This window comes from Saccostrea echinata, unplaced genomic scaffold (assembly GCF_033153115.1).
Source record: "Saccostrea echinata isolate AGI-Se365-2 ecotype Australia unplaced genomic scaffold, CSIRO_AGI_Sech_v1 ptg000009l, whole genome shotgun sequence".
NCBI lineage: Eukaryota > Metazoa > Mollusca > Bivalvia > Ostreida > Ostreidae > Saccostrea > Saccostrea echinata.
In genome coordinates this window covers 15931043-15998764 of record NW_026889758.1, presented here as the reverse complement: position 1 = coordinate 15998764, position 67722 = coordinate 15931043, and the positions used below count along the sequence as shown (strand labels likewise).

General features: G+C 32.7%; 2 protein-coding genes, 1 long non-coding RNA gene and 2 pseudogenes across 8 annotated transcripts; 2 read left to right on the top strand and 3 right to left on the bottom strand.

The window, feature by feature from the left end:
* Window positions 1–9140: 9140 nt before the first annotated feature.
* Window positions 9141–21122, top strand: LOC133181870 (putative oxidoreductase YteT). Of its 4 annotated transcripts, none has more exons than XM_061316507.1 (13): window positions 9141–9412; window positions 12362–12471; window positions 14240–14324; window positions 15644–15717; window positions 15849–15908; window positions 16122–16286; window positions 17799–17984; window positions 18268–18369; window positions 18484–18615; window positions 19013–19114; window positions 19217–19283; window positions 20137–20231; window positions 20820–21122. In XM_061316507.1, the coding sequence occupies exons 1-13, from the start codon at window positions 9403–9405 to the stop codon at window positions 20949–20951; spliced, it is 1320 nt and encodes a 439-aa protein (XP_061172491.1). In that variant the 5' UTR covers window positions 9141–9402; the 3' UTR covers window positions 20952–21122. The 4 variants fall into 4 exon arrangements, with proteins under 4 accessions (XP_061172491.1, XP_061172492.1, XP_061172495.1 ...); XM_061316508.1 differs by lacking the exon at window positions 17799–17984 and adding an exon at window positions 17578–17763; XM_061316511.1 differs by lacking the exon at window positions 9141–9412 and adding an exon at window positions 9587–9716.
* An 860-nt stretch (window positions 21123–21982) lies between these two features.
* Window positions 21983–26461, bottom strand: LOC133181864 (uncharacterized; annotated as a pseudogene).
* A 3536-nt stretch (window positions 26462–29997) lies between these two features.
* On the bottom strand, window positions 29998–37822 carry LOC133181860 (uncharacterized; annotated as a pseudogene).
* Window positions 37792–59569, top strand: LOC133181858 (monocarboxylate transporter 6-like). Of its 3 annotated transcripts, XM_061316495.1 has the most exons (6): window positions 37792–37969; window positions 52985–53235; window positions 57840–57983; window positions 58165–58935; window positions 59075–59125; window positions 59219–59569. In XM_061316495.1, exons 2-6 carry the CDS (start codon window positions 53067–53069, stop codon window positions 59446–59448), a joined length of 1365 nt encoding a protein of 454 aa, XP_061172479.1. In that variant the 5' UTR covers window positions 37792–37969; window positions 52985–53066; the 3' UTR covers window positions 59449–59569. The 3 variants fall into 3 exon arrangements, with proteins under 3 accessions (XP_061172479.1, XP_061172481.1, XP_061172480.1); XM_061316497.1 differs by lacking the exon at window positions 57840–57983; XM_061316496.1 differs by lacking the exon at window positions 37792–37969 and having other exon boundaries at window positions 52535–53235.
* A 3214-nt stretch (window positions 59570–62783) lies between these two features.
* On the bottom strand, window positions 62784–65871 carry LOC133183374 (uncharacterized). Its single transcript, XR_009720630.1, has 3 exons — window positions 65747–65871; window positions 63327–63400; window positions 62784–63070 (listed from the first exon to the last, which is right to left on the bottom strand). It is a non-coding gene; the product is annotated as an uncharacterized LOC133183374 (long non-coding RNA).
* Window positions 65872–67722: the final 1851 nt, after the last annotated feature.

The window sequence follows — 67722 nt, the reverse complement described above, 5'->3', positions numbered from 1 at the left end:
GAGAAGAAGATTTCAAAGAATTAATGCATTTCCACTATATAATCAATAGAGCCCCGCCCTAACACCAGAACCCCTGACCCTGGGGCCATGAATTTCACAATTTTGGAAGAGGCACTCTTGCTTATCATAACTATGTACTTACTGTCTTTTTTAATACCCAGGAACAGAGAAGAAGATTTTCAAAGAATTAATGCATTTCCACTATATAATCAATAGAACCCCGTCCTAACACCAGAACCCCTGACCCTGGGACCATGAACTTCACAATTTTGGAAGAGGCATTCTTGTTCTTCATAACTATGTACATGTACTTAGTTACTTTATTTAATACCCAGGAGCAGAGAAGAAGATTTTCAAAGAAATAATGCACTTTCACTATATGATCTATATAGCCCCGCCCTAACACCAGAACCCCTGACCCTGGGGCCATGAATTTCAAAATTTGGTAGAGGGCGCAATGCTTATTACAATCATGCCAACAGTTTGACTGCTTGATGTCCAGGAGTAAAGAAGAAGATTTTTAAAGATTGCATTATTTTTGGTGGTTTTAGCCCCACCCCTCAGGCCCCAGGGGGGCAGGGACCATGAAATTCACAATTTTTTTCCCCTTCACCCATAAATGCTATATGCCAAATTTGTATATGTATTAGAGATGTCAAATCGGTCAATATTTCATAATCGGTTACTCGGACGATTTTCCGATCGAGTACCCGGCTACTCGATCGGAAAAAGTGGGTATGCAAGTAAAAGTTTGTTGTTGATTTTATTGAGACCTGTCTATCCCATCGATGTTTTCTTTCATTTATAATGCATGCATGTACAGGCCCGTAGGAAGCAATTTCAGTTTGGGGGGCACAGCCATACATTTTCAGTTGAGGGGGCACTATCAACCAAAAAATTCTTGACAAGCCAAAAAAAAAACAAACAAACAAAAAAAAACAAACAAAAAAAAAAAACAAAAAAAACAAAAAAAAAAAAACAAAACAAAAAACCCCAAAAAAACTCCCCCCCCCCCCAAAAAAAAAGTCATCAGACGTTGTTATTGAGGGGGCACAAGCATATAGTAGCTCTGTTTTCTATAGTAATTTATATATCGGCAAAATTATTGGGGGAACACGGCCCTCCGGTTCCTAAGGCCATGCATGTACATAAACATCGAGGCAAACGAAAACGATTTTTTGGTACTTTATTTGTGTTTGTTTTTTATTTGAACCAGAGACATTACATCTCATAGGTATACAAAATATGTACATAAATATTTATACTTAAGATTTGCACAGGATAAGCGTAATATACGCTATACAATATACATTACCTGTGGCAATTACATAAACACTAGCATTTATGTATTATCATTTCTTATTGTACACTATTTAAAACATAATTTCTTAATTGATAAGAAAAATACAGAAATTTACCTAAGTTACATAGTTCTTTAGTATTTGTGGAACTCAGTAACTGTACTAATATAAATACTGATACTTTTTTTTAATTCATAAATTGAAATAAACATTTCAATTTATGTTTGGAAAAAACACAAAAGACAATTAATTAATGCGCAAATAATTACAAATGCTTTAAATTAAAGTTCTTGTTTAGGAAGACAACTTGATCAAAGAAAGAGAAGGACGCAACTTTGTAATGATTAGATTAGCGAAAAAGAATATCTTTGGGAATAGACGTTGTCGTGATCGCGAGTCGTATAATATTATTTGCATTTCCAAATGTTTTCTCTGTGATAACACTGAAAGTTAACTATGTTGATTTCTCGATATTTACAACTTCACCCGTAATGCATAATTTATCCAACGTTTCTAATTGCCGTTGATGCCCTGGCATACCCATCAAACTAGACAGTGATTCCTTAAATACAATGTATATGGTTGTTTCCCCCGTATACGCTAAATTTACTATGCACAGTTGACTTTTAAATTTTTTTAAATCTCCGTTTTTTTTAAAATAATTTCTTCACTTTGGAATTGGTAGCAGGATTTCTATGTACGCTACCGTATGCTAATTAAATATTCTAAAAATAATTAATAGATCGTAAGTAAACGATATTTCATATAAAACAAATAATTAAAGCCATCCAAAATTAGCGAGGGTCACAAGAGGCGAAAACAGCAGTGACTAGGCAGGGAAATTACGCTAACTGTATATACGAGGGGTTATCAAAAAGTTCGTGGACTGATGCGATAAAATTAATACTATGTAGTCTGTGCTTACAAAATTTATAAGAAACATAAAACAACAAAAGTTTAAGAAATGTTGAAAATTTTAGCTCGATACGTTGATAATTTTCCAAATTATTCTAAAATAAAAAAGACATTATATGATCACCCGGCGCTGTCGCCGTTTAGTTTCATGACGTCCGACAACGTCATTGTTTCTCATTTCCGCTCTCTCTACCTCATACACTTATCTTGATATTACCTGGAGTAAAGTAAGGACTAAAGCCAATCTTGTATATATGGCTTTATAATGTCATGAACAGCTGCTTTCAATGCATATAATATTGTAACTGGTTCTATACAAAGGGAGATATCCTCACTTGATTAAGCCAGAATACTTAGCTTGTTGGAGTTCAAATTCTACCACACATGATCAACTTCACTTTTCGACGTGACTGACTTGACACCCCGACTACAAATCGACATTAACTGTGCATTTTTCATCTCGTACAGGCGATAACGGTGTAGGTGACGCTATTTACTGTATAGACATGGACAATGCTTAATTAAATCACCTTTTTGTTAGGTTTTTAATAAATATATGCACTTTGAAATATGAAAAAAATACATCCGAGTAACCGAGTACGAATATCATAATATATAATTATTATTATTCTATATATATATTTTTTTTATATGAAATTTGGACCGGTTTTTGTTTCCTTACATTGCAATTTTATTTCAAGTGCGGTTGTACATCTCAACTATTACTTTATTCTTTTACATCATAAAGACTTTTCTTGAGTTAAAACTGATACAGAAGAGACTCTGACCAGTCATATAGTTGTGTTCGCCGGAGAAAAAGCAGAAAACAGAGTTGGTACCATCAATGAAGACATGTCTTTTTCATGATTATTGATTCTGTCAAGTGCATCTGCAATTACTAGACTACAGTTTAAAGTTTATTGCTACAGGATATCTTAACTTTGTTCAATCGAAATATTAAGCGTAAAACTGCTACATTTATGAGTGGTGAACATTATTTGTAATCCGGATTGATGGGGTGGGTGATTACAAAAACTTGACCTCAAAATATTATCGCAGTCATTTATCAAATCCCCTGTATTGCACAATACCTTGCAATATCACGGAGAACACGGAGCAGCCCAAGGCGTCAAAGATAATATATCTGTTTATCCTGTTTCAATTGGTAATGATTTTTTAAAAAAATTAATTAATATGAATTATATTCCTAAGAATGCCTGTAAAAGTTCATGTACATAATTTTCATTTGTATACAATTTAAGATTATTCGAATTATTCTTTTTAAACGTGCACAATTCAGGAAAATGGGAATGTCTTTTAAATAACAAAACTTATTAATGTCGAATTACATTTTATTTCATTTATTAAAAGAATATTATAATCACTGTATCGGTAGTAAATGATTTTTTTAAAATTAAGAATTGTGCTTTAATGAAATTTCTGATTACATATTAAATCTTTGGTAATTTATACGAAATAATACTAAGTGAATTTTCGCTTACCCATTCTGACGTATATACTTATACATTTCTAAAATTAGAACTGTAAAAATCTTCCGTCTACATACATGTACTGACACAATTTGAGACTGAAATCTTGTTGTTAGTGTAAAATGTGCGGGCCAAATGTGCATTTTACAGATTTCAAACCATGCAGTTACAAAATCTATGTTGTCAATGTTAAATGTATATGGAGATTGTACATTGTACGTGTGCAGATTTCAGTAATATTTTATAAGTTTCGGACTCTGATTTCTGTAAAGCATTGCATGTAGTATTTTTATTTTCATAGAGAGCGCAGCAAGCGGCGCTCGCAAAGCGAACTCAATAGAACAACGTGTAAGAACAGAGGAAATTCGGAATGAAATCCTTATACATGTATTCGTCAGGCTTTTCTTGTGCAACATTCCCAGAATACCTTCGCTATCAGGATTCCAAAAGAATTACAAAACATGTCCAATTCTTGCAGTGAAAACAAGACTATACTTATATTATGTTATTTTTAAGAATGATTAAGGAATTTAGGGGACACTCCAAAACGGGTTTAATTATCAGTTAACTTTAAATGAAGAGTAAATAATTAAACTCACTTTAAAAACAACATGGTTTTAATTTTATTGGGTCAAAGAAAACAAATATCGTGCAGTTATTTTGGTTTTGATGAATTTAATTATATTTGTTTAACAAAATGATTAAGAGCAGTCTATTATAATTATATGTAGCTGTATTGTTATAGGATGAAAAATTAAAGGTAGTGTGCTACTTTGTATTCAAAATACATTTTTCGATCTCTGGAGCAGAAATATTCTTTTGGGAGAAGTTTATAAGAAAACTACAACATTGTGGAAGTTAAGATTGACATGATGAGATGAGAATAAAAAATCCCACCAAAATCCAGGAAAATTTTTTAATTATGTCTTTTCGAAAGGGTACCTAAAAGTCCGGACTATGTCGTGTCCGGACTTAAATGTCGCAGTGTTAATTTTGTCATTCAAATTAAAGAATAGAAGAACTAAATGACATATGTAAGAGAGCGAGAACCCTATATTTATCATCCATTAATAAAAAATATGACATTTCCGAGGCATGTGTATTGTATTTAGATGTACCATATGATAAATAGATACAAACGATCAACAATAGATATAAATTGATATCGTTGTCACTCCTACTCTTGATGTATATAAAGTCCACAACAATAAAATATTTTATTTGTATTTTTTAGGAACTGTTCATCGACATTCAACATATTGTTTACATGTTTATGTTACGTTTGTCCCAGAAATCCCGCGAGATTTGTACATTTTCCGACTTTTTCACAAAAGAGAGCACTAAGAAGTATAACTCTTCCATAGTGGAAATAGAACGTATGAATAATGGCGCAATGTACAAGGCCACATGGTAGGCCTATACAGGAAATCAGCTCCATACACATTCATGATATTGAAGCCAGCTATAAGCCTCAGGATCTTAGGAGTTTCAAAATGGGGATGAAAGATAACTTGAGATATTAGAAATTATATTGAATTGGTTATAAGAAGCTCAGGTACAGGGTCTCAGTCAGAGTGATATATACATGTAATAATGAATACAGCTTTGGAAAGCCAGTGTTGTTTTTTTTTCAAAACAAAACTGAATTATAATATGAGAGAACTACTAGTAAGCTATTGATTTTACCTAGATAATTAAGGTCGAGCTACATTTGCATGATTGAAATTGATTGTACAAAACTGGAAGTTGAAAGTTGGATAAAAATAAGCTTGGCAACAACAAAGTACATCATACTTCATGTACAGGTGTATGATATCAAGTTTATTTTTAATGATGTGATGAAAGTTAATGCCTGTCATTAAAGGAATGACCATTTGATACGGGGTGGGGAGATGACATATTTTAGAAACTTATAATCTTTTCTTGAAAATTAATGTTGAAAAAAAAAATAATCTGACCTCGACTGACAGGAAAATTTAATAAATAATAATAAGTTGATAAGTGCTACTACCCCCACTCCCACCCACAGGCACTTGTTTCGGTAATAAGTTTTTAACTCATAGTATAATAAGTATTTTTATCATACTATATTGGCTTTAAAAATCATTACTGAAACATGTGCATCATTTACAAAGAAATTGATAATGTTGCTGATCCAGGAATTTTCTTTAAGGGAAAGGTCTTTATCCCTTTAAAAAAAAAGAATAAAAAAAAATTGTTTAGGCCAATAATAAAAATGTTTTGTTTGATTCTTGTCAAACAGTCAAAATTATACTTTCAATTGGGGGGGGGGGGGGGTTGCATAGAACTACAAATTGTCTGAATCATATTCAAAGTTAATGGTTTATCATTTCTCTAGACTAAGATACATTTAGATTGAACCTTATAGCATTAGTAGTAAAATTAATATTAAATCTGTCTAGTTGTATTTTATTAATTATGAAAATATAAATTATAAATTTCTGACAAGCACCCCCCTTTTTCTACCAAAAAAAAAAAAAATTCATAAAATTAAACACAAAAAATCTATACCTCAGGAATGGGGGCGAGGTGGGGTTAATCACTTATGAATGAACGGTTTTGATTCATATTTATAAATAATGCATCTTAACGTTTTACAAGGGATCCGTGTTTTTCTCATAAATGACTCTTGCCAATTTATGTGGGGTAAGTGCTTTTACATGGTTTCTGGAAGGGGTGGAGTATGTCCTGGTCATTTGTTACTTATCATATTCATTCTTTTTTCAAAAAATGAAAACTGTAGGAAGGGTTAGATAATTTATTATCAACAATTTCAGAGACTTAAGTTGAGAAATTATGTTTACATTACACACCATAAGGTGTACGATTCCATCAAGCTTACCAACCAACTCCAACTTAGCAACCGACACAAATTCAAGAAAGCACAAAAACAGATTATCCAAAGAGGTCTAGCATTTTTTTAAAACAGATTATTATTGATTAAATTTTGGAAATAGCAGATCTATTACGTAAACCCAGGCATATTTGGGTTCAATTATCACCAATGTCTCTAAAATTTTTTAAGAACAATATTGCAAAGTAAAATGGATTTAGGCTTTTTCTGTCAACTTCTCCGCAGAAAGTCACAGGAAAACACATTTTGTCTGCCACTGGAAAAGCGCACAGTGTTGAATAGGGTTAAATTTTTTTAGAAGGAAATAGTCTGCAAAAACAACACTTGCATGTAGCACAAGGCACTCAATATGATGAGTGTATAGGCTTTCAATATTTTGACTTGGATATTTTTTTTAACAATAAATGACCTTAAAAAACATTCTAATAGCATTTTCACATTATGCATCAAGCTAAAGGTGAGAATGTAATACCAGTTTCAGTAATTTATAAAAATACATTGTATATAAAACAGGATACGACATTCACAAAATCCGAGTATAAATGCTATACTAACAAGCTTATTCAAAGAATCTTTGTGCCCTGCTTAAGAAAAAAAGAAGAGCATGTATGGATCTAGAGGGATTGGGGTCAGAGGGTGGTGAAAATGGGGGGACAGGACACATTAAGAGGGGCGGGCGGGTCCACAAAGAGTTATGATATAAAATTTTATTGCAAAAGCTTAAAACCTTCTTGAGATATCGCTGGGAATGAAAGTTTTACACACAAACAGAATGTATAAATTTTTCACCTTGACCTTTTACCTTTTGACCTCGAAATCAATAGGGGTCTGCCTTAGGCCATATGGAGTTGTGGTATAAAATTTCATTGCAAAAGCTTGAAGGCTTCCTGAGAAATCGTGCGGAAATAAAGTGTTAAAACAGACAGAATTTATGAATTCATGACCTTGACCTTTGAGTTTTAAATCATTGGAGGTCTTTCTTAGGCCACAGGGAGTTTTTATGTAAAATTTCATTGGAAAGGCTTAAAGGCTTCTCGAGACATCGCGCCGAAAGAAAGTGTTATAGAAAGACAGACTGACGGAAGGACGGATGGATGGATAGACAGACAGACCCAAATTAATATCCCCACTTTCAGTGAAAGTGGGGGACAAAAAGGCAAATTTTATATACCATTGTGACCTTGAACTTTGACCTTCTGTCTGTATTTACCAATTCATGTGATGCTAGTTATTGTCCATCAGAATTGTAATTTGTTTCTTCATTAATTATGTTGTATAAAACACAAGTATTAGTTATGACACAAAAAAAAATGTGCTTAGTTTCCATAAATTTCCATCTTAATCGAGCCAATTTGACCTTGACCTTTGACCTTTTGTCATGAAAATTGATTTTTCTCTTTGTTTTTGCTATTGTGTACCACATATCTAAATTTGGTTTTAATCCATTATAAAATACTCAGGTATTTATATGGAAACTGATGGTAGATACCCGTTGTCCTTGTCTGGAATTTTTAAAAAAGCATAAGTTTGTAACCATGGTAACATGAAAACAAAGTATGAATACCAAATGCGTCTTTGCAGTTTCTATTAGAACTATATATGGACTTTCAGACCAATGTATTTATTTTTTCCCAAATGTCCGCAAAATTTTAAACCAGGCTTTTCAAAAGAGCCTAAAATCTACAATTTTTCCCCAGAAAAATCCCTCTTAAAAACGGGGGATATTTTTTGTATGAGGTAAAGTTTCTCAAATGCTGGAAATAATCTAAAGAACTAAAAAAAATGATGTATTTTGGCAAAAAGATAAAGTCATGTAAATATCTTGTTCTATTAAAGACTTTTAATCAGTCAAAAAGAATCATTTTTCATCAAAATTTAGCGTTTTTTAGCCATGAAAAATGTATGCTTGTTGCCATGGTAACCATTGGCCATAGCAACCATTTTATAATGAATTTTAGTTTCATACATCAATATAGGAATGTGTTCCAAGTTTCATAAAAATCCAAGACCTAGCGTGCCACACTCCCAATATAAGATCTAGAGTTTACATGCTTACAGAGAATGGCTATTAATATATTGAAAAAATCTTTACCCCAGGAACTAGTCATATTTATATTAATATATATTGTATAAAAAGCATCCTCAAATAATACTTCCGGGAATAGACTGAGACTAAAATGAGCGATCAAGTTTTACATGTGAATATATAGGAAAAAGAATCTGCTGATAAACAAGAGGGGCATCAGTTATTCATGTGAGCGCTGTGACCCATGGGGCTCTTGTTTGTTTTTTTTAAACTGCGAATTTCAGCGATTTTTAATTTTTATTATAGTCAATATATAAAGACAAAGTAAACTAACAATACAAAAATACACCATCCTAAAACCAAGCACCTATGATACAAACGTCACATTTAAATAAAATCCCAATTTACCAACACCCGGAACACGTGCTCCTGTAATATCAGAGTCAAATAAACGTTTAATTTCCGAGATACACAGGAAACTACTACAAATAATATTTCATTATTTGAGGCATTTGTTAATGTATATTTGTGTTAAATGTGTAGACTATTCTATTCCTTTATAAGTAATGGGGATTTCTACTTATGGTTATACTTTGTCATGGACCTACACTGAGTTATTGAACTGAACCACCTCACCTGTGATAAGATTTCCCTGTTCCTGTTTGTTTTGATCAAATGTCTTAAAATAGAATTTGACGAAACGCTGCCAAGTTGGCACGTATATAAGCGTGTTATTGCATTAATTAAGAGGAATCTAACTGTTTTAATTGTATTCTACAGCATAAATGTACATGTATGCATATGGGTAAGTTAAACAATCCATCTTCTTCAAATTACGATTTAATTTATTTAACCTGTTAAGTAAACATTCTCAGAGATAAAATTTTGAAGAAAATGTGTATTTATTATAATTGTGCTAACTTTGTTGTTGTGTAAATGATGAAATCAAGTGGGTTTTTCCCCTTGTAGTTTTTAGCTCGCCAGTTACAAAGACTCACGAGTCCCTTGAGCTGGTAGCTGCAGATCGTACTGTAACTCTTCTAAAAATATTGTCGTCTAATCCATTTTTACTTCCCGACAAGCGGGCTACGGATGTGCAGCTAGTGAAGGTGTCGCCTCTCATTCTTCTATTACGTGTTCTTTAATTGTTATAACACTGGCGGATCCAGGGGGGGGGGGTCGGGGGTTGGACCCCCTTTAATTTTTTGCGAAGTGGAGAGAGGGAGGGGGAGGATAAAATATGTTTTTTGGAATATACATTTTTACGTCTAAAATAAGTACCTTTGAACATAAACGAAGTTCAAAACAGCTCAATCGACAGAAATCCCTGCTCATATTCCACTAGCTATTGATAGTCTCGCATATTTCGTTTTTTCCTCCATTTACCTTCACTATCCCCCTTTCAGCGTTTTTATTTATGAGTGAATGGTAAAGAGTGGAAGGACAAAAAGTTTTCTGAGATACATGTAAAGGCCAGGTTAAAGTTTTAAAGCAGATCCATTCCCAAGGAACTATAAGACCTACCAGGACCGCTTGCATGGATGATGCATCAAGGGAAGGACACTAATAGACTTGCTTTAGATGCTGGGTATGACCTATATTTTCCAGATGAGTGACCAAATTGAAGTTTTTGGAGCAGGTCCATTCCCAGGTAACTATAAGCCCTGCCTGGACCAGAGTTGCATTTTTGGATGCATCTGTGGATGGACACTACCACACTTGCATCGGATGCTGGGATTGACCTATATTTTCCAGATGCCTGGCCAGGTTAAAGTTTTTGGAGCAGGTCCATTCCCAAGTGACTACAAGCCCTACCTGAACCAATCTTGCTTGGTTCATGCATCTAAGGATGGCCACTAAACAATCTGCTTCGGATGCTGGATCTGACCTAGTATATCTTCCAGATAAGTGACCAGGTTGAAGTTTTGGAGCAGGTCCATTCCCAAGGAACTATAAGACCTACCTGGATAAAACTAGCATGGATGATGCATCAAGGGATGGACACTACCAGACTTTCTTGGGGTGCTGGAACTGACTTATGTTTTCCTAATTGACTAGCTCTATAACTATTTGGCCTGTTATGATGAGACTTGCAAGAATGATACAACAAGGGATGGACATTATCAGACTTGCATCGGATGTTGGAACTAACCGACATTTTATGGATGATTGAACAGGTAAAAGTTTTTGGTGCAGGTCCATTCCCAAGTAACTATATGTCCTACTTAATCAAACTTGCACTGAAATTAATCTCAGGATGCACACAAACTTGAAAAAAAAATAGTGTTATGTTCGCCTTACTTATGGATAACATTCGCCGAGTTGAGATTCGTAATCCACACTTATTCACACTTTCTAAGTCTTGGAATATAATTTTCTCTGATTCTGTCCAAATTCGATCTAAAGATGTTTACTGTAAATAGTTTGAGTCCAAGTGTGGACTGAAGTAGGTGTTTGCTAATGACAAAAAATATGATGACGCTCGAGTATGCCCTCATCTCCTATAGGAATCGAGTAAACAATAAGAAATTGAAATATATAGACTGAATAACATATATATGCTTTCCAATTTAAGGGATTAACAGATCAATTTAGACAATAAATTGGCCACAATCAGTTTCGACGAACTAACGAAAAAGTAGTCACCGGAAGTAAGAGGTAGAGTCTAAAAAAAAACCCGCTGAAAATAGAGTCCGCGCATGCGCTCAAACAGAGAAAATGCTCATTTTCTGCAAAAACCATAGGTTTACAAAACTGCTCGAACGTCATAGTGTTAATTAGAAAATCTGGCAAACATTTCAGTGCTCCGAAATGCTACTTAAAAGTCATCAAAAGATAATGTCTTAGTCAGATTTTACAAAATATTTTTTAAAAAAGAGGTTATTTACTTTCAAAGTTGACGTTTCACGACAATCCATTGATTGTTGTTGCCCACTCGGCACACCTCGGCCGATTCGTACCTCATCTAACCTTGTTTGATGAAGGTGACGGAATCAGCCGAGGTTTGCCGATTGCGGATATGCCATGTTCTCCATTTGCCGCAATGCACGATTGACTCGGTTTTTGTCGTTCACTCCGTTTTGGGAGTTTGTCTAGACTGACAATAGGGGAAATATCTAGGTTCTATCATCAGTGCGATTTCATAATTTTTTTTTTTATTTTATTTTACAAACTTGCGTTACTTATTTTTTTTTTTAATTTTCAAGAGACATGACGCTTGCCCGAGTACATGAAACGCGCATCTAGTAAAGCAGCCAATCAGAATCCTTCTGCTTGTAAGCAGCCAATCAGGTTCTTCCTAGGTGTTTCGTAACATGTTACAAGAACAACTGCGAGGAAGGGTTTTTTAAGAGAAGTGTAAATGTATAGACTTCCGGAGGATGAACAAATATCGTCATGTAAAATATATAATAGAGTCGGAATGAAAATTTAACGACGGGATCATTTGAGCGGATTCCGTGTGTGCATTTATCAGAAAAAAAACAGTATGCAATAACGACCATTATCTACCCTAAAAATAAATTAAACTTCAAATCAATAAATATTCATAGCAGCCTTGACATCACACGTTTGGAAGACCCCCCCCCTCCCCCAATAGGATTTTCAGGTTTGGGGGATATTTATTTAGTTTATTTATGGTCAAAAAAAAAAAAAAATCCTGGATCCGCCCCTGCAATATTTAATTCTTGGAACCAATTAAGCCTTCAAGGGGTTATGAAATTCCACTAACAAGAAGTTTTACTTTATCTTACAGGAAATAAAATGACCAGTAGAAAGGATAAAACGACAGCTATAGTGATCGGGGCTGGCCAGAGGGGATTTGGTTACGCCCACTTTCAACAGTGCAAACCTAAGGAATTCCAGGTAAACAGACTCGATATGTGATTATAATTTGTTTGTGATAAATAAGTTCATGTGATGATCATGAATAAAAACTTCAATTTCTAATTCGAATAAAATTATTAAAATAGAAAAAAAATATCACTGAAACAAAACTCTATTAAATTTGATAGAGCTAATGAATTAACATTTTGCTTCGGAGTTCGAAGACCGGGGATTCATCGGTCTCTGTTTTTGAAATGACCTTTAAGAAGACTTCATAATATTATGACTGTGCAAAATATACATTTTGCACGGTCATAATGACCGTGCAAAATGTATATTTTGCACATTCGTAAATATTTTCTATTTTCGGCTTGTTTATGAGTTAACAATTTTACATGCGCAATCTTATGAAATTCTTCTTGATAGAACGTAAATTAATGTTTATTAAAAGTCTTAACTGTAACAATGAAATAGTAAATCAAAGATATTAAATATTGCTTAAGGGTAAATAATTATAAGATAGTGAGGACAGATGGACAATGCATTTCAAGATCAAAAGAGTGTTTGACACTGAGTTAAAACGTTTAGGTAACAATTAGCGGATTAACGCAGGTGAAATAATGGGCGTTAACCTTTAGCGATGGTCAGTCTTAAGTAATATAGATTGACAGTCATTGGATAGATGTAACTGATTAATTTATATTTGGACATGTCAATCAAAGTAAAGTCGATGTTTTATAAAATGTGATTTAGTAAAGGTATAGAATTAGAGTAAGAAACAGAGCTAGAGTAGAGATACACATAGGTTAAGAAGTGTCCGTAAAAGCCGTAACGTTTACCTCATTGTCATAAGGTCTGTCTGTCCGTTTATTTAAGTAATATGGCGAGTTTCCCCACATATATATTGTACGAAGTGAAGAGTAACTGATTCCCCAGATTGTTATTATATATGTTATTAACTTCAAAAAATGTGGAAAATATTGCGAGTGTTGAGCTAATTCCCTAGTAACTGCTAAGGTGGAGAGACACCACAAAACGCGCGGTTATAATATGCACAAAAGTAGCTCATTCTATGACTGGAAGGCATGAAATTTACAATCGGCTTAAAAATAATAAGTTTATGATTCAAGTGTACTTCCTAACACAGATCCAAGATCAGCTGGAGAGGGTCCATGTCACAATTGTTTTTGGTGTATTTGGTACAAATTGTTATCATCATATGATGTGTCATGACCCTGAACCAAAGTTTTGGACAGGGTCAAGGTTACATTCGTTTCCATTACAACTTAGCTTCATTTCATGTAGTCTTTTTTCCAGCATGAATAAACAAACTTACTAGTGCAGATTCTATCACGGATTCTAAATATCCATGCAGAGTCAGATATTCTTAAAGAGATGATATGAACAGTTACATATGACTTAAACAAAAGAATGCTTTCTTTGGTTATTAGTACGGGAATTAATGTCGCAGCTGTTGCAGAAACAATACATAACCCGCGTGAGCGGGTTATGTGTATTATTTTCTGCAATAGCTGCGACGTTAATTCCCGTACTAACAAACAAAGAAAGACATTTTATTGTTTATATTATCTTTATAAAAAAAACATTCAAAGAAAATTAAATATGTTAAATATTGTATTATAGATTTGTATGTCATTGTATGCTTAATTGATGGAACAGCCGTAGCTTAAGAAATCTATGCAGGTGGCTTGCTTAGTGTTGTTTACTGATTGATTAACGGCAATGGTTTTCATAAGAAATAAAGGTAATAATATTTAGTGGATGTAAATGTATTTGTTTTATTCAGGTAATTGCTGTTGCTGACCCAAAAGAATACCAGAGAAAGAGACTACAGAATTTATGTGACATCCCAGATGACATGGTGTTTAAAGGTATCAGATCATAAAAATAGTAGCAATCAGTTAACTTAAAGGCACCCGGTGTATAGTTTGAATAAATTATACGTTGATGTGATTAATTGCTAGTAAAATGAATGAAAGAAAGTAGATGATTTCAATATCAATAAAATGAAACCGTGAAGAAAGGTAATCAGTGTCAAATTCATTGGGCAAACAAAAGTGTGAAGTACTGTATGATTTGCTTATATAAGTGTAGTTGTATCATTGAGGACTGTGAAGAATTTAAAGTCATGCAGGAATCAAGTGTGATGTCATAATCTGTGTAATAGGTGTACTGAAGTGAGGCTTTGTTTAGTGTATTTGTGTAATAAGTGTAATGAAGTGAGGTTGTATGTATTTGTATAAATAAGTGTAATGAAGTGAGGTTGTATGTATTTGTATAAATAAGTGTAATGAAGTGAGGTTATATGTATTTGTGTAATAAGTGAAATGAAGTGAGCCTATGTTATATGTATCTGTATAATAAGTGTAATGAAGTGAGGCTATGTTATATGTATCTGTATAATAATTGTAATGAAGTGAGGCTATGTTATATGTATCTGTATAATAAGTGTAATGAAGTGAGGCTATGTTATGTGTATGCGTAATAAGTGTAATGAAGTGAGACTATGATATATGTATCTGTATAATAAGTGTAATGAAGTGAGGCTATGTTATGTGTATGTGTAATAAGTGTAATGAAGTGAGGCTATGTTATATGTATCTGTATAATAAGTGTAATGAAGTGAGGCTATGTTATGTGTATGTGTAATAAGTGTAATGAAATGAGGTTATGTTATATGTATCGGTGTAATAAGTGTAATGAAGTGAGGCTATGTTATATGTATCTGTATAATAAGTGTACTGAAGCGAGGCTATGTTATGTGTATGTGTAATAAGTGTAATGAAGTGAGGCTATGTTATATGTATCTGTATAATAAGTGTAATGAAGTGAGGCTATGTTATGTGTATGCGTAATAAGTGTAATGAAGTGATGTTATGTTATATGTATCGGTGTAATAAGTGTAATGAAATGAGGTTATGTTATATGTATCTGTTTAGGCTGTTGCACTATAATGTGTAGTAAAGTGTGAGTGAAAAACCATACTCACTCTCATGAAATAAATGAAACTCAATATTGCTACTTTTTGTTTATATGAAGGTTGTGCACCTTTAAAATTTTTTTTTTCAGTAACTTTAGATGATATACCTACAGTAAATTCGTGATTTAGGAAAATAACCATTTAACCCTTGTTTAATACACTGAGCATAACATTTTGAATGACACGGTGTAAAATTGACTCTTCCTTTAGACTGGCGGGAGATTGCAGAGAGGGATAAGTTTGCAGACTGTGTGATGATTTGTACTCAGGATAAGCAGCACAAGGTAAACATCAACTTCTTGAACAATTTAAATAACAATTATAGGTAAATTGGGTACTTCGTAATATTTTGTAATTGAAATTCGTTTCATTGTGCCTTATTCATATTTCAATTGACTGAAAAATTCCTTTCTAGGATCCTGCTCTTGCCTTTGCAAGGAAAGGATACCACATTTTACTGGAAAAACCCATGGCAGTAAGTCATACAGATTAAGGTGATTTTTATAGTATTTGATGTAGTCATGTGGTAAAAAATGGATAAACTTCTTGCTGAAAATTAAAAATAAAACCTGAAAGAAAACTGTAGATAGTTATGGATATCTGAATATATGTGATAGTATACATAAATCTAAAGAATAAATGTGTCATAATTTGTGGATATCATAAGGATAAATGTTTTTAAATCCAGACGACAGAAGAAGACTGTAGGGAGATTGTCCGTGTTTGCAACGAAAACAATGTCTTTTTAACGGTGTGTCATGTCCTCCGATACACACCATGGGTGAAAAAAATCAAAGAACTGATAGACAGTGGAGTCATAGGGGAAGTGGTTAATATTCAACATCTGGAACCAGTATGTATGACTTCAGTTTTAGTTGAAGTGAGATAACAGACTATTTTAAAATCAATATTTTTTTTTAACATAAATCAGTAGTTTTATGCACTTCGAATTGAACTCGCTCTTTCTTGAGTGATAATTAGGCTGGGTGGTGAAGGAATTATACAACAGAAAAAGGAAACATGATTTTTCTAGCCATTAACTGTTATATTTAATGCAATTTCTTTCCCCTTTTTCACAGAGATCATGAACACCCAGCCCTTTAAATTGCTTGCTTAGATAATATATTCTTCATCTTAATGTATGAAAGTCTATGAGGTGTGCAGCGCACATACGTGGGAAGGATAGCAGCTCACAGATCGTAAGAACAGTGGAAATCTGTATATATATATATTTTTTTTGAAATCTTCCCAGAGTTTTCTTTCTACCAGGATTCCATGCGAATATGGCGAGTATGAAAGGCCCACAGAATCGTGTAGTTCTTGCAGAGAGCTTAAAATAAACAGAAAATAATTGCATTTACAAAATTATTAATCTCGCCTTTTACCATTATGTAATCTTGAGAATCTTTAAAGCACCTTTATTTTCTTTTAATAATTTGTTTGTTTCTATTTAGATTCAAATTTAAAACGTTTTTCCTCTATTGTTTGAATTAATCTTGACGCTAACTATCGATGCAACAAATCTGACGACATTTCTTATGCTGTAAAGGAAAGTGGTTTCCGTAAACTAATAAATGATTTCTAATATGGAAATGTAAAGGCAATACGTTGGCCATATTGCCAGATATTAATTCTCATCTGTCTGACATACAAATATATTGATTGATTGTATGTTGTTTTAAGTCCCATTCGAGAATTTTTCACTCATATAGAGACGTCACCGTATACCAGTGAAGGGCTTCAAATTTTGACCTTTATTCGGCACTCAGAGCCATTGAGCAGTGAGGGATCTTTATCGTGCCAATGCCTGTCGTGACACGGGGCCTCGGTTTTTAAGATCTCATCCGAAGGACCCGCAACTTTCACTTTAAAGTGCCGAGCGCATGGCGAAGGAACAGTTGCTACCCAGTTTTTATAGACTTAGGTCTGTTGCGGCCGAGATTCGAACTCACGACCTCCCGATCACGCAGCGAGCGCTCTACCGACTGAGCTACCGTGAACGGTAACATACAAATATAACCGACAGAAACGTGTCTCGTTTAATCCAATGAAAGTGCGACATTTTAATCCAAGGGAAAATAAACACATTACTTTGTAACATTTTATGGACATATTTTGTCAGAGGTCCACATTCTCAATTTCAGGTTGGTTATTGGCATTTTGCCCATTCTTTTGTCAGAGGCAACTGGCACAAAGAATCAGAAAGTTCATTTTCCCTCCTGGCAAAGTGTTGTCATGACCTTGATCTAATATGTCACTGGATGGGTCCGAGGAAGTGTCATTCTGTCGCCTCATTTGGTCATCTAAGTCATTTCTCTCAGAAAAACAAAGTAAGTTTACACTGTGGTCTGTTTCATCGTTACAGGTAGGGTACTGGCATTTTGCCCATTCGTATGTGAGAGGAAACTGGCATAAAGAGAATGAGAGCTCATCATCTCTATTGGCAAAGTGTTGTCATGACATTGACCTTTTGTGTCATTGGATGGGAGATAAGAAATGTCAGAGTGTGTCCTCGTTTGGACATCTGAGTCATTTTAACAAGCAGAATAAAGTAAGTTCTTGAATTGACAAGAAAGATTTGTAAAATTTACGCAATGGAATCTTGTTTTGAAGTTGTTTCCAGCAACTTTTAAAAATTTAAAGTTAAGACTATTTAAAACATTTTGAAACTTGGTAATTGATGAGTATAAAATCCCATTTTCCATACCAGTTTAAACTGATTCAGATTAGAGAATGAGTGAAGACTAATATTTCCGAAACGACATAAAGTTTTGCAATTGCAAGTTCCACATTAATATTTAAAAGGCTTACAATTACTATCATGAATGTTGCAGCCAAAGAATGCAGGTAGTCGGTGTCTAGACTGTCCTAAGGATGTGCAAAGACAGTGTCCCTACTCAGCAGTCAAAATTTACATTGAAGACGGTATAAAATCTGTAAGTCAGTGCTTCGCAATCATTTATTAATGGATACTTTTCATTGTTTTCATGATTAAAAAGCTTGATCATCTTTTACTTTATTCATATTGAGTAATTGATCGTAATCTTTAGTTGAACAGAGGTTGGCCTGTATCCGTGCTGACTTCTGAACCCCCTGATATAGAAAACGTGACGGAAGCCTTAAGGACTGGACCATATGGACGTTGTGTATATGACATGGATAATGACGTCATGTCACAGCAGGTAGTACACAGCTTGATCTACGTTTTATTTACCCCTCCCCCCCCCCCCTCCTTCGTTTTAAGAACTCATGATACAAACCAAAGAAATGGAAGTATGGATCTGTATACATGTATATATTTTTGGGTGATTTTGGTCATAAATGATGTAAATATAAACTTTTTGGAAAATTCACTTCAATTCATGAATAATTAAACTTTTGTAGTAATACATTCATCAGACATAATTGGACATAATGATTTCTGATTTAAAATTGCTTTTATTTATATTTGTTGTTTATTATACTTGGTAATACATTTGATACTTGTGGAACTAAATAAATAGGTTAGACAGCTGTCAAAATGAACAACAACTAGATTACAAAGTGAAAACAGAATATTTTATGTCCATTTTGTTTTAGGTGGTTAATATGCAGTTTTCTGGTGGAGCCACTGCTTCAATGTCTATGATTGGATTTACAGAATCTGTTTGTTGTAGAGAAGTCAATGTGTTTGGAACAAAAGTAAGAAAATTCTTTCTTTTTATGGATTTTGTTGTCTTCCAAACTGAATGCATAACTAGTCCAACCTTTTATATTCCATTATTGGTGTTAATTGCTTTGTAGGGCGAGATACGATACCGAGATGGACAACCACAGATTTTACAAGTTGATTTTGTTACTGGACAAAGATGTAAGTAAGCCAGAAAACATTACGCATCATTAAATTAATACTGAACTTTAAAGGGACATAGACACAGATTTGAAGTAAATATTTTCTCAAATTTTCTGTATAATATCATGACTTATATGTTGCTATATATAGTATTTCACACGGAAATATAATTAAAAAAAAACATATTTTATCTGGAAATTATTGAAACTACGAATTCCGGGACGCGTTTGATTGACACATCCTTGCACTTTCACAAAGTAAACTTTATCCTTAAAACTTAAGAAAAGTAGAAATTTAGTTGTGTATTAATGAAAAAATAAAGGTATAATCCAGAAAATTTCGAGTAGAAATGTGAGAAAGCAAGACCAACTCACTAGTATTGTTAGTCCATGGTCAATGATTTGTGCAGAGTTTAACAAATTCTTAAGTATAAAGGACAAATTAAAGTTTACTTTGTAAAAGTGCAAGGATGTGTCAATCAAACGCGTCCCGAAATTCGAAGTTTCAATAATTTTCAGATAAAATAAGTTTTTTTTAATTATATTTCTGTGTGAAATGATATTTAGCAACATATAAGTCATGATATTATACAGAAAATTTGAGAAAATATTAACTTCAAATCTGTGTCTTGTCCCTTAAAGTGATTTCTTCCCTTGGTTCGTAATGCTTTTTGACTGTTTACATTTTCACATAAAACTTCATATCCAGCAAGAAGATAGCACAAGTAATGTTACTATTGTGAAGCAGTTTGTCAATCATTTAACATTTAGGTTTAAACTTTCTTTATCTAAAAAATAGTGTTCAGTTAGATTTTCATCAATTGTAAATATAACATTTCGAAATTAGATAATCACTGTTATCTTGCCAACAGACCACCATCAGCTGGAGTCTAAACATTCTGGACCATTAGGAGGACATGGGGGAGCAGATTACTGTTTAATGGAACACTTTGAGCATGCAATTCATGTAAGTAAATATAACCGATGAAATATGTAATCTAATCTCACATATGTATTTTTTTTGTTTTAAAATTAGGATCTTCACAAGGTAAATAAACAGTATAACTGGGCTATAACAAAGTCTTTGGGACCCGCTGATTTACTTTTTTAAGTATCCATGATTCATTATATCCATATTAGAAATTCATAAAAGAATATATAACAAATTCACAATATACATGTTTTTCCTTCTTATGACTTACGAAAAATTATGTCTTTTAATATCTTTAAATTTTGAGCCATCAAAATATTCGTTATAAAAGATGAAAATTCGTCATATTTAACCTCTACGGAACAAAACTCGCTATATCCCTTAATTCATATTAATTGTTATATCAGACTTTGTTTTAATCGTAAAATTTTAGAAGGAATTGCAAAGAATGTTGCCGGGGAACACAAAAAAAACCTCTCCAAATTCACTAAGATGTGAAAAAAATTTCCAAGTAAAAAGTGTAAAAGTTGGCAAACAAAGACTTTTTTCCATGATAAAGAGATATTTATAATATCACATGTTACTTGGATATTTTTCCCATATATTACATTTATCATCATATAGCATGAAGATTTTTCTGGAATTAAAACGGGTGCAGAAGAGACTCTGGCTAGCCATTTAGTTGTATTTGCGGCAGAGAAAGCACGGAAGGAAAACAGAGTTGTTACTATCAATGAAGACATGTCTTTTTCATGATTTCTAACAGAGACAAGCACAGTACTATTCAGATGATAAAATTCTATTAATAATAAAGCAGTATTTAATACACTTTTGTGATTTTTTAATTTATATTATGCCTTGATAGAAAAAAAAATTATGTGATGCATATGCATAGATTTTCCGATGGAATAAAAACATGGAAATTAACTAGATAAATTGTTTTTCGGACAGTCAGCTCTAACCACTCCTTAAAAGCAACAACAGACAAACAACACAGGACTGGAAAGCAAATGGTCACATATATACGGGTTGACATCAAAGAATGATTTACCCAGACGGTTCAACATACAATCTTCATATTTTTCTCAATATATTATATATCTGATTATTCTACATGAGGCAGAAGTGGATATGCCCTATTACTTTATCAGTCGTTCCTGTTTGTAGAATATAATACCAATAACATGCAAAATACAAAAAAAGAAGAAAAAAAATCATTCAAATGGAAGGTTTCGACTCAGGATTGTTTAGTGGCTTAGAATTTTTCTACATGTAAGTATTAGTCAGAATATCTACAAAAAATCGTCAAACTTCGCATCAATTTTTCGTAACAGCTCATTTGCATATTTGTAGAAAATTACAATGAATTAAATGGAAAATCTCTACAAACTGATTGATTCAAAAATGACTTAATGCCATCAGTTTATCTTCAATTTCTGTTTTATTTTGTCTTACTACCCACCAAATTTCATCAAGATAGGTAACCTTCGATTTGGGCAGTATTGCATGGTTTTCTGATAGACTGGCTCTTGAAAATACCACCGATACAAATGCCCATTTGAGCCCTGATTTGGTTATAAATGCTATTCTATTCTATAAAGATGAACGACTAAAAGAACATATGACTTATGCCAAAAAATAGTCTACTGATGACACCTAAAAAATATACATAAAACTTGTATTCCACGTGTTCATCTCTTGTATCCGTAAGAAAAAAGATTTTCCCAAATAGTTTAATACTTTTTGGAGTTCTTGAACAATTTTTTTTCTTGTCAATGAAGTCATCATTAGATATTTTATGAGTGTATTCAAAATTTTATTTTTCAGTCAAAATCCAGTTTTACATTGTAATTTTTCTGAAACTCCATTATATATGTCGAAAAATCTTCGTCAGAGCAAGAATCCAGATTTAATTCAGCAAATTCCTCAATAGTGAGTGCACCCTTGACAACTTCCTCTTTACAGAGGTACCTATTAATTAAGTAATATATTGTTCTTTTCATGTATTCAAATGTGTCAGTAACAGAGATCCAATCATCCATTTCAGGGATGTTTTCTTCCGATAGTGTCCATTTAACAAACTGAACGACGCTATACCAGAACTTTATCCACAATAAGGCAAACTTGTGATATCGATCGAGATAATAAGTAAGTTCTGGCCATCCCCACTCAAAACATGGGAATTCTAAGACGTGTCCCCAGATGTTCATGTCTCTTGCAAAAAAGCAAGACATTTGTACTTTTGTAAAAGCACGATGACATATAATCTAAAACACTGTTTATACAGGCAACGTCCACTCGGGAATGTTTGCATTTAGTTTCTCCATAAACATGGAATAGGAAAGCTGTTTTCAAAACATACGAGGATAAATTCATACACTTTCCGGGCAAATTTATTTCTTCAATTAGAAGTGCTTTTAATATTTTGTAACAGAACTTATGGTGTTCGTCCATGTTTTTCATTAGCTCAAGCTCCATTCGTGCGAAGGAGATAAACCAGCAAGAGGGGTGAGGGGAGTGATCAATGTGACATAATTTTGTAATGATGTGGCATCCATGCTTCAAGAGCAGATCTTGAAACTCAGATGGAAAGCCCGGCAGATTGCTAACAGCTTTTGGGTCCGGATGTTCCATCGCCATCATCAAATCAACACCAATATGTGTTCTTTCAACTTTAACTAGAGCTTCGCTATATTTATCATATTTCATCTCTGACACACCACATCTTCTAACATATACAAGAGTGAGTTTTTCTTTCTCATTTTTTGTTGGCATTAAGGTCCCTTCAGATATTTCTACATGGAAAGAGTTGGACTCCGTAACGTTAGAAATAGTACCCCAGAAACTAGAAATTAAATCTTTTGGATTTCTGAAGTAATTTTCATACCTATTTTCTGATTGATTATGAACGTTAATACTGCTACAATAGCACGTGTAAGGTTGAAGGACTTCCTTTTGGTCTGTTCGTAGTTGGAGTTTAGTGTACCAGTCAGAGCATCCCTTTTGAATATTAATTTTATCAGATGTTGAAAAAATCTTCAAAATTACCATAAAGTCAAATTCATCTAGATTTCCAATTTTCGTTCCTTCATAGAAACTTCCGGACGAAACAATGTCAGATATTTTAAAGACTGGATTTTCTTCACCAACTTTCTGTACTAAATGTACAAGTAATTGTCTGATACCTGGCTCTATTGTCAGTTTATCAACTTCGTTCATCGGTATGACGCAGCGCCGTCTGTAAACGTATCGGAGAAATGCGTGCTGTCTGCTGTCTTGGGATTCTACAAAAGAGAACAATTTTTTTCAGTCACTTAAGTATCAAGAAGAAATTTTATTTAATTTTTTCAACACATGCCTGGTCTTTAGTCTACTGTGATGTATTTAGTGTAGAAAAGTCATATCAATTGATGTTATTATTGATTTTGGAAAAATCTTATGGTTTAAAGTTTTCTAAGTTCTTTTTGATTTTTGAAAAATCACATCTGATTAATCCACAGTACGTCTAAATTTTGAGGGGTAAAGACAGAGGTTGGTAGAACATTTACTGAACCCTACAATATATCTTTCTTTGTAAGAATTTTCTTTTGAAGTGTTTGAATCTAGTATAATACAGTAAATCAATTTCACTTTCATTGACTAGAATTTTGAAAGTATTTTAGACTGAAAGGTGATTCTGAAGAGTTTCATTTTTTGAAAAGGAAGTGAGATCGTAAGTTGGATTACCAAATGTGAAATTTAAGCCAAGTTCTTCAAGACTGCAGTTGTAATAAAGAGCCTTACCAAAAAGGCTATATTGTTAGACGCTTTATCAGCTGAAACTATAACATATTGTTCATTAATCTTTCTAATTCTTTCACTAAAATCGGAGGTCATATTCCTATACGGAATTCATAAAGAAAATGAGTCATGTCGCCATTTAAAAGATCGACGTTCCCCGAATTTAGGAACTTTAGGTCGTCATTTTCAATCAGTGGGTTTTTTTTTCAGTACTTTGGGACTGGGGGCTGGGGCCCTCAGAATTGGGAATTTCAGCGTCAATTAGGCTAAATTGGGAATCTCCCAGAAAACCCAGTCACTTAAAAAGCATTGTCAAAAAGCTTTGTTTTTGTCTTTGTATTACTTTAACAAACAATTGTTATAACAAATCAAGACTATTCTAGGTATGAATTATCTAATTACTTGCATCAAGAACAATAGTGGTATGAACTATCTAATCATGAAGATATCCATCATGGCTGAACAACAAAACCTGCTTGAACTCCACTGAAAAACATGCAATAAACAAACTGAATTTGATCACATATTTTGTAAGTTTTTCTTTGGGAAAACTTCCACTACATTTTGGGAAAATACAGGCATATTTTCAATTGGGACTGGGGCCTAATTTCGGCCCCAAATCGGCCCTAAAAAAATCACTGTCAATAATATTCACATCACCAGCAATGATGTATCCAGCAGGACTATAAATGAAAGAAGAGGAGGAAGAAAACTTGGGACGATTTTGTTTCTAGGCACTGTGGAATTTATTTATAATTGAAATGTGCTGTACATAAATTTCATCTTTATTAATGATAACATCGACTACAGTCTTACATACATATATGTACCTAACGTCATCGTATTTCCAGACATATTTTGTATTAACCAACCGTGACTCGCACTGTCATACAATATATGAAAGAGCTATTAAAATGTCACTTGTATGAATTACTTACCCGCTGTAACTTTTTCCATGTTTTTCTTGAAATTTGAAATATCAACACTCTGTGGAAATATCAAAATGTTTTATGAGGAGGCATTTCAACAATGAAATCAGAAAAAAAATCATTAAATGTATGCCAAATAATAGAACTTAAGTATCAACCAATGCTATCCATTCAAAAGAATCTGAATAAAATCTTCATTTAGCGCGCGCGCGTGTATGTGTGTGTGTGTGTAATCAAATTGAAGCACGTACTGGATGACCTCACATATATGTTTCTAGATTGCTCAACTAAATTAGACAGAAATTGGTATTTAAAACCATTTCATGTGAATTTGTTTCAAAAACTATCTGATTCTGAGATAATTCTTCCTATCAAAAGTATGACCATCTTAAGAGTTTAATAACAGTATTTTAACAGAAGAAAAAAAATCATAAATTATACCTTCTCAAAGCAATGTGTGGAAAATTCTCCTTTCGATATGAATGGCAAAATTTATGGACATATAACTCTTCAAGAAAAACATACATGAAATAAAGGAAATGGATAAAATATTGATGTCTTTATCCCAAATTATTATTTGAACACAGGTAAATACAGTAGAGTACTGACATAAAATTGATTCCCTGAGAATAAAAGATTAAGTGTCATCACTTACATGTAGAATATTATTCGAAACGTAGGTAAAAACATTAGAGCATTGATCTGAAATTGTCAGTCGATTCTGTCAAAAAGTTGTACCGACTTAAGAGGGTCAATTTCAAGTCCCTCCAAAATATTCTACAAATACAATCGACTTATAGGCGGGGCGACTTATAAGCAGCAAGTACATACGGTACTCAAATTTTACACTCAGTTTACCTAAATAAAGCAGAGGTCAATATTGATATTTTTCTGGTGAATAACAAACCATATTCACCATCGAAAGAGTCCAAAATTGTTTTATCATATAGTCAGGATTCGAATGAATAAAACATTGAGGGCTGCATGAGGATTCCATTTTCATTTTGTCGTAGAAAAAAAATGTTCAGATTACAACTAATGACTTCCGCGTTTTCCTTACATCGAAATGTTTGGAAAATAATCCTGCGATAGACTTGCCTAACAATTTATCTGCTTAGATATCCAGCTGGCTCCGGCCGTTGCAACCATTGTTTTCAACGTTGTTTGAGTATTGATTGTGACGTCACAATGCCGCTGCATGCGCACTTACCTCCGGTGAATGCGACTTCAAATCCAGTGAATATTTAAGAAATAAACAACGATGTTAAAAAGTTCTCTGGGAAATGAACTTGGTTGGTCACGTGATCAAATCCTGTGAGACCCGAAACTTTTAAGTATTACTTTTATTTACATTTGAGACGAATATTCTGAATAGAACTGCATTTATTACACGAACGGCCCGCCGTATTGCTATGTTGTGACGCGCAATGACCTAGAAGCTGTTTGGTCTTGAGAGTTCGCCTCTCTCCAACATTTGAATACTTACATTGATGTTCAGCAGTCCAGTTCATACTGCCCATAGTCCTCTGCGTCTCCGCACACAAAGACACTACCATCTACCGTATAACGCATACCGAATTAAGATAATGTACGTCCGCGATTAAAACGCGGCCGAATTACAGAAAAGAATAAGTGCGAAGATAATACCCTAATTTTTATGTAATAAAATTCGAAGAACTTCATAAATGAGACTTAAATTACAAGTTACATGTACAATTTATATTAAAAAGACGTAAAAAATAACAAAAAACGGAAATAAATACTTTTTTCAAATATATTTTCTACTTTCACTTCAATGAAAACATGGATTCAGACAGATTAACGAGTGCTAAAAAGAAGTTAGGAATAACATATGAATTAAAGGTAGAACAAATTACTGCACTTCGTGCTTTCATAGAGTCAAAGGACCTCGTGAGTTTACTTCCGACTGGCTTTGGGAAAAGTGTTATTTTTCAACTGATGCCATTTCTTTCCGATGATCCCATGGCAGTGTCCTTGTGACATCACCATTGAACGCGATTATGAAGGATCAGGTTATGCGAAAGGGGAATTCCAGCCTGTTTTCTTGATATTACGGGAAGAGATGGTTCCACCTACAAGCTGAAACCTGCATTGGGGACAAGTATGTCATTTTTAATCTAGACTTTTTAAAATCCTCATTAATTTCTAATGCTTAGGGACCAGGCAACATTTATTTTTGTTATACCTTTAAAAATTTGTTCCTATATAATTCAGTACTATAAAAGTCTAACATTTGTAATGTTTTACTGAGCGAGCATAAAAAAATTGATGTTTGACTGCGGAATGAAATATTGGACCTGTCGATATGTTGGACCGCTTACGTCACATAAAGGGCGGGGTCAGCTAAGTCTCATTTGCATTTGTTGGTGTTTGACATACATGTATGTAAAAAAAATAATAATAAAACAAATAAACAAAAGGTATAACAAAACACATATTGACTGTGTTCTCGGGCAAAATGCGTTTTGTTGACACCTCGAATCAAACTGTTTGCCTTCGGCCTAACAACCTCAGGCAAACAGTTTGGTTCTTGGGTCCGACAAAATTCATGTTGCCCTCGAACCCAGTCAATAAATGAATAATATTTATGCCTGGTCCCTTACTGACCACAACACTCTTCATGTTCAGCATAAAAAAACTACCACACATACAGAGACACACAATAAGCATTAACCAGCTGTTAACATCTTTTATAAAAATCCCCACTCCCACACACAGAATGATACATCTATTCTATTGAAAGGTTCGGTGAGTGAAGAATATACCAAAACACAAGCCAAGTATTTTTTAATTTGCTAAGGTACCTGTTTCTTAAATGTTCATTGACAGGATATATTGCTTAATTACATGTGTTTTTTGTGTTGTGGATAAATTGTACTTTACAGATTGTCTTAGTGTAAATGGTCAGCACACCTCATGCTTCTAGCAGTTGCTAATATGCTGGCATTGAGGAAGTCCAGGTTCAAATCCTAGGGGCAGTCTGAAGTGCAATCAACTGAAAGAATCATTTGTACTAAATCCAAATGGCCAAGGTATATACTAATTTTAACAGTTAGACCAGCATGCGTAACCCATGTATTAAATACATGCACTGCCAGTTGTCCGATAAATTAACTAGGAAATATCATTCAAATATGTCAGAGCAACCGCACACAAGGTACAAAAATGTATAATGCAAGATTTTTGGTCTGCATGATCTAAACTAATTACAGTATGTGATGAAAGAAATAATAATTTTCATATAAATATGACTTCTAATATCTGTGTGGATGAAATGTAACTGTCTATGCAATATAAGTTATTTTCTAAAAGTTAATTTTTTTTTCTAAAATAAAAAAAATATATACCCTCTACTTAATCAGGTGTAAAGGTAAATGCAGAACAAGGAATAGAATAATTTCTTTGAAACTGATATAAGTCAGAACATAATGAAAGAGTTGAATAGCTTTCACAAATATATGCATCAGTGCAAAAAATTTGACAGAAATATTCTGAACAATTTCTTTGAGGTACGATGGAGGAACAGACAAGATGGAAGGATTGAAATGTCATCACAGAAGCTATATGCCCTAAATTCATGAAGGGGCATAATAAATTCAAATAATTGTTGTCATCAATATGGAATTTATAGTATGATTCATTGATATGCTTATGCAGTGCAGTGCAACATTTTGCCAGATAAGGCAACTTCAAGATTTTTTTTTGTACTGGATACAGACAAACAAACAATATAATGAGCATACTACTAGTAAGTTCTGTAATCCTGTATATATTGTGGATGACAGTGAGGAAAGAGATGACAACAGCAATGATGTTTACACTGATGAAGATGTTGGGAAGCTGCTGATGAAAGTTTCTCCAGAAGTAGTGGCAACTGGAAAATTTCGCCTTATTTATGCCCATCCCGCGGCATTCTTTTCTTCAAGAGAAGGAAGGAAAATTTTACAAAGCCAAGCTTTGCAGGATCATGTGTGTGGTATCTGCATAGATGAAGCACACTTGATACAAGAATGGTATGATATATATGAGAACAAGAGGCCCATAGGCCAAAGGGCTCACCTGAGTCAATATGACCCTTTTGTTCTTTATCAGCAGGTTTTTCCCTCCTATATATTCTTAGGTAAAAATCTGATCCCATTATAGCCTAATCCTACCCCCATGTGTCATGATTTGAACAAACTTGAATCTACACTACTTGACAGAGCTTCTATATCAATATGACTTATCATGGCTTTGTTCTTTAGAAGAAAATTTTCAATTGAAAGATTTTTTCCCCTATATATTCCTATGTTAAACCGATCCCCCACTGTGCCCCCATCATACCACATGGGGTCATGATTTGAACAAACTTGAATCTACACTATGTAGTTAAGGTTTCAAAGAAGTTTCAACTTTTCTGGCGAAGTGGTTCTTAGGAAATTTAATTGATGCCACCAAATTTTCAATAATTCTTAATTATCTCCCCTTGAGTTGCAAGAGGGCATGACCATTCATTTGAACTCGGCAAATCTGAGCCAGTAATTCGAGTAGTTCTTGCAACTGTAGCTCTTGGTATTGGTTTACATGCACCTGCTGTTCGCGAAGTTATTCATTTTAAATGTCCAACCATCATTGAGAAATACTTACAAGAAACTGGACGTGCAGGGCGAGATGGGTTACCTGCTAATGCAATTTTGTATTTTAATAAAACAGATGTCAGGACCAACAGACCTGGGATGCAAAACTCTATGTGTCAATACTGTATTAGTACAGATACTTGTTTGCGTTTGCAATTGTTACAGCATTTAGACTACAAGCCAGATGTGGGAAACAAAAAATGCAAATGCTGCAACGTGTGTGAAATTTTATGCTGTTGTTCAGACTGTGAATTGTAACATGGTGCCATAGTATTCGCAGGTGACAAAAGATTACAACTTAATCATTATTTAAGTACAATTTATAGTAGTACTTGCCTTGTAAACCTTGACACTTGCCTTTACATGAAAGACCTTGACTCAATGATGTAAAAATAATGCATTTGAGATTTTGCATGATTTTAAATATATAAGAATTCAACTATTTGTTATGGAAAAAATAATATTCTTTTATTACATAATATCTTTGGTTAGTGGTTACACATGTTAAACAAGAGACCAATCGGCCACAATGCTCTGAATCACTTTGGCCCTGCTGTATATTCCTATGTTAAGTTTTGATCACATATTGTGGCCCACAGGCACTCTACTTCTGAGGGTCATGATTTGAACAAACTTGAATCTACACTATTTTGGATGTTTCTCAGTAAATGTGACTTATCATGGCTTTGCTTTTCTTGAGAAGAAGTTTTTAAAAGATTTTCGTATAAACTTGAATCATCACTATGTGAGGATGTTTCTCCATAAATATCATGGCTTTGCAGATTTCTAATTTTTTTTAAAAATATTTTCCTATGCTAAACTGATCGTCCATTGTGGCCCAACCCTACCCTGGGGGTCATGACATGAACAACCTTGAATCTACACTATGAATGAAGCTTCTACATGAGTTTCATCTTTTCTATCTTAGTGGTTCCTGAGAAGATTTTTGAAAGATGCTATAAAAATGTCACTAATTCTAAATTATCTCCCCTTGAAAAGTGTGTGGTCCTTCATTTGAACAAAGTTAAATCATCTTCATCCAAAGATACTCTATGGCAGGTTTGGTTGAAATTGGCACAGTGACTCTAGAGAAGAAACCTTTAAGAATAAGATGATGACGTCAATAGACAACAGACAATTTCGATTAGAAAAGCTCACTAAAGCCTCCGGCTCAAGTGAGCTAAAAACACCAAGTTCATATGCCCCTAATCATCCAAACATATTGATAACATTTGACATAATACATACAGCAATCATACACTACAATCAGATGCAACTACCCACCCCCATCCCCCAAAAACCTATGAATGATCCTTACTGGTTGTAGTATTCAAGGTCAATGTTCTGGCATCTTTTCAAGCGCTCAACTATTTTGAGAAGATGGGATTGAAAATCTGAAGATATAGTTGAGAATGGATTTTTCCTGAAACCACTGTAAAAATTCATCTTGCGGTTATCAATCACACTAAATGGGTCTAATTGATCTAAAATTTGAACTAGAAGTGTCACATCTTCCAAATTGTCTTTTGTACTGTGTTTTCCACTCCTTGATACACACCCAATATTGTTCATATAATTTTCTACAGTTTCTGCCACAACAGGGGCTGCTGCAGATGCTCGCGCCATGGCTTTTGTGGTTTTGTTGGCACCTAAACCTTTTATAACATCTTTGAGAACAAGAATGTTATTTTCTTGTTGCATGTCAGCTGGCTTATTTCCTCCCTTCTTTCCATGTGGGTTAACAAAACTACCAAGTCTCACTCTCATAGCTGTGTGCTTTGGTAATAAAACTTCTGTTTTGAGGATATAATCTATGCACTTAACTGCATATTTGGACCGATCTGAATGACTGTAAAAGAAGGGAATCATTCTTTTAAAGTTAATGTTGGTCCTGAAAGGGTCTCCTTCTCGTATGCCATCCTGAAATTCACAAAAATGGATATACCACATCAGTAATTGTACAGAGTAGTTCTGTAAGTCATCTGTGGTTTCATGTAAATTGAATACTCTAAAAACTTCCCCAGATGACATTTTCACATCAACATAGCCATTTTTGCACAGTTGTTCTCTGGGAATTATCACAGAACTAGCACCAAAATCCAATTGCATTTGAGGTAAACATCCTGGGTCATGAATTCCATGAATATTTCATTCACAATTTCTTGAACAACCTTCCAAAAGAAGGGTTTTCTCGTTTTAATCTGTGTGTTTCCGATGTTTTCTGGCAGACTCAAATTTGGAATAACAGGCTCACTCTCTAAGCTGTCCATTGAAAATTTCTTCATACATAGCTGAATCAGTCAGGCCTCGCCAACTGTGTGTACGAAGTCGCTGTGTGCCTAAAAATATCAAAACTATAGGATTCCAAACCCCATAATAGCCAAAATTTAAACTAACATTAGTTATCAATTAATTTATAACCAATATCAACCAATTAAGCCCACCCTAAGACCTGAACCATGAACCCAGGGACCGTGAACTTAAAATTTTGATAAAAAGATTATTACTATCATGCAAACAGTTTGCCTGCTAGATATCCATGAGTAACAAGTTAGATTTTATTAATAATAATGTATTTTCAATATATGACAAACTTAGCCTACACTAGTACATGTAGAGTCTAAACCTATGAATTTCACAATTCGCATGAATTATGAAATTCAGAATCTTGCTTCCCTTTGGCCATGGGTCATTCTACTTCTAGAGAATAAGCATGGACGACATGATACATACCTGGAACCCTCCTTTTACTTGACCGTTTACGTTGGTCCTCCTCAGCTGACATTTGAAGAAAGCTAGACTTCCTTCTTGTCTTGAAGTCTTTGTTGAGTAGAATCGTTTGAACAATTTCTATAAGTAAAAATTCTTACACTTCATAATTAATGTTATATTTCAGCATAATAGACATATTTTTTTCTTCACATTTTAAACAGCAGTATAACTAACATCAAGAAAATCCCGTTCAACATGAAACAGCTCCTCTATAACAGGATCAAAAGTCTCCATTCTTTCCACTGCAGTGTGAGCACCAGCAAGAAGATCTTTAGCTCCACTCATCCTTACTCTAACAAGTTGATCCCCTCCAAGTATTATTTCAGCTGTTTCAAAGTCATCTCCTAACAAGCAATAAAACACATTTGATTAAAGAATTGTATAAATAATGCCATTATGCACCTCCTATTTTACTTTTTGATCAAACACTTATTTTGGGTCTCCCGTAACAAAACTTGGACTTTGCCATTATAATCATATGGGAGAGGCAGGGGTATCATTTAGTGAGCTCAGTGCTCACAGTACCTCTAGTTTGTATCTTTTGTATCTCTGACAAATGTTTTGAATATCTGTATTTACTGGTAGTTGATTTTTTTTTACTAAAAAACATTTAAAGCAATATGAGCTGCATGTTTAAGAATTTTATTTTGCAGTTAAAATGTGCTATTATGATAAATCTGTTTGTAATTTAAACTTTTATGATCAGTTATACAAAAAAAGTATTTTTTTTTCAGAAGTAAGATTTCTGAACAATGTAGTGTATAGTATTATATAAGAAATCAATATGTACAGGATGACAATAATGTAATTTTGGTTCAATCAAAGCTTATAAGTAGTTCTTTCACTGAAATATGAACCGCAGAAGTTTATGAACATTCTTTTTTTCTGTCATTGAAATAGTTAATTCCAATTTTGCTACAAAAATTTTCGACTTCAAAATTGCAGCTCACATTGCTTAAACAAACTGTAAACAGCCTTAAGTGTAATACTGCAATGAACACAATGAACAAATGAACTCATATAACTATAATGCAACAAAGATGGATCTGAGAAACATTATATTAAATGGTCTTGGTAATTATCCTTCAAATCAACCTTTAACAACAGTAACATTACAAACATATGAACAAAAAATTAAAAACAAAATTAGGACAATTTTTTTTTACGTCTTCCGGCTTTTTCATAAGAATTCACCAACTCTCTACTGAGTTCATTTAGAACCTCAATGCACCCATCATAATACTTAGGGTCTTGAGGAATTATCTGAAAAAAGTTCTTACTCAAATTGATATGAAAAATAGTATGGTATTATAAATACTCAAACTAAGTGGTGTGAACTGTTATAGAAAACCAATTGATAAAAAAGTGGCTTACTGCATGTTCACTGTTACATTTTTTAATTGAGTACAGGCATCACTAATGCATATATGTATAATCTATTACATAACATTTAAAAACTGTAACTTTTTTTTCATGACAAATTGGAATATCAAATTCAAATTTTAAAATCTTTAAAGATTACCTTAAGGGGAAATATCTGTGACTTGCTTGCCATCTGCTGACTATAAAGATGAGGAATGTGTAAAGGGATGCAGGGTTGCATCCATTTCATAGATGGGAAATGTCAGAATTACATGTATTGGTGTTTTGATAATAAAATATTGTTTAAAACCACCAAAAGCCCAAGAATGAGCTTTAATTTAGCATCTAAGAAGGATGGATTCCAAGTGAACACGGGGGCTACGGACTATACCGTTAAACATCTCTATTGTGGACAATCAACTTAAAGAAAATATTGTTTAATTAAATCTTGGGCATTTTTTTTTATCAATTGGTTTTCTATAACAGTTCACACCACTTAGTTTGAGTATTTATAATACCATACTTAAAAATTAATTGTCTAATGTCCTTTCAATGCCAAATGAAATTCCAGTTCAACTAATTAAAGCATAATTGGTGTTCAAACTATAATGAATAAAAGCAACAGGAGCTGAAATTAAATCAAGGCATGATTTGTGTGTGTTGGGGGGGGGGGGAGGGGGGTTACGGACTATATTGCTTCATATTTTTTTTCTCCATTTAATGTAATGCATATAACTCAAGATGGCCATTCAAAAGGTGTATCAGTATATAATTTATCATAATCATATGGTGTAATTCAAAAAAAAAAAAAATTGCAAAACATGATTGACCATTTGAAGTAAAAAACAAAATAGTACAATATTTACCCATAAAGAATCAATGTTTTTTTTTTTAATTAACATTTCAGTGACATGTAGATTGGGGGGCTCAATTATAAGAGTGAAGGCCTCACTTTGTACTAAATTGCAAAGTAAGGAGTTGATCCTTATGTTTTGGGATCAAATCCCACAAATCCCACAATGGGATGTTAAGATTTGTCAATGAGAACTAATACACCATTGAATACCCATTTTGTAGTAGACACAAGTAGGAAAAAAATCTCTTGCTAATACAGAAGTACGGTTATATGGTCTGTAAATTTGCTAAATTTATTTGTAGAGTCCGTAGCCCTTTTGTAAGTAGGATTTGTGTGGCTAAATATTATTTTAAAAATATTCCAATGCTAATCATTGTAAATGGATTGCTAGTATGTATCACAAGAAGGAAAACTTTATCATGTATATTTAGAAATATGTTGTGACCACAAACGTAACAGGACAGACTACAGAAGCAAGCCTTCAGTTGAAAAATGTTAATTTTCAGATATTTTACAGTGGTATTTGTATTTAAAAACATTGCATTTGTTCGAATAAACATATTTTTGTATTGTAGTTATTGTATCAATAATGTATATGACTTTTTCTGGAAGTTATTATATTGGGGCTACGGACTATACAGGGCTACGGACACCAATCATTCTTTTATAACTTCTTTTGGTGTTAGCGCAAAAGCTATTCATAACTGTTTTTTACTTTACTGGTAACTGTGAAAATATTAAACAAGAGCACGATTAATTCTACATTCTTTTGTTGAACACAAACTATAATGAAATATGGGGCTACGGACTATACAAAATATTAGACCAGTGGAAAATAAAATACAAAATGCGCACACATTTTACAATTTAACCAATATATTTTTGCCATAGTACTTTTTTTTCATAAGTTAAATAAGAAATTTTTAAACAATTATATTTGCTCTTTTTTGATAGAAATTATGCATTTATTCAAACATTGATAAATTTTAAATTATATAACAAAGGTATATCTGCACACATTTATTCATAATTTCCACAATTTTTATCCTTTTCCTTTTCTGTAAAAAGTAAACTTAACCAGAATGATTTCTCTATACTAAAGTACATTTATTTGGGAATGTTTCATTCAAAATAATTTTAATTAACAATTATTTAAAATGTAAAAAATCAAGTGCAACAGCATAACGTTTAAAAAATTATGAATCTTTGACTTTATTCTGTTGTTTTTTTTTCAAAAATGCGGATACTATATATATGATATTATATACCAATGGAAAGCTTTCATTCTGATCTTTGCAATGCAACAAAAGACATTTAGATTAGATTAACTATAAATAGTTACATCTATATAACATCATTTAATAGGAAATGGGCACCTGATCTTGGCCAAGCCGTCCAGTGAGTCTGACATCCCTTGCTATGGTCATTCCATCGATATTATCAACTGTGACTTTCCCTCCTATTCCCAACTGGATATTGCGAACAATCCCCTCTGTGTTCAAATCTCCCATTTTGTCCAGAAATGTATATTTACTGTCTGCTGAGAGGGTAATACTAGTCTTGTTGAAGACATCTAAGAGGTCATTACCTGCATGAAATCGAAGGGCAATACAGGTGTTTATCTTCTGCATTGCACACAGATCTTTATTTCTCCTATTCATGGCCATAACATACATCATAGCAATTGTGGAATTGCCAGTAGCAGTTTTCTGTTGATCAGCATGTAATGGGGATGCTAATGTCTGAAAAACTCTAAAAACAAATGGAAAACAGTTTTGAAATTCAAGCAGACATTTATGCAAAATATCCTCTGATTTCAAGCGAGATGGATGTTGCATTGTTCTGAGGACTGATGGACCTGGTTGAATGTTGAGAGAACATAACTTATCAGCAATGACTTCAGTCTCTAGTAAAATCAGTTTATGAATTTCAGACAGTTATATTTTATTCTTGAAAATATCATCTGCAGAACAGCATTGACTCTGGTAGGTTTTGTTGTCTTTCTTGCAAAAGAGCTCTTGTTTTGCTCTAAATGAATTCAAGTTTGCTTTGTCAAGTGGTGATGCAAGACTACCATAGTTATGATTTGAATGACACGTCTCAGATTTCATTACATCAATTGTTACATCTGTTTCAAGTTCCGAAAACTCAAGTTTCTTTTTCTTTTTAGAGTTGGTTTTCCTCAAAAATACATTCTCTTTATTGTGTACATCATCTACATTTTCTTTTTTGGTAGAACTAGGTGTCAAACTAGGTGTCTGAAAAAATGCCATTCGTTTTGTTGAACATGTTGAGTTTGAGGTTGATTTTCTGTTTATGGCTTCCTTCAATGTATTCTGAAAGTATACACAATTTTCTAATTGTCTCTTGCACGATAAACATATCTTGCAATCCTGTATGGTATTGGAATTTAACGTAATGTACATTAAACACTTTTTTATATTGTTCAAAACTGCATTGTTTTCTGAGAGAGCCACATTTGTAACTATATTTCTCAACTTCTCTGAGGGGGAACGTAAACATATAAAGCAATGCGGTTCCAATTCCTGTTTCCCTCGAAAAATTGTCTTGAGAGGGGTGTCAGTGTGTCTATAATCACTCATCATATCTGTGGATTAATAATAGTTAAGATCAGTCATTGTCTCTCACCTTGTATAAAAAAACTGAAAACTTTCAATATATATTACACATACCAACCTGTAAATGGCCACTTATATTTCTGGTGGAGTCTAACAGCAGGACTGACATTTTCTGCAAAGTTCTGCTGAATCAATGTCATTGCTTGCATCAATAAAATCCATAATACATCCATAATACATCTAACAGGTTCTTACTGATATCTTGTATGGTATATCTGTTTTCCACCTATAATACAACAAATGATTTTATTTCTCTGTTTTACAAAAGTAAAACAAAAGTAACAAGAGCAATAGCCATCTTGCAAAGGAGCATATTAATTCCCATACAAATGGTTGTTTGCTTCCTCGACAGCGATAACGAAACTAGTTTCGAGGAAATTCGGAACGAATACCTCCTTCGACAGTTCAAATTGAAAAACACAAGATGTTAGTAACTTTTTTATATCAGCATCTAACTTACACATTATAAAATTATCATTTCAAAGTTGTTAATCATGATTGTCATCATAAAAAATTATTTACCTGTGTTGGAAATGTCTTCTCGTAAAAAAGTAGTTCGCGAGAATTTGGGAGAAATATGTATCCCACAATGCCTGCCTGGAAGAGTTTGGTTTGGTACAAACGAACTCTGGCGGAAGTTTGCAGTCCAGTTCAGGAAATATCTGTTCGTAATGAAAAAAACAATGATCGCTACTGAGAATAATCTTACTATTATTGTATGAGTTCTTTATATATGAAGTCAAAAGCGGTGGTATCGTCTTCAATTTACATACCTTCAAAGGAATTTCGGGTTAAAAAGGTAAGCGTGATTTAAGGCTAATTAAAAACATTCTTCACACCGAAGAAAGATCTAATGATCATTTGTTGAACAAAAAACATTTGTTTTGATAATTTTATCTTTTTCATCGCTTTAACGGCTTAGAAGTTCCAAAACCAGTGTCACCCTGACAGAAATATGTGGACAAGATATCATCTCGCTGTGTGATTCGGTCACGCTTTGACCTCTGACCCCTAATAAGTTGATGAATACAGAATTGAACATATTTTCTCTTCAATAGGTTCATCTAAGAAAAATTTTTGCAAATGTAAATAAAGTATTATGAACTGTTTGCGTTTGTAAAGATTATATAGAGACTATTTATAGACTATATAATAAAAGCATTTATTGTTCATTTAAAGTCTGACAAAATTTTCCTCGAATATTTTTTTTTCCTATCTCTTCGTAATATAGCCAAAAAGTTTTTTTTTTTTTTTATCTCGTGGCATCTTAACTGGATTTTGAATGTTGAAACAAAAAAAAAAAAAAAAAAAAAAAAAAAAAAAAATATATATATATATATATATATATATATATATATATATATATATATATATATATATATATATATATATATATATATATATATATATATATATATATACCAGAAACTGTAATGTCAGCAATTAAAGTGAATTCCAAAATATAATATATGAAATACCATCCTCTGTATTCTTGCACAATTAGTGAATTGATGATAGAAGGGTACTAATAAACTCGTTTAAGGGGGGAGGAAATAAAAACCGCCCTCAATTTTACCTGGTCTGTGAACCCCTGTCAATCAGATGAAATTAAGCCTGAGATTGGATTCTGAAAATTGATTGACATTTTGTTACCTGCCGTTGTGTATTTCTTGTATACCTTTGCTGGGGATCGTACCGATCATTGAATTAACATTCAGTCTTTGATGCCTACCGCATATAATTTATAACATCGTGATAAAGAAGCAGCGAGAGCCGATATTATTTTTTTTCTTTATTATAAAGTAATTAGCCATATATAATTTATATTTAATCAGTCTGTCAAATAATTAAATAAATGAAAAAGAAAATCAGTCATATATCTATTTAAATTGTAATTAAGAAAGGGGGGGGGGTTCATTCACTATACAATCTATAATGCAGTATAGATTATCCAAATTTACACGTACATCGATTTTACTTAAAACAGAAAATACCGAACTGCATTGGAAGCATCGTGTAATTTAATGAAATAATAATTCCTTTTTCATAATTATGAGATAGTCATATTGTCCAAGTTAAAAATTTTAAGACGTGTAGTATTTCTTCGAGACATGGTGATGAAAGTTACGGTAAAATAACCAGTTTTAAAGAGAAATAAGCAGTATTATAAAAGCTGTCGTTGCATATTAAAGTTATGTTTAGAATTATGGATCCCGACGAAAAAAGTAGGATAAAGTGATTATATTCCCGTTCCGTCTACGTGTCGGAGAAACAAAACGCGGATGCCATGACCATTTTTACGAAACATGCATGCGTCATGGGTTAATCACATAGGAATTATACAAAAAATATTTATCTAATTTATTATATATTTTCTACAAAATTTAGCCTTCAAACAGGATTTCTAAGTTTTAGAGACTTAATTATTCAGGACCGCGCTTTTTTCTACTTTCGTTTTTGCGAATGACTATCTCCCTCGGTGTCGCCAACTTACAACCAAAGATTTGAAATTTATTAACGCACAAAATTAAACTAAAATTGTCTCCTTTATTCAAACATATTTTTTAAAAAAAGATTTGAACTAAAGAAATCAGTCTACATAAAAAATTTTATTTCATAAACTTGACGATCATCATTTCGATTGACCAACACGCGAAGTTAAACTATGTCTTACGAAAACATTTACAGGTAATATACAGATAACATCCTGTGTATATAGGTAGGTATACACAAGCCAGCTTGGTTTCCCTCGGGGCTTCAGAGCCGTTTCAATTAAGCTCCACCCCACACCAAACTTACCTGAGGGAAACCGACCGGGTGAAAACCTCGGACTTTAAAGTCAATATTTCGCAAATTCTGTGTACAATGGCCTTCTATGCAAATACAATCTGCATTTAAGTCGAATGCCGACTTATGTCTTTCATAAATTGTTAGCTATTATTTTCACACTAAACTATCTACGGCTTTTTCCTCTACCCAATCACAAGAAGCACACGGCAAGTTTCATCGGTCGACAGGGGATGCTTACTGTTGCGTGGCACCTGATCCCTCATTGTTATCTGGAAACTTGTTAAAGTTGCAATACTTCAATCACAAATTCTCTTTAAAAATACGAGGGTTGTTCGGAAAGTTCGTAGACTATGCCAATCTTCGTTATACTTAAAATGAGCACATTATCATATGTAAAAAATATTTATTTTGTTTAAGTGTGAAGTTTCATTCCATGTGATTTAATAGAATTCATGTTATTTGATTTTAAAATCAACACGTTTTGTAACCAAGGAGCAATTAAACTCAACACACTATAACGTCAAAACACACCGACATTAGGTTCTCAGAAATACTATCCCTATACATTTCACGCAGTATTGACTAATACCAGTGCACTCAAAAACTTTTCTCTATCACTTGAAATCTATTTTGCTAACAATTGTTCCAGTAGCATCATTTTGTTTGTCAATGTTATATTTTTTTCACTGCATAAGTGTGGTTTCACAAGATTGGCATATGTGAAGCGCCAAACTCTTAGCATGACGTTACTAACTTTTCAGTATTTTGATAAGATTTTTACAGATAATCCGTTTTCTCACAGATCACCATCGTCTAAGCAGAGTAGTCTATCATTCAAATACTGCTTGTACCATATACACACACATGCATGGCTCGCTTTTGACATAATTCCTACTTCCTCCGGCATTTTCGGATTTTTTTCTGGAGTTTTTCAGAGTACAATACAAAACTGTATGGTTAACTGCTGCTCCATGACTTTCTACGACGTCATCTTTTTTGCCCTTTTTTAATAAGGAGAACCTATCTTCTAAAACTGATTTCTTTTCAACGAAGCAAAACCGTTCACGGTAGCTCAGTCGGTAGAGCGCTCGCTTCGTGATCGGGAGGTCGTGAGTTCGAATCTCGGCCGCGACTGATCTAAGTCGATAAAAAATGGGTAGCAACTGTTCCTTCGCCATGCGCTCGGCACTTTGAAGTGAAAGTTGCGGGTCCTTCGGATGAGACCTTAAAAACCGAGGCCCGGTGTCACGGCAGGCGGTGACACGATAAAGATCCCTCACTGCTCAATGGCCCTGAGTGCCGAGTAAAGGTCAAAATTTGAAGCCCTTCACCGGTATATGGTGACGTCTTTAATGAGTGAAAAATTCTCGAATGGGACGTTAAACAACATACAATCAATCAATCAACGAAGCAAAATATTAAGTCATAATTTAGAACCAAAAACGATGAAACAATTCTTAAATTGAACCTGTATTTTTTTTTCCTTTTTTATGTCATTTTACAGAAGATATATGACTTCAGAAATTATTTAGTGTAATATGACGTGCCTTAAGTAAAAAAGTTATGACAGTTGTCCACGAACTTTCCGAACAACCCTCGTATAATTGAGAAATGTGTTGTCAGACCTTATTGAGGAATGTTTATAAAATTACTCATATATTTCCGGATAGAGGGTGAATAATGTATGAGTGTAGTTCAAATCGTTAAAATGTCATGATTTTGAACATGGCGATTTACTAAAAACATGTACTCCTATTATGGTAAAGGTTTGAGATAAAAATAATATGAAATAAAAATAAATAGATAATAATAAAAAGTACAAAATATTATTTTATAAATTTCTATCAATTCCACCAATAACTGAAAGAATGGCAAAGCCTATACATATATACATATATATATATATATATATATATATATATATATATATATATATATATATATATATATATATATATATATATATATATATATATTAGGGATGCTAATCGGATAATTTTTTGTGACCGGTTAGTCGTAAAATTTCCCGACCGAGTTACCGGTTACTTGATTGTAATTTTCCTACATTTTGAGCTTGATGACTGTTCGTTATTAAAAGATGCAAAATTCACCCACCAAACATACATTATATCACATCATATTCATTTTCTGTAATACTTCCTGTTTCGTTTTGTGTTTGTCAGCATTATGAAGATAATCTCCCTTTGAATTTCATTGAAATGTAACATAATTATCACTATCAACTTATAATTGAATTCACAAGGTAGAAAATGCAAAATTCACAAATGATAACTAGTTATCATATTGTGAATATTGCAGTAAATTCAGTAAATTACTGGAACTTCACCAGTTCCAGTAAATTCAAAATTCAAAAATGATACACGATAATGGGTCTTATCTAATTTCACATAGTTTATATTTACGTGCAGATGGTGATCAATATGTGTCGAATAAAGAAAAAAACTGAGTGAAATTTTTTTTTTCATTATAGAAAATGGGTGATTGTGGAATACAATATACAATTTTTATTAAGTTTTCTGCTTCAGTAGGATGTATTGAAATTCCAACATTTGACGGAACAGTCCTTTAAATACACAATAAAAAGGTACCTATTGAAACTTTCCAATGTTTAACACAACATATATCTATCTGGTTTACCAACAATAAAAAATGTAGTCCTACTGAAATATGGGACTAAATTTTTACATTTGTTTAATGATCTGAATCATCTTCACTGCTCGCTCGATGTTCGTTTACATAATTATCCTGGCTTACCTAATATATACATGTACTAAACATATCCGCCGAACGAGGATCTCTCTAACCCAGACATACAATGCATTCTAAACAAAATTTTAAAGGTACATTTAATACGACTTAGAACGATTTCGTGTAGTTTCCTGTCAAGGACATTCTTTTACTATTAAGACATGGCAGTTTCAAGGTAAGTTTAAATATCTTTTTTAAACAAATGTCGATATTACCATTTGAAGATAATATATTTTCATTGACATGCATGATGCTTACTACTTAATGACACCGGTCCTGATCAACCTTTGAAATTCCCAGGGGTCCGTGATTGCTTTGTCTTCGATCTGTATTGTTTATTAGGACTTTCAAGCCTGATTTGTCATTGCCTTCATATTTCATGATATAAAATAGTAAATAAGAATATGAATTAAAGTAGGGGAGAAGTTTTCATCCTAAAAATAAAAAAAAGACGGCGTTTAAATAATATTTGCTGTTATGTTGCAATCTTTGACAGTGCAGCTTCTGAAGGAAACAATGAAATCAACAGTAGCAACAGATAAAGCAAGTCATACTATAGGCCCGTAGGAAGCAATTTCACTTTGAGGGGGCACAACTATACATTTTCAGTTGGGGGGGGGGCACTATCAACTACCAAAATTCCTTGACAAGCTAGCAAAAAAAAAAAAAAAAAAGAAAAAAAAAAGAAGATCATCAGACGTTATTATTGAGGGAGCACAAGCATATAATAGCTATATTTTCTATAGTACTCTATATGTCAATTTCGAACTAAAGATAGGATTTGTGAACAATGGAATAATTAAACGCATAGCACAAGGTGAAATTAATGCAGCAGTCTCTAAGTTTTTAGGAATTATAAATTATCTCGTATAATAATATTATTCTAAACCTTTTTGTAAGTCACCTTTTTTTAATCCTGTTCCAGTAAATGTCCTATTGTCCTGTACTTCGTCCAGTAGGTGTCTAAAAAGATTAAACTTATTGGACTGCTACAGGTCAAATTGAAATGAAAACTTACTGGACTGCTACAGATCACATTGAAATGAAAACAAAAGGCGGCGCAGATCAATAAACAACACTGAAAAAAAGCTTTGATAAATAAAACAATCAAATATGAGCAATGTAGAAAATTAGTAGCGTAAATTATAAACATTTCACAAAATTATCCTATTGAAATTTGCTCGAATAATCCACGGTGAATTGAATGTCGAACAGGAAATACAGAGGAATCTGTGGCACCAATCTTAAATTCCATTAATTCACCGTTCATTTATTTCATATTGTTTGATACATAGAACATACACAGAACCTTGGGGACACAAAAGAAGAATCAGATGTTGCATGCATTACTTTTCTAATACATATCCTTGGGAATTTTTGTTTATTAGTTGAACATCGCAGGTAGGTTAAGGCTTCCCGTAGAATAATTTAGTTTTGTTTGTATTCTAGCCTCTAATTGGTTAATATCCAAAAAGGAACACAAATTATTTTAGGAATGACTCTAATTCTTGGCCAAATTATTCGAGTATAACCTGGTTTGGGTCAGTTTACGCTGTTTTATAATCCGCGAAGCCAGGTTATACTCAAATAATTTGGCCAAGAATTAGAGTCATTCCTTATAATTTAATTTTAAAATCATTAATTAACTATGGGTGTAAAATTTCGTTGCTTTTATGTATACGTTGTTCACGTTGGCATGTTACTTCCGTTACTACGGTTTTATTATTGAGCGGCAAATTTGAACTAATAAAAAGCAACGAAATTTTACACCCATAGTTATTTAATGATTTTAAAATTAAATTATGAGGAATAACTCTAATTCTTGGCCAAATTATTCGAGTATAACCTGGTTTGGGTCAGTTTACGCTGTTTTATAATCCGCTTCGCGGATTCGACCAAGTTGTGGTCATGGCTGATGTTGAAAAAATGTTATACCATGTCAGGAGTGCAACAGAAAAGAATGTAGTGTTGCCAAAAATCATCGATTTTAAAAATCTGATAGACAATTAAGTCAAAAAAGAATTTTCAAAGTATAAAACAAAAACTGATATGCAATTTAAAACTTTAAAATGTTATATAAATTTGTAAAATCACAAGCAGCATTAATGAGAGTCAAGTATCTGTACATACCCAATTATATCAGGAGTGTAACATTTGATGCTTGCTCCCCAGCATAAAAAACCCAAATTTTTATCAGTATATGATTCTCTGGGTTTTATTTTGGAAAATAGAGACACAAAGAATATTTTTACCAAATAGCTTTATTCAATTACAGGATCTGTCTATGTTTCAGATCTTTATTTCTATGGTCAGGTGTGCAACACTTTTTTTCAACATTCAAGTTATATGATGAAAAGACTTCTATTCATGCTAAGAAATATTATTCAATTTGAATAATTTATTATTAAATTATTGACAGTTTTATTATCAAAATCCTTCCCCTTTTTTTAAATCAGTTGTGTTCTTATCTTTTCTTTGATTTTTTTATGAATGTAAAAAATAAACACACTGAATAATTGTTATAAAACTCAAGTAATTCCACCTCAGCTTCACTGAAAGAACAGAACAAGTTCTGACGTAATTTTCGCTTCACAATTCTAATTTAAAGACTCCCATGCTCTTGGTCAGGAGTGCAACAAATATGTTAGAATTACTGTTGATCAAATATGAATAAATATAAAGAAAAAATCCATGAGTAGAATGTTTGTCTGTCCTGTGAAGAAAAACATAACTATTTTTAATCTTCTGAATATAAACGTGCATTTTAGCCAGCTTTTTGACATAAATAGGGAATAATCCAAGATGTAAGTTTAAATACTTTAATATCTTTTAATTATGAAGTATTGGACTATAAATATTGCACAATTTTGTTACTACTTGACGTTGCATACATTTGAATTTTTGTGTTCTATGGTTTTAATTTTTAATTTTACTGCAATCAGGAGTGCAACAAAACTGTTTTATAATTACCAATGATCTTCATCTATCTTTACTAAAAAAAAATAAAATAAATAAATAAAAAGTTTTTGATACAATTTGATGTTCAAAACATTATAGTCAATTCAGAGAATAATTTCCATCACTTAACACATATTCTTAAATACAATGTATATGTATATTACACAGTGCAAATTATAATGTTTTGAAATCTTGAAAATATGAAAAAAAAAAACTTGCCGTAAATGATAAAAAATGTTAAAACGACGAACTGATTTACAAACTAAGAATGGGTTATTGTGTGTTATAATTTTTAAAACAATGTTAAATAAAATACATATCAGATGTCAGGAATGCAACACAATATTGTTAAATAAGGTCACTTCAAAATCTAGTATTTTTTTGTAAGAAAACTTGCATATCAAAATTCTTTTTTGACTTAGATTTAAAGAATTGATTTAAATGGACAAAAAAGTGATTTTTGGGGAATTTGGTTGTTTCATATTTCTTTTATATTAAAACTTTCAAACCAGAATTGAAAAAAAAAATGATGTAAAATAACAATCAAAAAGCCAATTTTTCCCCACATATACAAGAGAAGAAACTCAATCAAGGTTTAAATCTAATCATTTATGTCTCTGATACCATTTTGAAGCATAAAAAAACTATAATTTCTTTTAATTGTGTATTTTAGAAAGTCGTTTAGGATGTAGTGATATTTTCTTTTTTCAAATAAAGTTTTACTACTAGAGATTCTGAAACTTTTTTTCATCCAATTGTCTATTCTATTGACGTTGTGCACGGTGTTGGTACTATAAAATCTGACTCTTTAGATGTCGTAAAGAAACTGGCGTTTTCAAGATGTTAAAGTTACTAGAAATTAAAAATGAAATTAATTATTTTATCCAAGGTAATAAATTATTCTAAAAATTCTCTTTTTAATAATATAAAAATATTTTAGTTATGATACGGCTCTATTCATTATTGGTTATTACGGCGAAATTCCCGTGTCCAACGTTACATGAATTCTTGTTCGCGCAACTACAATATATAAAAAGATCCACTCCCAATCCTCTAAATTGAATGAAATTTAGGAAATACAATAATTTGGATGCATGCTTTGTGATATTGTTGAATTTTTAATATCATTTTCTCAATTTCATGAGTTTGGGCTGATTCTACAGAGCGTAAGTAAAATGTCCAACAGAAAAAAATCGTTTCCTAAAGTTGACATTAGCCCACATGGCGATGTGTACTAGACATAAATGCCAAACAAAAAGAAATTTTGATAAATAATCCTTAAGTACATATGTTTCTAAAGTTAGTTATGTTGATAAATGTCATATAACTGCTAATACGTAGATATTAGTAAGGCTTTGTTAAGTGTAGCCATTTTGTTATGCACGTACGAGTCGCTGTACTATTACTTAATATGTCTCAGTTACATATCAAAAATACATAAATTAATAACATATATATACCAATCATTACTGTATCTTGAAAGAACATTTCATATTGTATTAGATAATGACATAATTTTTACGGTAATCATCTACATGAAATAAATACAAGCATCAATATAAATGTAGCCATTTTGTCACAGGTACGAAAAACGTCATTTTACACACTACATATATACGAATCACGTCGGGAGCGTCAAATTATTATCGCCGTGATCTTTTTTCCCCAATTTTCTGCAGGTCCGGAGTAACAAGAAGGGTAGGAGGTCCTTCTCCAATTATTTTAGAATAATCTTTCGTTTTAAATTTTCTGAAAATTTTCATTCAAACTCCGGTACCCCCTTTTTATTTTGTTGCAGCAATATCTAAACATATCACTTTATTGTTCTCTCTCTCTCTCTCTCTCTCTCTGTTGCTAAAAAAGAGAATGACCCCCCCCCCAAAAAAAAAAAGTAATAGGATTTCTGAATTTGGCTATAAGTCAGTTTCTTTTTTCGTCAATTTGGTAGGGCTTTTAGTCGCGAAACGTCCCCATCCCTCCTTTTTTTTTTGCATGTCAATACCCTGCACCCCCGATTTGTAAAGAGAGCTTAACTACTGGGGCTGAAAAAAAAAAAAAAAACAAGAAAAGTTCAATTCAATATAAGTCCATTTAATTTTTTTTCAGTTTATCGACCTCCAATAATTCTAGAACCAATCTACCGTCCGATTCACAAAAACATATCAGTACAAAAGCCCAAAATTAAAACAAGAACTTTATACATGTACAGGGCTCTGTGTGATCTCTAAAATTTATTTGCCAACTGGCTCCTAATCAAAAAAATTTAGTCGCCAATGCAAATTTTTAGTCGCCAGGTAATTTTTTTAAGCATTAATTTAAAAACAGACATTAGTCAATATATATAGAGACATATATAGAGCCCATTGCTAACTTGTAAACTTCTTTTCTGCTCTTTTTTTTAATTGAAAATGTTAATAATTCAGTAATTTGACAATCACCAAGTCAATTTAAAATGGTCGCCAATTTGGCGACTTACAAATTTTTTTTTCGGCGCCAGTCAAAATTTTAAGGCGCCATGGCGACCAAATTAGTCGCCAATTAGAGCCCCGATTTATCAGTCTTTCCCCTCTAAAGTCTTTTTCAGAAAACTGGCTCTTGAGTAGAATTTCCCCTTCAGAAATCCCACAACAGATTCAATTTTCCGGGGGAATCCCTAGGGCTGTGTATTGAGCAAAAAAATTCGATACGACACGATACGATATTTTATAATGCGATATCCGATATATTGGACTCTTTAACAAATCTATCAAAAAAGTCTTATAAATCATCTAATGCATGAATTTTATAAAAACTAATTGTTTTAAAACCCATTTCAAAAGTTTTGTCACACTATCTCTAAAAATTACACTTCAAATTCAAACTTTTAATGACTGTAAAAACAACGAGTTATAATAAAGTTTATGTATTTTGTAATATTTATCTAAGATGTGCTATCTCCTTCATGATTATATTATTATTAATCAATTTTAATTCAAAACAGTGAAAATATAACCTTTAGTGATTGAAATTCCTAACTTTTTCACAGCATTATGAGAAAATCTGCCTATCCGATACGTATTGGAAGTTATTTTTTCAATACGATACATTATTAAATATCGCTACGTATCAATATATTGATAATATTGATACAGCCCTAGAAATCCCTACTCTGTGTAACAGTTATAGAGTGCGATTCCCTCAAGAACCAATTTACCCCTTCTCCTATAAAATATCATGCCAGTACTTATATATGAGGGCAAGGGGGCGACACATGGTTACAAATGTATTACAAATTCTACAATTTTTCCACAGGTGTTCTCGCAGTAGACAATCTTAATGAAACTTCACAAAAATTGTAATTAAAAAAGTCTAGTTGTGTCAACATTTAATTTATAAAAGAAAAAAGAAAAAAAAAAAAAAAAAACGAGGAATTTTATTTTTAATTTTTTCTCTCCAGTTATATTTAATCAAACTACATGTGCATAATATTGATTAAGTGTCTCTCCAAGTTTCTGGAGTTTAAAATAGCTGTCCAGTATTACACCTCTGTGGTCGAGGGGTCATACCTATCCTACAGCTTACAAGAGCAGTGCTTCTTGTATTGTACTTTTTTTAAACTACTAAAATTTCATACTAAATTTGGACAACTCCTGAGCGAAAACACTAATATTTCTATTAAAAAGTCAGTTGACTTTCAAATAAACTTTAATAATGTCAATATGATTTAAGCATTGGTTAAACAGGGAAAAACCTACTCTGAGAAAGAAAGAGGGGAAAAATAGGCTCTAGTGTAAGATTTCCCCTCGGGGGAAGTCCCACTCCTTAGTATAGATCCGGGGGGGGGGGGGCTGATTATAGGGAAATCCTACTTTGTACATCGGTTGTCATAAAAATGACATCATCCAAATGTTTTGATTTCATAATTCCATTTTTCTCGCAGAAAGACACATTTTCTCTATCGTAGAAAAATATATTTCCTTTGCAAAATCAAGGTTGTAAATGCTATCGTAGAAAAATATATTTCTTTGCAAAATCAAGGTTGTAAATGCTCCCCATAGGATTTTCAGTTATAATTTGTTTTGCTTGTCAAAAACTTTGAGAGTCATATTTCTTTTTTAATTGGTTGGACCCCCCTTCTGAAAAATTCCTGGAACCGCGCATGAAAGGACTACCGATTTTCTGTGCTTTTCTCTTATCTTGGGTGTCAAAAACCAAGGCGCATGCGGGGCTTGATAGAAATAGAAAACTTGAAATGACCTAATGGAAAAAAATGAAGGAGAGACAGTTGAAAGAGAAAGCTACTTGATGTGTTTTCTCCTTGCAAGACAGAGAGTACAAAGTGAGAAAAAAGAAATAGAAAGAGGAATCAAGGATATGAATGGGGATATGTATGTCTGTGGCAATATCATATTTAAAATCTTACAATTTATTTATAAGATTATAAGATTTTTAGTGTACATCTGAATACTTTCAACGAAGATTCAAAAATTGAAAAGTTTGTGCCCTGTAATTTTATTTAGATTTTAAAAAATAAATAAATAAATAAAATTCACATTAAACAACTAAAATATGCAATTATAACGTTTAAAACTTTGTAACAACGTTATGACTTTAATTACGTTATTTTGACGTAACGTCAATGTGTACCAACACCGTGCGCAACGTCTCTGCAACTTCTGGAATTTTAACTAGAATGTATGTGCAATATGGTGATATAAGTCAAAAATATGTTATGGGTAGTTGCATTTAAAAAAAAAACATTTTGGTGGTCATTATTTTTAAATTCACCCATCGACAAAGTGGTATTGGGCAGCATCCCTTTAACGTCTACAGGCATTGTACAAATGATGCGCCAAATGTGTTAATCTGATATACTGACCTAGGTCTGGAAGAGTTTCAGAGATTCTCTCTCTCTCTCTCTGTATTATGTACAGCTCCATTTGGTCAGAAGGGTTAATTAATTATTCAGGCCTCTGGATCACGAAACTAACTTAAACTTATCTAACAATTTCATATAACAGCAGTTTGTTGGTGCATTAATTATATAAATAACACTTATTTTTAACGTTTTGGATTCTATATCATTTCAGCGCAATATAAAAAAAATTGTCTAAAGCTTCAGATGTTTCATACTCTAATCGTTAGATTTTGTACTAACTAATATTTTTTTATGTTTCACTTTTTAATATTTCAATCTCTTTATTTTCAGTCAGATACTGCCTAAGATTATACCTCTTAATGAAACTGAAAACTGAAAGATGTTCCGTTTTCTTCATTACTATAATGATCACCTTCGGAGCTAGCCCCAAAATAAGACACGGCTAGCTCTGGTTTCTTTGTACATTTGTACAGTAACTGCTCTTTGCGTTTGAGTTAAATGCTCAGTCTGTTTCCTACCTTCATAAGGTTATACAAAATGTAGTTATGATTCTTTTTCTCTAATATTTTTATATTGTTTAGTTTTGATTCAAAATATCAAATACCAATTGCCAAGTTGTTATCCCACCTGAAGTTATGAAATGTGCATCAGTTTACTGCATTTTTTATTTTATTTTTCGATTTAGATTGGCTTGTCTCTTCTGAATATAATTTCTGGGGCGCGCTGAGCATTTATAAAAATTAATTGAAAAATGATTATTACATAAATTATGAGAAATTAAACAAATTAATACAAGTTAAAAATGTGACATATGCTTAAGCTCACTTCTGCTCAATTCACTTTAGCTCAGAAGCTGCTCACTTTGGCTCACTACAATGCCATCTTACTCAATGTTTAGTATTCGGCTGGTTCCTGCCCTAACTTTTTTTGAGTCCTGGCCCCAGAATCATGAAAGAGATTTAGACTTAAGTCTAATTTTCAATCGCCTGTAAAATGTTGATTAATTATTGAATTAATCTCTAAATGCAGATAACAACACTTTTGTAAAGCAATATTGGAAAATGTTTTAATTTTGATGTGCTTGACTTCTACAACACTTTAATACGTAGAAAGATTTTGAATTAAGTTTAAGATGTTTCAGGTCCCGGGATCATGAAAGATCTTAAGCTTCAGTCAAAAACTTTATCTTGAACTGAAAAGTCAAATAGTCCAAAATGAAAATATTTTTTAATATCGCTCCTCCAATACGCTCCTATCTTCAAAGACAGGGACTTCATTGACTTTAAATAAACATTTTACAGATGATTGAAAATATGACTTAAGTCTATGTCTGCTTCATGATCCAGAGTCTTTTAAATTATCAAATAACTCAATGATTAACAGATTAAAGGAAAGGAAAGACGTTATTTAGTTTTGTTTATACTATGCACCTATCCTTATACACCTATCATAGACCCTGCAGTTTATGTAAATCTACCTTGATTTAAATACTGCAACTAAATTGTGGAACTTCTACCTATCTAGAAATACTTTTGAAGCAAGTGACGATAACTTAGAAAAATTTATGAATTCTGATTGGTTACAGCTGTCTTGATTTCATTGGTCATATGGAATGAATGTTTAAATCCACACCAAATTCATCTGATGATTTTATTACAATTATTTTCCATGACCATATTTAGCAATATACATGTATTACATTATAAAATGAAAAGATTTAAGGAATAACTGTCTAATGTTTTGATTTCATGATGTGATCAATCGATTGGCTTGCGTGATAATTTGCATAAACGCCGAAGGCGTTTATGCATAAAATTATCACGCAAGCCAATCGATTGATCATCGTCATGAAACCAAAATATCTGACAGTTATTCCTTATATTTACATGCTCCTGATTCTGCAAATTCATGTGCTACAAGCCTCGCTTCTGTCTCTATTTGTCCCGCCCCGCACGTGTTTTTTTTTTACCACGCCTATCGATGAACTAGTAGATTTATGTAGAAAGAAAGTATTTTTACTATTTGAAATTTTATCTCGGACAAAGACATTGGAAATGTAAATATTGAAAAAAAACGCAGTAGATTAAGTACAAGGGCCGTTCAAAATAATACGCGGACTCTGCTATTATTTACTCTAACAGACGCCAAATATAGTAATGAAATTTCGTAGAAACATAATTCTTGCAGAATCACTAAATTGTTGATGATATTTTTTCGTATCTTAATTGATTTCTCCTCAAACTATTGCTGTTTTGATATTGTTGATGTACGGAGCACGACAAAAAAATTGAAAAAAGAATGACATTGTGCAGAATCCAAAATTTTACTCATTTATTTTCAATTTGACGTATGTTTGATTAAGTAATACAACGAATTTTTGAACGTCCCTCATATAATTCAATGGTCTGACAAGTTGAATCTGATATTTTGATTTTGCAGCATGTATGATGCAATGTTCTGACAAGTGTTTCCTAGTACTTTTACCCTCCTGCTGTGAAGAGTTCCAGTCTGTGTATACAGAATGCGAAAGCCTGTGGTACTGTTTGCAGGATTTATGAATAGTTTTTTGGGAACAAGCCTTGGATATTCCGCAGGTATTATTCACCTTGGATTACTAGAGAAATACAAAGAATTTCCGAAAGAAGTATCTTGGGCAGGAGCTCTGTTTACCAGTTTTTTCAGTTTAGCTGGTAAGAAAAACTTTAATTTGCTTTGATAATTTTTATCAATCAAACTAATTCATCATAAAAGTGAAATATTGTATAATGGAAATATATATTTTTCTGCATATCCCCATGTAATTTTAGAATCATTAATTAAAGAAAATAATTTTAAGCTTCATTCATTAAAGAAATGTAGTCTCTTCTCATCCCAAAATTTGTTAACCATCCACATCGTCTAAAAATAAAAAGCCAAACTACTACTCATAATTGTTAATCGTCGTGAGGTAATATCCAATCTGTTCAATTCAAACTTGTAAAGTTATAGAGGTTTTAGAAAAAATATTCTACAAGCTACCCCCCTTTGAATTTTGGTCCACTTTCAAGGAAACTTCGAAAACAAGTTAATAGCGATTCTCTGTAACCACTTAAACTTCTTTGCCACGCATGGTCACCGATTTTGATGAAATTTTGCCCATTATTACAACTTGACACCAGAAACATATATCAAACAAAATTTTGTTGCTATGTATCTTGGTTGCCATGGTAACAGCTAGAAAAGTTGAAAACATGACACCTTGTCGCCACTTATGCTATAAAGAAACTATTTAGAATTTATCTCTAAGTAAGTGGTAACCATAGGTACATTTGGAATACATTTTAGATGCTGAAAAATGCTGAAAAACGCTCAATATTCACAAATGATAGATGTTACATAATCAAACTCAATCAACAACTTAAGAAAAACAATAAAAAATATTTGACCTTAAGTAATCAGGTATTGGCAATATTATTCTAAAAATAACTTTCATGGTTGCCATGGTAACACAGTGTTACCATGCAAAATCTGTTGCTATGATTGGATTAATGCTACTATCTTGAGGAAAAACAATAAAATTCATGACTGGCACATATACATCCTTAGGACCTTGCAACACCGACAACATAAGAAAAATTGGGATTAATTGTTTTTCTGCAGTGTAACCATGGAAACAACAAACTAGTTGTTAAAGTGATATATTTTTTGCTGCTTTAGGAATTTACTTACCTTTTAATCAAGAAACATATTATTTGACTAACCTTGAATAGTACTTATCTGGTAGAACTAAAGTTGAATATCATATATTGATAAAGTTTGTTGAAAAATACAACACTGTTGCTATGGTTACCAAGAAGTGAAAATGTTCGATTTTGTTAATTTTATATTAATATTAAACCCTATGTGCCAGCTTTTTGCATCCAGTTAGAAATTGGGTGGTAGTCAAAATTGAAAGTCAGGTTAGTTGTTCATAAATATCAATCATAAAAGTTTTGGGAATCTACATACAAGGGTACGTATCCAAGGAAACATAATATTTTTCACATTTTTAATCGTATTTTTTCGGCTTATTTCCATAGCAACGCTCTATTTAAAGAATTAAATTTGAAATTTTTGAATTATGAAAATGATTGTCACACCAACGCCTTTAAAAATTGATTATCAGTTATATAGAAATATGTTTTTTAAAAAGATAGGATAAGATTGAAAAACTAAGAGAACAAATTTAAAATCCCTTCGTGGTATTAGAACCATGGCAACCATTGCCAACCCATAAGAAATATCATATTTTGTCCTTGGCATATGTTTCAAGGATCTTTTGTCTTTTATTTGCTTGCTTTTCAACCCATAATTGTTTTTATTCTTAAGTTTATGACTTTTTAAATTTAAATGAACACAATTATTACTTTTGAATACTTTGTTTCCATAGTAACGTATATAATAGTTTGTTTACCAAACATGTTTATCAAATATTTAAGACATCAGACCTTCAACTTTCAGAAACAGTCATTACCACTTGTTTGCTTTGCCGCAAAGGTTAATTGTGGGACTCTGAACATGTTGAAAAATGCCAGTTTTCAAACTTTAGGACGTGTTGCTATGGAAACCATGTCACGTAGAAACCAATTTTTGCCTGATTTGAGTGTACGGTATCAAAGACTTTTATCATAGAGAGTTTGGAGAAATTCTGAGACTATGCGTGCCACAGCTTCTATATAAAAGTTCAAGTCGTTACAGAGAATGGCTCTTAACTACCATAAGAAATATAAATCCTTAAACCAACTTTTTTTTATTTCAACAAAAGTTATGTATCCTAATATGTAGTCTACTTGAAATATTACCATGTAATATAGTAAGCACAAAGAAGTTCACTTTTTAATAAGGGCCGAGCGGTCTAGCGCGCTGTTCCTGTACTGGTAGGAGACAGATTCCATAGGTCGAGAGTTCAATCCCGGGCTGGGGCGGAAGTGGGTATCCTTATAAAAGTGAATTTCTTTGTGCATTCTATATTAATATTTCTTCACTTAGAGCAGTTTTAGTTTAAGAGTTATGTTAGTTTAAGAGTAACTGTTGTAAAATGTGCTTTATATATGACTTCGAAGAATGATGAGACTCCAAAATCCGATGGTCTACGCCAAACCCCGTTAGATCGACACGCCAAGGTTCAATATTCATGGAATAAATATTGAAAATGATGTATCTTTCATTTCTGTGCTCACATTCCCAAAATGTGGTTTATTAAGCTTTATAACAAAACAATTTTAGTTTCTTCAGAGAATGTAACTCGGGCCCAATCACGATTTACAGTCCATTGTAAATGAGATCTGCAAAATATTCTGGCTTCAGTCTATTCTGTTTGGAAATGGTGGTGGTCTTCTTCTCTGTTCTCCTGTGATACCCATTTTCATGTCATCCCCTTTGAACTGTGCGTTTGGATAGCTTTTGTGGTGTATTTTCTTCTGTCTTCTGTCTGATCTTTCACTACTCTGCCTTTTTCTGCCACATTTTGACTTTCTTGCACTTCCTTTTGATAAACTGATATTTTCCTGGTTTTCATTCCTTTTCAAAAAATCACATTCTGTAAATCTATTCATTCCCAATATTTCCCTTATTTTTCCACCACTGTTACCTTCACTTTTGAGTTTTAGGATCAACTTTTTTTGTTCATCTGTCAAATCCTTTCCCCTGGCACCCATTGCTTGTATTCTGCAGACAACAACTATATTTGTGAACAAAGACTTAAAGGCTGAGATTTTAAGCACCGCCTTCAAAAATACCTTGTCTGTGTACCCCTGTCAATCAAGTGCATTAAGGTACATCATTGGGTGCTAGAAGTTGATTGACATTTACTTACTAGTCCCTGTGTATACCATGTACACCTTGTCTGGCACTCGTGGTGACCTTCAAATTAACTTTTGATCCTTTGATATTTACCACACATGGTATAATCAATAGAGAATCTCTATTACTATGGAATTTTTAGCTTGATAATATGTATACATACAGACATTTAGTATTTGAAATAATTATGACATTATTTATGATAATATGTCTATTAAAATTTGGTATAATTTTTTTTTTTAAAGTTCAACAAATACTTTGAATATTGTCGCCCGCGTGGCGCAGTGGTTAGGGCGTCTGCTCTAGAGTCGTGGAGTAAGGAATTGATCCTTACGTCGCGGGTTCGAATCCCACTGTGGGACGTGGAGACCGGTCCTTCGGATGTGACCGTATAAACTGAGGTCCCGTGTCGCAGTAGGTGCTGGCACGAAAAAGATCCCTCACTGCTCAATGGCCGTAAGTGCCGAGTATAGGACAAAATTTGCAGCCCTCCACCGGCAAGTGGTGGCGTCTCCATATGAGTGAAAAATTCTCGAGAGGGACGTTAAACAACATACAAACAAACAAACAATACTTTGAATGATATTTTTTTTTTTTGAATGGGTGAGGACACTTTGACACACATTCAATTACAAAATTAAAAAAAAAATATTTGGATTAAACTTTATTTACAACTTTTTATTTCCAATTTCAAATCATCTCAAAATCCCAACACAGGTAAAGTTTGACTTCTTGGGTACTCTACTTTGTATTAAATCACATCCTGTGGATAGGGATTAGGAGACAAACAACCACAGGTAGACTGCTAGCCCGCAAGGCATTCACACCTGTACAAAATAAGCCCCTCCCTCACCTGGAATTTACCACCCGGTAAAAAATCTCTGCCTTTAACTTCCTTTTGATCAGGCAGTAGGTGACAATTGAATTAATATGCTTGGGTAAAAAAGTTCAGGGTCAATGCATCTTCACATTAGTAAAACATGGAAATGAAAATGTATGTTTGTGATACATGACACGAGAGTCAGCCATGTTGTGACTTTTAATTTGGTACATGAGTGTAGGTACTATTGTGTCATACATGCAGTTAGGGTGGCCTTTTTCACGTTATAATCCTCGTTTTATACGGCAGAGAAAAAAATAATTGACAGAATGCACTTTGAAGTCTTTCACAGTAATGTATAGAATGCCAAGCATAATTCTTTTTGGTAATAAAGTTCTGTACATTTATTCCTATCCATTTCAAAATGGTGCTCATTTACTACCGTTTAACTCTGTGTCACAAATTCATAAATACTTCATTGAGGATACCCAACGCGTTAGTGCAAAAAATATAAGTTTAAGAGTTTACTCACCATTTTGTCTTTGATCTACGTCTTATGCCAAAAGTTTTACACCAAATCTCATGTTACTCGGTTAAGTTTACTAACATATACTTAGCAACTAGTATAGCAACAGATTCATTTTTCAATTTTAGGTCCATTATCCAGCACCGTAATAAATGGTTTGTCTTGTCGGTCCACAATTTTCCTTGGATCTTTTCTTAGCTTCGCTGGTTTCTTCATTCCAAGCTTTGTGTCAGATATAAGGCTTGTGATTATTTGTTACGGAATTATTGCAGGTACTTTATTTAGGTCATGCAACATTTGAAATAAGATTTACATGTCAATTACAAGAAAACGACAGTATAGTAAAGCATGTTGTAATTCTACCAGTGAAAATAATTTAAAATGAGTTGAATTCTTAAGACGGCAAATGTTTAAATTTAGACACTGATTTAACAGCTTAATCATTCATTACAGGAATTGGACAGTCTATGATGTTTTCGGGCACTGTCGTAGTCACAGGATACTATTTCATTGACAATCCCAGTTTGGCCACAGGTATAATAGCGACAGGAGCAGGTATTGGGGTGACGGTGTATCCTCTTTTCACAGAATTCCTTATCCAGACATATGGAATCAATGGTACCTTTCTTCTCTTGTCGGCTGTGAACCTACAGACTTGTGTATTTACTATGTGTATCAAAACTACGGAACTTGAAAAGAAAAGAAAAGGAGAAAGATCCGAGACTATTTCTGAACAATTAAAATGGATTTTACAGGAATTCAAAAGAATTATTTCCAACAGTGCATTTTGTTGCTTTTGTGTGAGTATTTTATGCTGGAGCATAAGCATCAATACCTCTGTTTTATATTTACCTGAATACTATGTCAGCACAGGTTCAACTCAAGCACAAGCTGCCACTTTTATGTCTATATATGGTATCACCGGTTGTTTATCTCGAATTCTAACTGGATTAGCAGCAACAGACTTTAATGTTGACGGGAAAATCTTGTACATGGGGTGTTTTTTAATACTAGGACTGTCTACAATATTTCTACCACTGATCGGAACTTCGTTCCCCGGTAAAGTATTCTATTCTGTCATGCTTGGTTTATATTCCAGTGGTGTGTGGTCCCTTTTATCACCTATAACCATTGAAATAATTGGTATCAAACAGATGTCAACAGCTTTTGGAATGGAAATGCTCACGTGTGGTATAGGATTTCTAATTGGTCCAGTTATCGGAGGTAACAAAATTTAGTTTTACAGATGAACATTTATTCAGAAATTAATATTTTATCCAATCATTTTCTTAAATATCAGAAGAGTATTTCAAGCAAGAAGGTTCCTGTTGTAAATCGTAACTCTAATGTTATTCCACTGTAGATGGAGTTAAGAGAGGAAAAGGGGGCTATTCAATTCTTTTTATTATTTCAGGTAAGTAACTAGTTATTAAACTTTTTTTTTTGATTAAACAGTCAAAATCTTGTTCTTAGCAACTTCTTTTTAAAGACTAATTCCTTCTTACAGGGATCCTATATATTATGGCAGCAGTATTTGAAATGTTAATGATACCTAGGATGAATAGGCCTGCATTCTACCACGCAAGACAGGATGAAACAAAATTTATTGAAATGGAGGAAAAAATAAAAAGGAATAAATTAATTGAGAACCCCAGTAAAAAAGAATCACTCTGGGGAAGTTTTGATGATATTGAACCACAAGAACAGCTTCATTTAAACGATGGTATTAATTGTTGATATGTCTTTCGTTTGTTTCTAAATAAAGGATGTTTTTGACCAAGGGACATGTATAAAGTTTCTTCATGAAAAATAATATAGACTAAAATGGTAAATGTATATTTTTCACTTCTTTAATTTGTTAAATGTACTGGAAATGATTTAATAACCTTAATATTTTATAGTTGCATGGTTCCTAAATAGTTTTAGTATTTACAACTTATTATTGAGGTTTAAAAGATAAATGAAAGGTGAGTTAGCGACAGACTTTCATTCATCATTAAGCGAATTGCAAAATCTCTAAAAAAAATTATTGCTGTGCACTTAAGTTGTTCTTACTCCAACCTTACAAACTGATTGCTACCATTTCCCCTTTACCACCTCTACGGCCTCCAAGACTCAACTACGGCAAAAACACAGAAGTGATTCAAAACAACTTGCAGCCGGTCGTGACTACGTAATGGATAAATAACGAGATGGTGTTGAGTAGTTTAGAGAAAACATTCCCTCCGAGGGCCGAAGGCCCGAGGAGGGGATGTTTTCTCTAAACTATTCAACACTATCGAGTTAATTATCTTACTTAAAACACTTCCCTACTTTGGACCCCAAAGAAACATTTACCCATTCATATATCCAACTTTGCTGTAATACAATGGGATCTAGTCCATTCAGATATATCCAACAGTGACACAATACAATAGCCTAATCGAACACCCCTTTTATTCATGAACTAGTGAGCATGAAACCGCACGGTGCTAATGTCATTTCAAACCTTTCCATTGTTCTGAACAGTCATGGAATCAGATGAAGAATAGTTTTAAATCCAATGTAAATTTAGAGAGGTTCAGATAGTGTTTTGAATACTTTTGTCCTGAAAGCAGAAGAAAACTACAAAATTTTGATAAAAGGTTGGAAATCTATCATTACATGTAAGATGATGATTTGTTGGGGAAAAGTGTTACGGAGTCTTACAAAAAGTCTTACGGAGCTCCATTCGGACAATACTTCTATAGTCTGTCCCACGACCGGAACGTCACTACTTTTTGCAAGATATCTAAAAATATATAAATACCTTGGCTTTCAACCTAGGTTCGATCGGTAGATTGATTTTTTTCCAAACTTCCTGCATTTATACGAACCCTCGAGGTCAACCAGTGTATTGACACGGCGGCAAATTCAAAGTCTACGGGGATTTAACATTGTCAAAATGGCAGCCACTTCGGAAGGGGATCCATCATTATTCGTAATTTTCCGTACATTGCCGTCAGTGAGGTAATGACGTCACGCAAGTTCGGGAATGCTCTGAGCTTATCAACGTCTAAAAAGCTATAAAGCCCGAAACTTGCCAAGTATATATTTAGGCCTATATATAGGAGAAATTACGTCTTTGACAAAACTTTCATACCCAGGGCCAGACAGAAGGGATCAGAGATTTTTAAAAACAGCTAGCCTATACACTGCGTAAAGAAAAGAGGTATGACTCAATTCATATAGCCTAAGATTGTAATTATCATGTTAAAAACAATCGAGGCAACTGCAAATTTAGCTCAAGTGACATGACTGCTTTTATTGCCAAAACGTAGAGATCTAACTTCTAATAAACGTAGTCATATTATTAAGATTATCAAAATTAATTGCTGCTTTACCTTACTCCTTAGCCTTCCACATAAATCCAATTTCCTATAGTTTGTTATAAACACGGTCAAAAGAGGCATCGTATCACTTCTATGTGAACAATTGATGTCCGTAACTGCACTGTATATCCTGTTTTTGTTAGACTTTCAACACTTTAAACACATAAATCCACAATCAATGTTTTATTTTGAATCTCGGTGCAAAACAACTATTGTTGTCTGCATCAAACTACGTCACCAATGGAATTTGACCTTGCCCTTCGAAAACTTCCTGTAATATCGGCATTAGGTAAATCCAGGCCCTTGGATATATTTTTAGTGTTTCCATAAATATAACAGAATGCCAAAAATTAAATACTCAATCCTACACACAAAAACTACATAACACAAGTGTAAAAGATTATACTACTTTTTATTTTAATTTTATCTTTTCTTTTTTTATCACCTTATTTTTTTTATTTTGGTAGAAAGTTCAATAGTTTTACATAAAAAAAAAAGAAAAGATTATACATGTATATATATTGACACTTTCTATACATGTCAGAGCCAGCTGCTAGTTTGATTCTCATATAATAAAACAAATATTTATTCATAAAAACAATAGATAAAATTTTTGAAACAAGAATTTAATTGCAAGGTTGCAGGATCATGAAACAGACTTTGACTTAAGTCATATTTTCAATTGCCAGTAAAATGTTTATCATTTATTGAGTTAATCTCTAATTTTGCAAATAACAACACTTTTGTAAAACAATATTGTAAAATAGTTTTATTTTGGCCTGCTTGACTTCTACAACATTTTAGTACAACATAAAGATTTTGACTTAAGCTTAAGATGTTTCATGATCCTGGGGCCAGGATACCAAAATAGCTACCCGGTGAAGACACAACATACTTTGAAAATGGTCATTTTTACCCTATAATTCAAGAAGTCTCTCAAGAAATGCAGGCAATTCAAGAAAAAAATCACCTAAAATTTTTAAAAACACCATATTGAATATAGACAAGCACAAACAAACAAGTACATAAAATAAATTCAGCCATAAGTAGCTGCAGATACATCCTAAGTAATTTTTGCTATATGGACTGTAGATACATGAGCAGTCTGGGCAGCTTAGTTGTTAGAATACCTCATTAGTATAAAAGTATTTGCAATGCAGAGGTCCTGGGTTTGATTCCCAGTCAAGCAAAATGTTTTTCCTCATGTATTTGTAAATTTTCAAAGTATGTTTATTCATTATTCCATTCCCTGGTACATATGGCTTCCTGATATACATTTTTTCTAAACTGCATAATACTATGGAATCATTTTAATTTGTGGAGGTCAGTGTTTGTGGGCAGGCATATAGTTTTGCTGTTTTGTGGACAGGACATAAATAAGGTTAACCAAAATACAATCAAAGGAATTAATGGATTGATTAAAATGTTAAAATAAGCATTTGTGGAAATATAAATTTATGGGTATAGCTGATCCATGTGATAAAATCCAAGAATGTTGGTCTCCCACAAACAATGATGATTCCACAGTAGATGTCAATCAGTTTTTGTAAGCTACCTGTCTGAAATGGGCAAAGTAATTAATCATACTCAGATAACTGTTTTCAAAATTTTATTACTGTTTGTTTAACAGCTAGATACAGGTATATGTTTTTTTTAAAATTATCAAATAGAATTGCTTCAAACTTTAAACACATTTAGTGAGATTACAGGAAATACTGCAAACGATTAATGAATTGTCTTTCCTTTATTTAAAGATATCAGATCAAATTTAGAAGAATAAATGATTATGAAAATTGAGTGCCCAATGCTGCTGGTGTCCATGCTTTTGAAAAAAGAAGTCATGACTCAGAATCCATAGTGAGAAACAAGTCATGAATGAAGATTGAGAAAGAGTGTTTATGTTTGTCTCCACTAAAACTTCTGTAGTAAATGGTTGGTGTCTGGCTCATCCAATGATCAACCCATTGGCAGACTACCAGGTAATCTTTTGTTCAGCCAATACTTTGAGCCTGAAAAAAAAGATGATGATGAAACACATTTTAATCCATCATAAAGATTCTGGCGCATGAAAATACTTTCAAGTCTGTGCAAAGTGAAATTTAAAGGAATAATGAAAATTCCAATGATTATACTTGAACTTGCATTACATGTTAACATGAATTGATACACATTAAAAATGCATGTATAGTCAATTTTTCAATTTCAGGTTCCAACCTAAGAATACATGGGAAGAGTAAAACCTTTTTCATTTATATAAATACTTACTAGCTGTAGTCTAGAAGAATGTCCTGAAACCTGAATGTTTAGTCCACCATCAAATGAATTTCAATCACATTATTCTGAAAAATTGAGTAGATAGTCTTCTACATGCATGCATGTCTTAAAGTCACACTGTCTGGTCATCATAACTTTGCACTCCAATTAATTATATCTTCAAAAATGTTATTTAGTAATTAATAAAGGCATCATCAAATATTTTTGCTTTGGTTATTATTACATTTCTTTGATCAATGACTTGTCTTTTAAATAGTTAGGACTGCAATAGGAAGATAAAACTAAAAAAAAAATGACACAGCTTAAAATGTTATGTATCATGATATACAAAAATATATAAGGTTTTTGTACCAGGATATATTACTTTTTTTGTGTGTACATGTATTGTGTAAGTTACATAGTATTATGTTTCTTGAAATTAATTTTTTTTTTAACTTTGAACAAAGAAAAATGACATGTAAATTTTATAGTCAAAATCTCATGATTGAAGGAGAAAAATGAAAGCACTGAGTTTGCTGAGGGACAAAAAAAAAAAAAAAAAAAATACACGAGAGATTAGAAAAAGATTGTAAAATGTGGACATGAAGTGTGCTAAGCTTAAAAGTTTCATTTTGATTGTTCAATATTTAAAAGACAGGATAATTTGAAGATATTAGACAATAATTTAATTTTGGTTGTAACGCTGTATTTGATTGGATAAAAAATTTACTTTATTTCGTATAAAATGGGTTGCCTACATCACAATGATTTGCGTCAAAAACATATCAATCCGCCTGATGTTACATTCAAATTTCGTACAAATAGAAGTCATTTTTTAAGGGCAATCATCTTTTTTTTCTTACACCAAATGAATGAAAATTAAATTATAAGGAATGAATTTAATAGCTACCCAATTTATACGGTATAAACTGGGTTGGGACAGTTTACGCTTTTTTATAAACTGCTTAGCGGTTTATAAAGCGTAAACTGCCCAAACCCAGTTTATACCGTATAAAATGGGTAGCTATTAAATTCATTCCTTAATTATAATAGTCTGACTGGTTTATTATGTAAATCATTTTTGCTTTATAGCCATGATTTCTGATCTGCTACCCTCATTGCTAAATCAAGCTACATAGCTGAATCAAGAGAATGTGCCATACCTGTAAATACAGGGCATCTATTTCATCAAATTTGAAAATGTTCTGAATTTAGAAGTGAAAAATTTTGTTGAATAAAAAAATATTTACATAACTCTCTTTCATAGTAGGTTTCCTGGCAGAAAATATATATTATGCTATGGATACAATTACCATATATTTTTTTATTACAATAGAAAAACTATTCTTTCATATGGGTGTTAAAAGATCTCTATATGAATATTGTTGCACTAAACTATAAACAAAAAATTGCATATACCAGTGAATAGAGTTTTGAAAAAAGAAATACTCAGATGACACCCTACAGTGTACTAGGAAACAGATTTTTCAAATTAAGTCCACATTTGAGCAGTATGGGAACTTGGAGACAAAATGAAGCTGCTGCCTGAGAAACACAACACAGCAATTTGGAACACTGAATGTGGCACATGGCATTAATTGGAAAATTGCCTCTGATGTCAATTTTTTTTTTTTTTTTTTTGAAAAATGTCTGTATTCAGAATAAATGATTCAGTTTTATCTTAACGTTTATACTGATGAAATAATATAGACATGACTTGTTCTTTATTTTTTCCCTTTTTCCTCTTTTGCTTCTGTTTTTATTTAAACTGGAAAGTCAGGACATGATTGCTGAAACACTCTGTATATTCATCTACCAAGATAGTAGTCTATACATCAATATATGTACATAAATGACCCTTAGAACTCGGTCCTGTAAAATTAACAAAACTTTGGGCTAAAGGTATATTTTAGATGTTAGAACTTGTAAAAAAAAAAAAAAAAAAAATACACATTTTTCAATAAAAATTAAAAAAAAAAATAATAATGCCAAAAATATGTGTTATATATACATGATATAGAAAACTCTATATTGATTCCCCAGGGTGTTGACACTACAAATAAATGTAAAAAGAAAATGCATTTTACATCATGTAGATTGTGATTCACTGTCAAAAGCATGAAATGTTGAAAGAGAAAGTAGAGACTTTCATTTATTGAAAATAATGTTTTTGCCAGCTGTTATTTTCTTTATGTAATCTTGGTGTTATTTTAATGCTTTTCTACTAATTGTTTAATCAGCTGATTGTGTCATATGTACCTTTTTACGTTTTTTTAAACACATACTTCTGTATATGGGGTACTGTTAAAATGCCAGATATACATATACCACGCGTTTTGGCATATTCTTACAATTTGGAAACACTTCTTTCGTGTGTGTACATTAGGTAGTAAAACAACAGCAGCAAAAAATAAATAAAACAAACAACTTACGTTTTTAAAAACACATTCTTGCATCATCATGGCCATTTCAACATCTGTATCCACAACTTGTACTGCATTATACTCGGCCGCGGACTATTTTCTCGGCGTTTATGACAAAACTCGTTATACAGTGTTAAAATATATTTTAATTCAAATAAATACTCACATTATTAATAAAAACACTTTAAATTACGTCCTTTGATTTTCTAAGATTTTTCGGAATTTTACTTTGGAAAGAACAACTACTCCCTTCAAAAACTGGTTCCCCGCCCCGTAATCTCGACGCTAATGGACGAGTTTACCATGTTAAATCCCCGTAGACTTTGAATTTGCCGCCGTGTCAATACACTGGTAGACCTCGAGGGTTCGTATAAATGCAGGAAGTTTGGAAAAAAATCAATCTACCGATCGAACCTAGGTTGAAAGCCAAGGTATTTATATATTTTGAGATATCTTGCAAAAAGTAGTGACGTTCCGGTCGTGGGACAGACTATAGTAGTGCTATAACAGATGAAAAGATTGTCGGTTTTATGCGGAACCTGCTTTAAAAATATTCCATATCAAGATTTGCAATAAAAAGGGTGACAAAAAATGATGGGCTGTCAATTTATTAAATTGTTTTGGGAAGTACGCTAGAAAAGTATGAGAACAGAGACGAACCTCGAAAAATCTGAGAGGATTTGCTAATAACGCATCCCTGAAATAACCTTCAGCAACAGGAAGTGATGTCAATTAAGGTTCAAGGTGAAAATGTATTCATAAGCATGTCAAAAAGTGATGCTTTCAAAATTTAAGACCGGAAACATTCTGTTAAAATACCATCGGATAAGTATTGGCTATTTTATTGACGATAAGTGTTAATAGTGTGCAAAATTGGGAGGAATTTTAATTCTTGTGAGCATTGACAGTACATTTTTAACACAGTTCTAATGGTGTGAAAAAAGCGATTAAAATTCCGTGTGCATTGGACATAAATTCTAATAGTGTGACAAATTCGGAGTAATTGTTTTTTATGTGCATTGGAAATACATTTTCAACTCTTTTATCTCTTTGTTCATTGCTTAATTATGTTTGTATGCACAGTTGGATATTTAAATATCCAACCGATAGGCAGTTGGATATTTGAATATCCAACTGATGGCCAGTTGGATCTTTAAATATCCAACTAGTGATGGTTGAATCGTTAAAATATAAGTAGACCAATAACAATGGGTGACGTCATGGAAGTTTTTTAATAAGGCTTTAAGTTTAATCCTTTAAATCCGAGTCAGATATATATATATATATATATATATATATATATATATATATATATATATATATATATATATATATATATATATATATATATATATATATATATATATATATATATATATATATATATATACATATATATATATATCCAAATTTGAAACATTCACAGTGTCCGGTTTTTATATAGATAAAATTAAAAAAAGAAAGGCAACACAGGTTAAAACGTTAGCGCTTTCATTATTATCTTCAGACGTTTTACAAATACATAATAACGTTTTCTTGACTGTAATGTCTAACAAAACTATTAATATACTTTAAAAATCATTATCTATAATTGAATCTGACAGCTAGCTATAAAATGCTTGCAGTAAGATCACACTTCTGAAATCAAATCCAACATGTGTATATATTACTAATTGAGAACATAGGAAGGTTATACTCTGTGTGAAAGTTTTGTCAGAAATCAAATTAAATCAAACTGTTAAGACTGGATTTAAATTTTTGAATGAAATGTTTTCTTTTTCTCTTCTTTCAATTACAGTGTCTCTAAAAAGTTTATAAAAAGGAAATACTTTAAATTGTCCGTGTCCGCATATATCTATAAGTTCGCTGAGTTTCATCTTGCGGTACTCGGGGACTTGAATGCTTGTTTATGCACCCGGATTCTGGCTCTCAATGTGGTCCCCGTTTCACCGATGTAGAATTGGTTACATCCTCCGCAAGTAATA

What these genes read in the sequence shown, in the direction of transcription:
- LOC133181870 (XM_061316507.1), top strand. An exon ending in AGATGACATGGTGTTTAAAG is followed by an intron (nt 14,325 to 15,643) that starts GTATCAGATCAT and finishes CTCTTCCTTTAG; the next exon opens with ACTGGCGGGAGATTGCAGAG. An exon ending in ACTTTGAGCATGCAATTCAT is followed by an intron (nt 20,232 to 20,819) that starts GTAAGTAAATAT and finishes ATCATCATATAG; the next exon opens with CATGAAGATTTTTCTGGAAT.
- LOC133181858 (XM_061316495.1), top strand. Translation starts at nt 53,067, where the DNA reads ATGCGAAAGCCTGTGGTACTGTTTGCAGGATTTATGAATAGTTTTTTG. An exon ending in CAGTTTTTTCAGTTTAGCTG is followed by an intron (nt 53,236 to 57,839) that starts GTAAGAAAAACT and finishes TTTCAATTTTAG; the next exon opens with GTCCATTATCCAGCACCGTA. An exon ending in AATTGGTCCAGTTATCGGAG is followed by an intron (nt 58,936 to 59,074) that starts GTAACAAAATTT and finishes ATTCCACTGTAG; the next exon opens with ATGGAGTTAAGAGAGGAAAA.